The 72,089-nt window shown below is 45.2% G+C and overlaps 2 protein-coding genes across 2 annotated transcripts; one reads left to right on the top strand and one right to left on the bottom strand.

Annotated features, from left to right (window-relative positions):
* Positions 1-36,095: 36,095 nt before the first annotated feature.
* Positions 36,096-36,425, bottom strand: MRPL36 (mitochondrial ribosomal protein L36). Its single transcript, XM_039522979.1, has one exon. The coding sequence runs from the start codon at positions 36,423-36,425 to the stop codon at positions 36,096-36,098; it is 330 nt and encodes a 109-aa protein (XP_039378913.1).
* A 367-nt stretch (positions 36,426-36,792) lies between these two features.
* NDUFS6 (NADH:ubiquinone oxidoreductase subunit S6) lies at positions 36,793-62,986 on the top strand. The gene is made up of 4 exons (XM_039525105.1): positions 36,793-37,013; positions 49,232-49,285; positions 60,159-60,281; positions 62,836-62,986. Exons 1-4 carry the CDS (start codon positions 36,873-36,875, stop codon positions 62,902-62,904), a joined length of 387 nt encoding a protein of 128 aa, XP_039381039.1. The 5' UTR covers positions 36,793-36,872; the 3' UTR covers positions 62,905-62,986.
* The last annotated feature ends 9,103 nt before the right edge of the window (positions 62,987-72,089 follow it).

The following is a 72,089-nucleotide window of genomic DNA, read 5'->3' as shown; positions in this document are numbered from 1 at the left end:
ATTGATTGTTTATTATGAGTAAAGTAAATTTTCCTAAAATGTCCTACAAAACAAATCATTTATCTTTTATCCTCACAGGGCAATTCATGCTTGTGTAATATTGCCAGAATTATCTTGTACTTGGAGCTAAATCCTGGACCCATATACTCTCTCTGTAAACGGGCCCTGTGGAAGGGATCAGTGTAAGGAAGGAAATCCTATCTCCAAAAATTTGGATCTTTAGTGCAACTGCACAGTTGCGGTACACACATGCACACACACATCTCAACTCCTCTCTCATCTGGACTGCTGGGGAGACAGCTACTATAGAGTACTTGCTCTGCAAGGAGTGCAGAGAGTGCACATGTTACATTTAGGACCTCATACCCCTGTGAGGTCAGAGGGAAGGGATCAGATCTGGTTCTTAAGGTCTGATTCAAAACCTATTGAAGTCTATGGGATTCTTTCCACTGACTTCAGTGAACATTGGATCATGTCATTAGTGCATAACTGAAAGTAAAAATCTCTTTAAAAACTTAAATAGTTTGTTGTACAATATTTCATATGAAATATTAATAGATTTCAATGTCCAAATTCATGCAAGTTTATGTCAATGTATGATAGTCAGTTTTTGGTTGGTTATGCTGTACATTAACATGTGTTAGCTGGCAGTGAGTCACTATTAGGCAGGCGTCTGGAGTTTACAACATACAGCTAACATGTTAAAACTACAATTTGCATTGGCTTCACTAGGATTTTAACAAAAGTGCATTTTTTTCCTAGTGAACACAAGGCCTTTTTTACATATACTAATTTAGAAGATTTAAATAGGAAAAACATATAGAGTATCTCTCTACAGTTTCTAAAAAAGCCACTAAGGTCACTGACCAATCCCTGAGTAAGATGAGGTATTCATATTGCATGAGGATGATGAACTACTTTCCAGTCCATTAATAACTAGGGAGGATGTTCAACAATAACTATTAGGGACAAAACTTTTTAAATCAGCTAGCTCAGACAACCTGTACCCAAGAGTCCTAAAAGAGTTGGCTAAAGAGATATCTGGTGTTAATTTTTAATATATCCTGGAATAACATAGAAAGTCTAGAAGACTCGACAAGTGTTAACATTTTGCCAATATTAAAAAATGGCAAGCGGTATGACCTGGGTAGCTATAGGCCAATTAGACACCAATCTTGGCCAAAACCATGGAAAAACTGACAAGAGATTCAGTCAGTAAAGAATTAAACAATGGAAATATAATTAATCCCAGTCAACGTGGTTTTATAGGAAAAGGTCATGTCAAATTAATCTGATTTCATTTTTTGAGATGACTTATTTTGTTGATAAAGTTAAGGGTGTAGATGAAACATACTTAGACTTTTGTAAGATGCTTGATTTGGAACCTCATGATATACTGTTTTTAAAAAACTAACATTATATAACATCAATTCTCTGTTTTTCTTTAAAAACAAAAACAAACAAAAAAACAAACAAACAACCTTTACTAACACAGACTTAAGGTTGCCTGGTGACAACTTGTACTCTTCCAGCTCTCAAACCTCTGCAAACCAGGAAATAAAGAGTAAAGTTATACAACCTTAACTCTGAGTCCTGTGGCACCTTATAGACTAACAGATGTATTGGAGGATAAACTTTCATGGGTGAATATCCACTTTGTCAGATGCATGTGGTAGAAATTTCCAGAGGCAGGTATAAATATGCAAGCAAGAATCGGTCTAGAGATAACGAGGTTAGTTCAATCAGGGAGGATGAGGCCCTCTTCTAGCAGTTGAGGTGTGAACACCAAGGGAGGAGAAACTGCTTATGTAGTTGGCTAGCCATTCACAATCTGTTTAATCCTGAGCTGATGGTGTCAGATTTGCAAATGAACTGAATCTTAACTGGATCCCACTGGAGCTGGTAATAACAACTAGGAATTATCTTCAGCCAGTACCTCTCACTGAGGTTATGGAGTGGCTTTGTGTGTCCAAGAGTTGGATCATTCTCTTTCTGGTCATCAGGAAATTAGTGTGCCCATTGTTTGCTGAAAGTATCATTTCCCACTAGTATTGGCAGGTTGCCAAGGCTCTTAAAGAAGCCAGTGTGTGTCCAATGCTCAAGAAACTCTCACTCTTGCTAACAGGCAACTATGAACTAATATCTTATCTCCCATTTTGGTAATTGAGAAGTTTGTGTCAGGGCAATTCTGGTACTTTTTTTTGAATCCTCAGATTTCCTTGACCTTGGTCAACACTGCAGTGTTGCCAACTCTGCAGTGTTGGCAGTATAAAACTTCCATTTTAACGGAAAAAGTCTTATAGCCTCCTGGTGGCAGAGATCTTGAAAACATGACACCTGATGGCTCAAATACCAGAAGACAAATCAAAAGAACCCAAAATGTATTTTTTAAGTTTTCATGATTTTTAAACCAATCTTTTGATTTTCAACTGTTTTGTTGGCAATACTACAGTTGGATTAAACAGTTTGATATGGGGTAAAAACTGCATTGGTTGTGTTAGTTGATGATCACCTTCTAGGAATAGACTTTAATACAGTTGATAATAAGTAAAGCTAAGATTTTTGTCATGCGTAATTTTAGTAAAATCAGGGTCAGGTCATAGGCAATAATCAAAAATTCATGGAAATCTGTGACCTGTCCCTGCCTTTTACTAAAAATAACTGTGACATAGTGGTGTGTGTGTGGAGGGGGGTCCAACACCCATTGCTGCTGCAGCTCTGGGATCCCCCAGGCACCCATAGTGGCTTGGAGATCTAGGGTCACCCCGCCAATCATGGTGGCTTGGAGCTGCGGGGGCTCCTGCAGTCCATGGTGGCTGGGTGCTGTGGGGGGCCCCCTTCCGCCCACGGCAGCTGGGAGCTCTGGAAGCCCCCACTGTGGCTTGGAGCTCCGGGGCTGGCTCAGCGCTCCGGGGCTGGCTCCTACGAGTTGCAGGGTCCTTTCACCACCCACAGCAACTGGGAGCTGCAGGGTCCGCCCACTGTGGCTTGGAGCTCCGGGTCTGATGGCTGGGAGCTCCAGGCCCACCACTCCTGGGCTGAAGTGGAAAATCTCATGGAGGTCTCTGGAAATCACAGATTACGTGACCTCCATGACATAATCTTAGTCTTAATAATGAGATTCTGTTAACACATATATTGACCTGCTCTTGAATGGCTGAGTTAGCTTTCTGAGAAAACCAAAAGGGTATTTATGTGCAATTGCTCCTCTGGCCAAAGTGCTGTGTCCTGTGGAGTACCATATGGGTCAATATTGTGATCTGTCCTTCTCAGTGTATATATGACGCTGATAGAATGGCTAACAAGAAGACACAGGCTACAATTCATTTGGTACTTAGATTACAAAAGATGTGAACAAATTGCAGAAAGTCTAGAGGAAAGTGACAAAAATAAGAGGTTTAGAAAAACATGACCGATGAGGAAAGGTTGGAAGAACGGGCATGTTTAGTCTAGAGAAGAGAAGGGGACATGATAACAGTCTTCAAATATGTAAAAGGTTGTTATAAGAAGGACAGTGATCAATTGTTCTCTATGTCCAATGAGAACAGAAGAAGTATTAATTGACTTAGTTTGCAACATGATTAGAAACTGGGAAAGTTAAGCACAAGAATAGTTAAGCACTGGACCAGCTTATCTGGGGAGATTGTGGAATCCCTGTCATTGGAGGTTTTTAAGAACAGGTTAGACAGATTTCTGTTAGGGATGGTCTACATATACATAATCTTACCTCATCATAGGGTGAGAGTGGGGTTAGACTAAGGGTATATCTAGACTGCAAAGAAAAACCCACATCACTGGGTCTTAGAGCCCAGGACAATTGACTCGGGCTCCTGGGGCTCAGGCTGCAGGGCTAAAAATAGCAGTGTAGACATATGGTCTCTAGCTGGAGCTTGGGCTCTGAGACCCTCCCTCTTTGCTGGGTCTCAGGTGTCACTTGCAACCTTAATGCTGGAAAAATACAGGCACAACACATGGTCTAATCAGCCACTCAAGACCTGGCAAACTTGTACGAGCATCAGGATGTTTAGGGCATGGTTTTTAGTTGCCTTTCTGGCCACAGGCTTCCAGCAGTGTTGCAAAATATGCAGTCTTGATCAGCTAAACCAGACAGAATGAAAAAGGAGGAGGATAGGAAAGAGTATAAATAAGGTAGGGAAGGAAAAGAACAAACAAGGCATGGAAGAGAAGACAAAGTCTCATATCCCAGGTGGTATTTGGAATTTAGTCAGGGGAGGTGGAAATGGCAGTGTCCCCTGGGACTCTCTCTTTGGCCTGGTATGATCAGGACAATGATTAGGATTAGGATGAAGGCCTGTGGGACTGGCAGCCATGATGGCAAGGCACACTCCAATAGCCAATTTTATTTCCCAAAGTTTCTTTCTTTAAGGATCCCAAAAGGGACTGGTGGTTAGAATAGCCCATCCCCTCATTATTTTGTCCAATTATTTTTACCTAATTATTTTGCTTAATTTCTGACACAATTTTGATTCTTTAATTTCCGGTTCCATATAATTCTTGTTGACCAAGCATGATCTTAATACAGATCTCGAGTTATATCAGAGGCAGAGGCCCTTTTATTTGGTCTAATTCAGTCTGTCTCACTTTTGCACTTTTCCCCATCAACACTTGTTTTACAGATTATTGTGACATTTTATGTATTTATACTCACTTTTTACAGTTGAGCTCACAATTGGGGTACATTTGTAGACCTCATTATCACAGCAGACACAAGTTCTCCGTGCTGCAATGGCTATTTAATTATTTATAAATAAAGTGGAACAGCTGCAACAGGAAGGATTGAGAAAGACCCATACCAAAATAACCCACAGCCTGGGGGGCTAGGGCACTCTTTTACAATGTGGGAGACCCTAATTCAAATCCCTTCTGTGCATCAGGCAGAGAAGAAACTGAACTTGGGTTTCCCACATACAGGGTGAGTGCCCTAAGTGCTAGGCTAAAGGTTATAAGAGAGGCCCCCACCCCACCCCAGTATTTTGTGAATCTAGTCCTCCTTTGCTTTTGGCAAACTGCACAAAATTGAAATGAAAAATGTTGAGGTTTTGGTCAAAATGAAACATTTAGTTTTGACAGTACCAAAACATTTCTGTATTTTGGGTTTGGTCAAAACTATTCAGTGTACTCTACACGAATTTGCAAATAGATTTGGATTGACTGAAAGTGCATTTTCCGGTGAATAAAAATTACTCCAAATGAATAAACTATTCTCCAAAAACATTTCACCCAGCAATAATCCAGACAAAATAGAGAATGGTGGCAGAGTTTGGGAAGCAGTTGGGAGATCTGGTGGAATTTATATCAGTGTTCCTGACTGCAGGAATGTGACTGCCATTTGTAACGCAGGTGTGAATTTTGGGTGTATTGTTAGAGCCTAGGCTACTTCTGGATGCACTGGTAGGAACTATAGTAAAGAGGATTTTCTGATTTGTGCCTGGCAAGAAGAGTGTGACTTTTTCTCTCTGATAGCTGTCTTTGCCACAATTTTAAAATTAACTGATATAATCAGCTGTAGATGAGGCTATGTCATGGGACAATACCGATGCACCAATGTCCTCTCCATAACTATCTCTATTGACCTTTAATTTATAGACCCAAGTTCAACTCTTTTGTTATAGTTTTTCACATAAGCATGACAGGATTCCACCTTCAGGCTTTTAATCTGGATTATACACCAAAACATCATGCACTGGGTTCAAAAGAGAGTCATGGTACATCATCAGGTATTGCTTTGCTTGGAGTAGGATATGACTTTTGTGGCATAGTCATTTGGCCTCTGATTTATGAGTTCCAGTGACAGCATTCTCTTCTCTGACCTTTGCAGATATCATCATACCTCTATGGGACAATGATCTGGTCATTGATAAGGACACCGACATGCCCAGAACTTGAACTGGGATGATATATGGCACCTCTTGCAAACCTTCTTGTTCTCCAAAATTTCAGCTTTCATTTAAAAACCACTAAAATCTCTAGCTGTTAAAATTGTGAAGTAAACCTTGAAACACAAACAAAACATCCATCCAGATGACAAGAAAAAGTACTTTTTGAAATTGAGTTAGCTAACAGTTTGAAATGCCGCTTAACAGCTAGTGTAGCCATAGTTTAATACTTTAAAGGAGTCTGTATCAGTTGAGTGAATACTGGAGCTGTCTTCAGTAGAGGAAAGTCAGGTAGGGAAAAATAAAGAGGGCCCCTTGCGGCCAGGAAGGCCTGAGGAGTAGAAGGCACCTCAGTTGAGTGTATTGTTGCTGATAGTCAGGGCTGGCCTTAGGGAAAAGTGTCCTGGGCGAACTTGTATTTTGGCACCTCTGACTCCTGCTGCCTCCCTGGCTCCCCACCCACTTCCTCAATGCCCTAGCTGCCTGCCCAGGCTCCCCATAATGGGTCAGCAGCCCAAGGGAAATCACAGCAACAGCAGGGCACCAGAATGCTGTGGTGACAGGGGAGCATGGTGACCTGAGAGCCCAAGAAATGGGGGAGGGAACCAAAGGAGTACAGATAGGGTCTCACTGGTGTGCAGATGCAGGGGTGGTGGGGAGTGACATGAGGGCTCCAGAAGGGCAGATTTCTTCACACACCCAATACAGAGCATCCCCAATATTCAGGTGCACCTCCTTGGTTCCAGGGAAGGTGGGTTATTGTGGGGCGGGGAGAGGTAAAAATGAAAACACTCCAGTGTACTGGAGGTGCTGGCATGGGTTGTGATGGTGGAAGGTTTGCTCCTGAAATATCCCCAACCCCCTGCACTGACACCTCCATTTGGGACGAGCAAGAAAAAGCTGGGGAGCATAGGGAACTGTGGGTTCAGAGTGTGGCATGGGCTATGGGGGACCTCAAAGACCTGGGGGACACTCAGAACTGGGGAGGCTGGGAGCTGGGAGGGCAGAGGGAGGGTCCCCCTGAAGCTGGGTGGGCATGGAGGGGGGCTAGGACCTGGGGGCACAGGGAGGTGGGGAAGGGGGTCAGGACCACCCCCAGACTTACTCATCTCTTTCCCCTGCAGTTTCAGCTCCCTTCTCTCAACCTGGAAGAGGCTGGCAACTTCCAGCTCCCATTGACCAGACAAGATGCCATGCTTACCTTCTATTGGGAGAATAGCTAATGTGATGCCAATTTAAAAAAAAAATGAGAGAGAGATTCCAGAGATGACCCTGGCAATAAAAAGTCAGTAAGCCTAATTTCAATACCAGGCAAATTGGTTGAAACTATAGTAAAGAACAGAATTACAGTATCAGACACGCAGATGAACATGAGTTGTTGGGTAAGAGTCAGTACAGCTTTTGTAAAGGGAAATCATGCCTCTCTCTGTTAGAATTCTTTAAGTGGGTCAACAAACACGTGGGCAAGGGTGATCCAGCAGATATAGCGTACTTGGACATTCAGAAAGCTCCTCAACAAAGGCTCTGATGCAAAGGAAGAGTCCTCTCACGGATCAGTAACTGGTTAGAAAATAGGAAACAAAGGGTAAAAATAAATGGCTAGTTTTCAGAATGGAGAGAGGTAATTAGCAATGTCCCCCAAGGATCTATATTGGGACCAGTACTGTTCAACATATTAATAAATGATCTGGAGAAAGGGGTGAAGAATGTGGTGACAAAGTTTGCAAATGATACAAAATTACTCAAGATAGTTCAGTTCAAAGGAGACTGTGAAGAGTTACGACAGAGGATGGATCACTTGATAATCAGCCTGTTCTGTTCAGTCCCTTTGAACCACCTGACATGGGCCAATGTCAGAAGACAGGATACTGGATTAGATGAACCATTGATTTGAGTCCGTATGATTGTATTTGCACACTGAAGTACTCTTTTTCTGTCTTTCAAAGAGTAAAGATTTTTTTTTATTTTCGTTTGAGGGTTTTGTTTTTTTTTACTTTTCTATTTGTAAAATAAGTGCTTCAATTTCTAATTTTCTTTGCAAAAATGACAGAATCAAAGAAATTAGAGATGAAAAAATCCTTTAAAATCATCCAGTGTATCTGTCTGCAAATACAGGAATTATATATTTTATAATGCATATGTAATTCATCTTAACGTTTGTTTTCTCTGATGTCTATGCTTTCTCTTTTGACAAAGTTTGTAATATGGTAAAACACTGGAAAAACAAGAACAAAGAAAGCTGTTATTTAAGCAACACATGAGAAATTTACTCTGGCTAGGTCAGCATCTGAAAACAGCCATCTGTTGGTATAACCTTAGTATATACCTCACTGATCCAGTCAGACATGGCTCCCCAACTAGTAGAGTTCATAGAGATTTTTCCCCTTGGCTGTCATTAAAGAACAATTGTCCTTATTTCAGCAACCATTGCCGTGATTCCTATACACTCTACAACAGTTTAAGCCTGACATTCATTAGTATACATGAGGTTCAAGATTCTCCCTCTAGTTGACCTTGTTGTATATCAGGACCTTGAAAAAAAAAGAATCTTCCTCTAAAACTGTAGTGTAAAAATAAATAAATCTTCCTTCATTGATAAATGTAAATTATTTTCAGAACTTGAATGATGGAGAAAGTTAATAAGGAAGGGTTATTCACTGCTTCTCACAACACAAGAACAAGTGGTCACCAAATGAAATTAATAGGCAGCAGATTTAAAATAAACAAAAGGAGGTATTTCTTCACACAACACAGTCGACCTGTGGAACTCTTTGCCAGAGGATGTTCTGAAGGCCAAGACAATAATAGCATTGAAAAAAGAACTAGATAAGTTCATGGAGGATAGGTCCATCAATGGCTATTAGCCAGGATGGAGAAGGGTGAAAAACCATGCTCTGAAGTGTCCCTAGCCTCTGTTTGCCAAAAGCTGGGAACGGGTGGCAGGGGATGGATCACTTGATGATTACCTGTTCTGTTCATTCCCTCTGAAGTGCCTGGCACTGGCCGTTAGAAGACAGAATATTGAGCTAGATGGACCATTGGTCTGAACCAGTATGGCCATTCTTATGTTTTTAACTGTGCAGGGGAAACACACCACATCCAGCCATGTGAGCTTTGGGGAACAGAGAGAAACTGTGGGAAGGGGGTACCAAGAAACAGTTAGCAGAAGCAGACAAGCAGCTACAGCAGGGATCTCAGTTGCTGATGCCATTATCAGCGCCTGATTGCTTTTTTTCAGTGTTTACTCTGGACAGTTTCTCCCCTATGCTGATTGGATATATGCTCCAGTTCTCTCCTACAGTCTCTTCATGTCAGCCTCACTCCATCTACCATGTTTTTTCCTTTCCCACTCTCCCAACCTTTATCCCTTCCTTTGTATCTTTTAGCTAATCCCCTCCCAACAAAAGCCCACCTGCCACCACACCCAGGGCCGGTGCAAGTATGTTTCGTGCCCTAGGCGAAACTTCCACCTTGCGCCCCCTTCACTCCCCCGCCTTGAGGCGCACGTTCCCCCCTCACAGCAGCTCACCCCCCACCCTGAGGCGCCCCCCCTTGCATCAGCTCCCCACCCCCCACCCTGAGGCACCCCCCCCAGCTCACGCTGCTCCGCGCACGAGCACCCTGAGCACGCCATGGCTGCTTCACTTCTCCTGCCTCCCAGGCTTGCGGCGCCAATTAGCTTAGGTGCCGCAAGCCTGGGAGGTGGGAGAAGTGAAGCAGCCATGGCATGCTCGGGGAGGAGGCAGGGCAGAGATGAGCTGGGGCGGGGAGTTCCCCTGGGTTCCGGCCCACCCCTACTTGCTGCAGGCGGCTCTCCCCACGCTCCCCTGCCCCAGCTCCCTCCACCTAAATGCCGGTGGTGACCAGGGCGGCCAAAGATCCGGCCACCGCGGTCGCTGCCGAAAAAAATGGCAACCCCCAAATCCCAGTGCCCTAGGCGACCACCTACGTTGCCTAAATGGTTGCACCGGCCCTAGCCACACACACCCCCCCAAATGAGAAAAAAGCCCACCAACACAAAACCAACAAAAATCATGGAACTATGATGTTTCCTGACCATCATTCTTTTCACTCAGCTTGTCTCCCTCTTCCCCTTTAGCACTTTGTCTGGATTGTTTATTTAGATTGTCAGCTCTTTAGGGCTGGGACTGTCTTTTATTGTTTGTACAGTGCCAAAGGCCCCAATCTCAGCTGAGATGGTACCATAATGCAATGAATAATAATTAGTGTTTTGATAATTTTCTTCAGTGATCTGTGGTCCACTCCTTTGAAATTTCATAAGAGCACAGAACAAAGTTTGCCACTGCCAACGCTAATCCTTTAAGTTTTTAACATTAGTTTACCACGAATTTTAAGATGTCATTCAAAAAGAAAATATTATTTCCATTGCAAGTGGAAGGTACCACTATAGACAGATACACACAACCTGTGGCCAAAACTTAAATAACTAAATATAAAAAAAAAATGCTTAAAGGTAACAGTAAAAAGAAAGTAAGCTCATGCAAGTTCTCGGTGGCTGTCACCATCCCTCAGTGATACCGAAGTACTGTTATCCCCATTCTACAGACAGGGAACTGAGACACAGAGAGACTAAGGCCCTGAGATATTTAGGTTCCTAAGTTCCATTGATTTACCTTTGAGGATCTGGGCCTAAATGACTTGCTCAAGGTCTCACAATCTGTGGTAGAGCAGGGACTTGAATCCAAAGCTCCTGAGACCTAGGCTAGTACATTAATGACTACTCCATCTTTCTACCTCCCCATTTTACAGATGGGAACTGAAGCAGAGTGAGATTAGGCCAATATATGCAACAGTCCCCACTAATTTTGGACACTTTAATGATTGCACTCAAATGAGATTTGATTAGAGACTGATTTTTCAGAGCACTTAGCTATTTATATTCAAACACTGTACAGACGCTGACTATAACATCACCCTGGGGAGACCAGTATTAGTACCCCCATTTCACAGATGGAAGAATTGAGACAGAAAGACAGGAGTGGGCGGGTGACATTCTGTGGCCTGCATTGTGCAGGAGGTCAGACTAGATGATCATAATGGTCCCTTCTGACCTTAAAGTCTATGAGTCTATGACAAAGTGATTCTCAAGGTCACACAATGACAGAACTAGAATTAGAACACAGAACATCCTGTTTTCCAGGCCTATACTCAATCCTCCAGAATACACTATTTTACTACCAAAATGGTTGAGCATCCACATCTCCTATTTACTTCAATTATGCTTTTAGAGTTCTGCACTTCAGGTCCTAATATCCCCCATTGGTCACCCAGAAAATAAGGAATACACAATTAGTGGCCACCTGCAAACATTTTAGTTTAAGTGACCTGCTCAGCATCACACAAGAAATTGTGGCAGAGGCAGAAATAAAACTAAGTCCTCCTGAGTGGCATTCAACTGCTTTAATCACAAGCAATTCTATGTCATCCCCTCTCTCATTCTGTATACATATTCCAACTTCTACAGCAAATTAGACAGGGATCCTACAGACAACAGTTTAACTCACTGTACAACCTTAATCTACTTCCAGAGCACCACCCATTTTGCTCATTGCATTCAGTGGCAGGGGTTCTGTGGAAAAATTAGTATGTGTTCACATAATTAAAAACTATCATGAAGCATATGCAAAAGTGGCAGAATTAAGGATGCAGGGGCAACATCAAAGCTGGCCTTTCCTAACTTTTGCAACCCACATTTTCTTTTGTTTCTGTAATTTCCTAAGACTTCTTTTTAAAGGGAGAAAAGACAAAAATGCTCTATGTACAACTGTAACAAGCCCAATCACACAGCAGCAGCAGAGTTAAAGTCCTTCACCTTCAGCATAGTATATTTGCATCACTTAAGATAAAGAATTGACTTTAGTAGCTGGAGATGGTTATCCTCTGTGGGCCAGTGCAGTCAGGGCCGGCTTTAGCCAGTGCGGGGCCCGATTCGTGGAGCATGTACTCTCCAGGCCGCACTTCGGATTTCCGTGCTCCGGTGGTGGTAGCGGGGCCGCGGGGTTGCGGGGCTCTGGCCGGTGGAGCAAGGCAGCAGAATTTGCCACTCTTGGGCCGGTGGACTGGGGCCACGGGGTTACGGGGCTCAGGCCGAAGGAGCGGGGATGCGGGGTTGCCAGGCTCTGGCCGGGGTAGCGGAATCACGGGGTTGCAGGGCTCCGGCCGGGGTAGCGGGACTGTGGGGTTGCGGGACTCTGGCCAGGGTAGCGGGGCCGCGGGAGTTGCCGAGCTTGGCCGGTGGAGCGCATCTGCGGAGTTGCGGGGCTCCGGCTGGGAGAGCGGGGCTGCGGGGTTGCGTGGCTCCGGCCGGGGTAGCAGGACCACAGGGTTGCGGGGCTCTGGGCGGGAGAGCGGGACTGCGGGGTTCTGGGGCTCCAGCTGTGGTAGTGAGCCACGGGACTTGCTGTGCTTGGCCGGTGGAGCTGGACCACGGGGTTGCGGGGCTCCGGCCGGGAGAGTGGGGCTGCGGGATTGCGGGGCTCCGGCCGGGGCAGCGGGGCCGCAGGACTTGCCGGGCTCTGGCCGGGGTAGCGAGACTGCGGGATTGCGGGCTCCGGCCGGGAGAACAGGACTGCGAGGTTGCGGGGCTCTGGCTGGGGTAACGGGGCCGCGGGAGTTGCCACGCTTGGCTGGGGGAGCGCAACCGTGGAGTTGCGGGGCTCCGGCGGGGAAAGCGGGGCCGCGGGTTTGCGGGCTCCAGCCGGGGTAGCGGGACTGCGAGGTTCCGAGGCTCCGGCCGCAGTAGCAGGGCCATGGGACTTGCCGCGCTCGGCCGGGGTAGCGGGGTTGTGGGGCTCTAGCCGGAGTAGCGGGGCTACAGGAGTTGCTGCATTCGGCCAGGAGAGCAGGACTGCGGGGTAGCGGGACCGCAGGAGATGCTGGGTTCCAGCCGGGGGAGCGGGACTGCGGGGTTGCAGGGCTCTGACTGGGGTAGCGGGACCGCGGGCTTGCAGGGCTCCGGCTGTGGTAGCGGGGCCAGGAGACTTGCGGGACTCTGCCCGGGAGAACGGAACTTCTAGGTTCCGCAGTTCCGGCCGCAGTAGCGGGGCTTGGGGACTTACCGCGCTCGGCTGGGTGAGCTGGACCGTGGGCTTGCGGGTCTCTGGCCAGGGTAGCGAGGCCACGGGAGTTGCCACTCTTGGCCGGGGGAGCGGGACCGCAGGGTTGCGTGGCTCCGGCCAGGAGAGCGGGGCCGTGGGGTTACGCAGTCCCGGCAGGGAGAGCCGGACTGCGGGGTTCCGGGTCTCCGGCCTGGGTAGCTAGGCCACTGGACTTGCCTAGCTCAGCCAGGGAAGCGAGACCGCGGGGTTGCGGGGCTCCGGCCGGGGTAACGGGGCCCCTGGAGTTGCCGAGCTCGGCCGGGGTAGCGGGACCGCGGGGTTGCGGGGCTCTGGCGGGGGTAGCAGGGTTGCAGGCCTTCGGCCGGGGTAGCGGGACCGCGGGGCTCCGGCCCGGGTAGCGGGACTACGGGGTTGCGGGGCTCCGGCCGGGAGAGCGGGGCCATGGGAGTTGCCGCGCTCGACTGGGGGAGTGGGACTGCGGGGTTGCGGGGCTCTGGCCAGGAGAGTGGGACTGGGGGGGTTCTGGGGCTCCGGCCTCGGTGGCAGGGCCAAGGGACTTGCCGCGCTCAGCTGGGGGAGCGGAACCGCGGGGTTGCAGGGCTCCAGCCGGGGGAGTGGGACCGTGGGGTTGCGGGGCTCCGGCCAGGAGAGTGGGGCTGCTGGGCTGCGGGGCTCCGGCTGAGAGAACGGGACTGCGAGGTTCCAGGGCTCCGGCCACTGTAGCGGGGCCAGGAGACTTGTCGCGCTCAGCTGGGGGAGCGAGACCGCGGGGTTGCGGGGCTCTGGCCAGGGTAGCGAGGGCACCGGAGTTGCTGCGCTCGGCCGAGGGAGAGGGACCACAGGGTTGCGGGGCTCTGGCCGGTGTAGCGGGGCCAAAAGGCAAAAGCTGACATTAACATTGTTTCAGTCTGTGTGTTACTTGAAATCGTGTATTCATTGTCACCATACATAGATGGAAATTTGCCTGGGTGTCAGTAGAAAATGTTAATTAAAATTTGCTTTAAAAATTAAACCTGGCGCTTTGTCATCTTGTGTCATCATTTTTATTTTTTAGCTATTTAAGTGATCTCTAAAACTTTCATACTGGCTGTTTACTATCTGATATTGTATCTCTCTAATCTCCTTCATAACCATCATTGACTTTTTTCCATTTTAATACTATCCCATAGTATCAGAGACAGTGAGAAAAATAGCAAATAAAGGTACATGACTATCTTTCTATGGGCTTGGCTACACTGGAGAGTTGCAGCGCTGGTGGTGGCTTTACAGCGCTGCAACTCACTCACCGTCCACACTTGCAAGGCACATACAGCGCTGTATCTCCCTGGCTACAGCGCTGCATGGACTCCACCTCTGCCTGGGGAATAACGACTGCAGCGCTGGTGATGCAGCGCTGCTCTGCCAGTGTGGCCACCAAAAGCGCTGTTATTGGCCTCCAGAGGTATTTGGAGGTATCCCAGAATGCCTGTTCAGCCACTCTGCTCATCAGTTCGAACTCTACTGCCCTGGCCTCAGGTGACCCGCCCTTTAAATGCCCCAGGAATTTTAAAAATCCCCTTCCTGTTTGCTCAGCCAGGTGTGGAGTGCAATCAGTGAATCTTTCCAGGTGACCATGCCTCCACGCGCCAAGCGAGCCCCAACATGGAGCAATGGCGAGTTGCTGGACCTCATCAGTGTTTTTGGTGAGGAAGCTGTGCAGTCCCAGCTGCGCTCCAGCCGTAGGAATTACGATACCTGTGGGCAGATATCAAAGGCCATGCTGGAAAGGGGCCATGACCGGGACATGCTGCAGTGCAGGGTTAAAGTGAAGGAGCTGCGGAGTGCCTATTGCAAAGCCCGCGAGGGAAACCGCCGCTCCGGCGCTGCCCCCATGACCTGCCGTTTTTACAAAGAGCTGGACACGATACTTGGGGGGTGACCCCACCACCAATCCGAGGACCACGATGGACACTTCAGAGCGGGGGGGGAGAGGGAGGGAGAGGGGGAGGAGGAAACCGAGAGTGAGGGTACTGGGTTGGGGGGAGACACCCCGGAGTCCCAGGAGGCATGCAGCCAGGAGCTATTCTCAAGCCAGGAGGAAGTTAGCCAGTCACAGTAGCCAGTACTTGGTGGCCAGACTCGTCAGCATATTCCTCAGCAGTTCGGGCTCCGTTTCCCACAGAAATCGCGCTGCACAGAAACCGCTGAGAGAGTCAAGATGGCGCCAAACGTGGACGGAAAAACAGGGATTGCTGGGATGTGAAGCGATGCATCACGGGGCGCTGGGACAGGAAGCAGAATGACCCACACCCTCCGCCCCCTTCCCACAACCCATGGTGCCAAAATGGGACGAGGTGCTCTGTGGGATAGCTGCCCAGAATGCACCACTCCCAAGAGCGCTGCAAATGTGGCCACCTTGCAGCGCTGGTAGCTATCAGTGTGGCCACACTCCAGCGCTTTCCCTACACAGCTGTACGAAGACAGCTGTAACTCCCAGCGCTGCACACCTGCAAGTGTAGCCAAACCCTATCTCTATAGAGAATGATAGATATATATGCATCTGTCTCACATAGAGAGATGTGATGTATTTCCTGCAGGCTGTTCAGTGGTAGTGGTGGGTAACAAACTCAGTCCCACACATCATACCTATCCGCAAGGTTCTATTTCCCATCACAATCTGGTCCAGTCCCACTGTCTGAATAGAACCCAGTCTGTTCTGAGGCAATGCAACCACTGAATTCCATACGCTGTTAACTCCTGTGGGTCCGGGTAGCAATTGATCACTGCGGGTTTGGCTACACTTGCAGCTGTACAGCGCTGGGAGTTAAAGCTATCTTCGTACAGCTGTGTAGGGAAAGCGCAGCAGTGTGGCCACACTGACAGCTGACAGCGCTGCAGTGTGGCCACATTTGCAGCCAGGGCCGGCTTTAGGAAGTGCGGGGCCCAATTCGAACAGTTTCGACGGGGCGCCGGCCAGGATGACTTAAAAAAAAACACTTAAAAAAACCCACCTTTCATTTCTTCCATGTATTATTTACATGTATTATTTACTTTCCATGACTATATACATAATAACAAAATTATATATTACATACATTACATCATATTGTATATGGCTCTTTTCTTACTCCCACTTGGGTACTTTCTACCAATATCTCTTGATCTCTTGCCCATATTGACAGAAGTCACCACATTCTAAAAGAATATTAATTATAGATTTTCACTTTCATATTAGGAAAATAATTTATGTTTTGATAGTTGTACAACTGATTTTCTTCAATAATGTTTATTTTATGCCCCCTCCTTCCCCCCAGCACCGCCCGGCCCCGTTGAAACACTGCCCCCCACACCAGCGCCACCCGCCTCGCAGAAACAAACCCTCCTTCCTCAGCGCCACCCCGTCGAAACAGCTGTGGGCCAAAGACGAAGGCTTGGGGGGGGAGGGAGAAACAGCACACATAGGCAAAAAGAAGTATTCCATTCTATGCATCCGAAGAAGTGGGCTGTAGCCCATGAAAGCTTATGCTGAAATAAATTTGTTAGTCTCTAAGGTGCCACAATTACACCTGTTCTTTTTGCAGATACAGACTAACACGGCTGCTACTCTGAAACCTGGCACACATAGGGTGACCAGATCACAGCAGTAAAATAGGACCTGCCTCCTCCCCGCTCGGCCCCACCATCACACCCCTCTTCACCCCCTAGTCCCCCGCTGACTTGCTGCGTCCCTCCTAGTCAGTCCCCCACCCACCACTCGCCTCCTTTCACTTTCTCCCTCCCCTGCCAGAAACCCCCATGCCCACCCCAGAACCCCTGCTGGCTCACTGCTCACCTCTTTGCCCACCTGCTGCTTGCCCACCCGCTTGCCCCCGACTCGCCGCTGCACCCCCCCCCGAGTATAAAGCCTCATTCAAAGACCCAGGGGTCACTATATTACTGCACACAGCAGTCAATCAATGCAGTTGTAGATAAATCTCTGCATTATGCATTTTTGTATAACTTTTACATGACTTTGTATTGAACGTTAGTAATATATTATAGCGGGCCCCTAAGGTAGTATAGTATCAGAGGGGTAGCCGTGTTAGTCTGGATCTGTAAAAGCAACAAAGAATCCTGTGGCACCTTATAGACTAACAGACGTTTTGCAGCATGAGCTTTCGTGGGTGAATACCCACTTCTTCGGATGCTATATAAGGTAGTATAATTAAGGTAAAAGAAAAATGTCTTTTTGCTAGAAGTAGAATAAGATCTTCCCTCCATTTTGTAATCAATTGCCCTATTGAATGAATGAGGTGTGAATGAGGAAGGTGTGGAAGGCAGGCACCTCCAGACAGCTGCAACCCTTGAAGAGGGGCTGGGAGCCAGACCAAGGGGCTTTGCCCAGGGCTGAGTGGGATGGAGTTTGGGTGCTGGGTGCAGGCTCTGGGCTGGGGCACGGGGTGGGGTGCAGGCTCTGGGAAGGAGTGCGGAGGGGTGGGTGCAAGCTTTGGGACAGAGTTTGGGGGCTGGAGGGAGGTGCTGGGGGGAAGGGACTGCCATGTGGCTTCCTTCCTCCCCTGTTGCCCCTCACCATAGCCTCAGTGGGGGATGGAGCTGCCCCTTGCCCAGTGTTTGCAGGAGTGGTGGCTGGGGGGAAACCCAGTCAAACTCTGGCTTTACTCTTTCGCTGATGGGTCACTTAAAACCCTTACAAACTCCTTCCTGCCTCTCTCACTCCCCTTTTCTACTGGGCTTGTTTGATCTTTTCGGTGGAGCCAGATGAAAACCACAAACCCCAGTGAGAGCAACAGGCTGGAAGACTAGACTGAACCCACCACCCAGCCTAGTCCATCCCAGAGCCCAGGACTGAGGGCAAATGTCCCCCCACCCCCAGGCCACCTGCTTCCACTCCTGGCCTCTCCCAGCACTGCCAATGATTCTGTGTGGCTGCATCGGGTGGGATTTCAAGCGGACCCCTCAACCCCCCGCTAAATTCACCCCTGTTTTGCGACCACTCTGCACCAAGAGCACCTACCTTCCCTGCCCTAAAGCTGCTGGATGGCTAGAAAGCTGAGCTGGGCATCTGATTGATCTAGAATATTATCATTCCCCCCCCCAAAAACCTTAATATCCACAAAGCTTTGAGGGGGGCTATTCCCCCCACCCCAAAGCCGGTCTATTTTATTGTTGCAGGGCATATGAAGGAGCCATGGTTTAATGGAAATATTCAGCCCCTACAGCGGTCTTGCAGCAGGGAAAGCAGAATTGATGGGAAGGGAACTGGTTTGGATAGGAGCCTCCGTCCTCCTCCTTTGCAAATAATTTGGAGAGGGGAATCTGATCACTCAGTGCCTCAGTTTCCCCTCCTGCGGGGGGGGGGGAGGGGAGATAAAAGTCTCAGCCTGCCATGTTGCAGACCTTTTGCATTCTCTCCTCTTGATGTATTTGATTTCCTCCTCCAAACCTCCCTCTCTCTCACCTGGAGTTCACAGCACTTAGTACCGGCTCGGGGCTTTTTTCCTGGGTTACATGATCCTGACTTTAGTTTTGAAACAGACACAGGCAGCCACAAACTCACCCTCAAACACCAACACCACATAAACCACAAAACCAACCCAATATTACAAACCTACGGGGAATCACAGGGTCAAACACTCACCGTTGGAAGCCCCAGCAGCTGCTCAGGTGGGTGAGGTCCACTGCAGAGATTCATGTCTCCCACCAGATCAGAAGCTCCCTCAGCGTCTCCTCCAGGTGAGTGCTGGGGGTGGGGGAGGGGAAGGAAGGCTGCGAAGCACATGTGCCTTCCCCCCTTGCCCCTTCCCCCTCATAACCTGCAAGTACAGCCAGGGCTGCCTCTGCCTCTGCCTCTGCCTCCGCCCTCTGCCGGCCAGCGTCTCTAGTTGCCTAGCAACAACAGCTGCTGCTTCCGGGAGAGACGCTGCTGGCGCGGGGCCCCCTGAGGCACGGGGCCCAATTCGGGGGAATCGGGCAAATCGGCCTAAGGCAGGCCCTGTTTGCAGCGGTGTTGGGAGTGGTGCATTCTGGGCAGCTATCCCACAGAGAACCTCTTCCCATTCTGGCGCTGTGGGAAAGGGGTGGAGGGTGCGGGTCATTCTGCTTCCTGTCCCAATGCCCCATGATGCATCGCTTCACATCCCAGCAATCCCTGTTTTTCCCTCAAAGTTTGGCGCCATCTTGCATCTTTCAACGGTTTCTGTGCAGCGCGATTCTGTGTTCCGTTTTGGTTTGCGGGAAATGGAGCCCGAACTGCTGAGGAATATGCTGACGAGTCTCGCCAGCACATCACGTTTGGCAGTTGAGCTATTCCTTAAGATCCAAAGTGACAATGAGGAGTCTGACGATGATAGCGAGTCACGTAATGCATACGACACGAAATTGCTTGTGGCATTCACAGACATGCTCAGCACCGTGGAACGCCGCTTTTGGGCTCGGGAAACAAGCACTGACTGGTGGGATCACATCATCATGCAAGTCTGGGATGACGAGCAGTGGCTGCAGAACTTTCGGATGAGAAAAGCCACTTTCATGGGACTGTGTGAGGAGCTCGCCCCCACCCTGCAGCGCAAAGACACGAGATTGAGAGCTGCCCTGCCAGTGGAGAAGCGGGTGGCTATTGCAATCTGGAAACTGGCAACTCCAGACAGCTACCAATCAGTCGGGAACCAGTTTGGAGTGCGAAAGTTGACCGTTGGAATTGTGTTGATGCAAGTTTGCAGGGCCCCAGCCTCACTCCGGAAAGTAGCTGGAACCATGTCCCTGCACTCCCTGGGGGAGGGGGACACAGGGTTCCGCCTGCTGCTTGCCGCGCTTCCTGGTACCTCCCCCAAAGCTCCCATTGGCCGCGGTTCCCTGTTCCCGTGGGGGTGTGTGTGGTGTGTGCCTAGAAAACAGGGCAAAACGCAAAGCCACTGCTTCCCCCCTACCCCTCCACTGGCCACAGGGACATGGTTCCAGCTGCTTCATGAAGCAGTGCGGGGCTCGAGGGGGCAATCCCACGGGTGTAGGTTGCCCACCCCTGGTCTGGAGGTAGGCTGGGGGAGGCAGGCACAGGCCGCTTGGCGGGCCACAGGAAATAGCCCCATGGGCCACATTTGAGACGCCTGGGTTATAACTAGTTTCCCCATACACTATGTATAAGGGATCACATCATTATAGAAACCCACTGCAAATAATGTGGATCCTAATATGTGCAGGTGACATGTGTGTGCATTTGGTGCAAGGAGCTCCTGACCCTCAGGGATTGTGTAAAGGCTTTGGAGACCAGAGTGGCTGAACTGGAGGAGCTAAGGAAGACAGAGAAGTACATAGGTGAGACTTTCCGGGACACAGTAGAACAGTCCAACCCCTGGTCTGACGGCCTTTCTGCTGTTGAAGAGAATGAAAGTCTCAGGGAAGGAGAACATCCAACTGGAGCTGAGGGAAATGATCCCCTAGTTGGGACCTTCCTCTTCCAGACGATGTCATGATATTCTCTCGCACTGAGGATACCTTTCCGGGGGAGGGAACTCCAGTTATTAGGAAGAGACAGGTAATAGTTATGGGGATTTCAATCATTAGAAACACATATAGCTAGGTTTATGATTACTGGAAGAACTGTATGGTGACTTGCCTGCCTGGTGCGAAGGTTGCAGAGCTCTTGAGACATCTAGATAAATGTATGTGTAAGTGCTGGGGAGGAGCCGGTCGTTGTGGTATATGTAGGTATCAATGACATAGGGAAGGATAGGAGAGAAGTCCTGGAGGCCAAATTTAGGCTGCCAGGTAAGAGATTTAAATCCAGGACCTCCACAGTAGTATTCTCGAAATGCTTCCAGTTCCAAGCGCATGGCCACTTAGACAAGCAGAACTGCAGGGTTTCGATGTGTGGAGGAAACAATGGTGTAGGGAGGAGGAGGTTTAAGATTTATTAGGAACTGGGGAAACTTTTGGGAAAGAGGAAGCCTAAATAGGAAGGGTGGGCTCCACCTAAACCAAAATGGAAGCAAATTGCTGGCACTTAAAATTTAAAAGGTTGTACAGTAGTTTTTAAACTAAGAGCTGGGGGAAAGTCGACAGATGCAGAGGAGCACATGGTTCGGATGGAGATATCCCTCAGGGGATAAGTTCTCTCTAAGCTGCATGGCAGGCTATCAATGGCTGCGCAGGCAGAGAAAGGCGCCTCTCCCCTGGCGCTGCTGCGGCAAGAGGGTTGGGAGGAGTCGTTGTTGCAGCCCCCAAACACCTCATCCCCTGCCCCACCCCAGAGCCTGCACCCCTAGCACCCCAAGACTCTGCCCCAGCCCTGAGCTCCCTCCCACATTCAACCCCTCGGCCCTATCCCCACCCCACATCAGCTCAATATTGGTGCATATAAAATTAATTCCACACATGGATGTAAAAAAAAAGAGGAACACTGTTTTTTATGGGAGGATCTATTAATGGAGATTCTCTATGACCTAGTAAGGAGGAGAGAATGGAAGATGATAAAATATGGGTAAGATCTGATGAGAAACAGTGAAAGAAAAAAAGAGTCCCATTCAATTACATCATGTACTGGAAGACAGCAACAAAGTGACAAGTTTTTAAAATGCTTATATACAAATGCTAGAAGATGGATGAACTAGAGTGCCTCGTATTAAATGAGCATATTGATATAATAGGCTTAACAGAAATTTGGTGGAATGAAGATAATCCATGGGACACAGTATCACCATGGTACAAAATATTATCAAAGGACAGAACAGGTCACAGGAGAGTGGCACTATATATGAAAGAAAGCGTAGAATCAAATGAAGTAAAAATCTTAAATGAACCAAACTATACCATAGAATCTCAACGGATAGTAATTACAAGCTCTAATAATCAGAATATAGTAGGAGAGATATATTACCGACCACCTGACCATGATGGTGATAGTGACTGTGAAATGCTCATGAAGATTAGAAAGGCTATAAAAATAAAAAACTCAATAATATTGGGGGATTTCATCTATCCCTATATTGACTGGGTACATGTCACCTCAGTACAGGATGCAGAGAGAAAGTTTCTTGACACCTTAAATGACTGCTTCTTGGAGCAGTTAGTCCTGGAACCCATAAAAAGAGAGACGATTCTTGATTTAGTCTTAACTGGAGCACAGAATCTGGTCCAAGAGGTGAATATAGCTGGACTGCATGGTAATAGTGACCATAATATAATTAAATTTAACATCCCTGTGGCAGGGAAAACACTACAGCTGCCCAACACCGTAGCATTTAATTTCAGAAAGCGGGACTACACAAAAATGAGAAAGTTAGTTAAACAGAAATTAAAAAGTCCGGTGCCAAAAGTGAAACCCTTAAAAGTGGCATGGAAACTTTTTAAAGATACCATAATAGACGTTCAACTTAAATGTAAATCTCAAATTAAAAAACATAGTAAGAGAACAAAAAAGTGCCACCGTGGCTAAACAACAAAGTAAAAGAAGCAGTGAGAGGCAAAAAGGCTTCCTTTAAAAAGTGGAAGTTAAATACTAGTAAGGAAAATAGAAAGGTGCATAAACTCTAGCAAATGAAGTATAAAAATATAATTAGGAAGGCCAAAAAGGAATTTGAAGAACAGCTAGCCAAAGACTCAAAAACTAAGAGGTAATTTTTTTTTAAGTACATCAGAAGCAGGAAGCCTGTCAAACAACTAGTGAGGACACTGGATGATCAAGGAGCACTCAAGAACAATAAGGCCATTGTGGAGAAACTAAATGAGTTCTTTGCATCAGTCTTCATGGCTGAGGGAGATTCCTGAGCCATTCTTTTTAGGTGACACATCTGAGGAACTGTCCCAGATGGAGATGTCATTAGACAAGGTTTTGGAACACATTGATAAAGTAAAGAGTAATAAGTCACCAGGACCAGATGGTATTCACCCAAGAGTTCTGAAGGAACTCAAATGTAAAAATGCAGGACTACTAAATGTCATTTAAATCAGCTTCTGTACCAAATGAGTGGAGGATAGCTAATATGATGCCAATTTTTTAAAAGGCCTCCAGAGGTGATCCCGGCAATTACAGGCCGGTAAGCTTGACTTCAGTACCGGGCAAACTAGCTGAAACTATAGTAAAAAACATAAATGAACACAATTTGTTGGGGAAGAGTCAACATGGTTTTTGTAAAGGGAAATCGTGCCTCACCAATCTACTAGAATTGTTTGACGTGGTCAACTAGCATGTGGACAAGGGGATCCAGCAGATTGGGCAACAAAATGGCAAATGAAATTTAATGTAGATAAATGTAAAGTAATGCACATCGGGAAAAAATAACCCCAACTATACATACAATATGATGGGGGCTAATTTAGATACAACTAATCAGGAAAAAGATCTTGGAGTCATCGTGGATAGTTCTCTGAAGGCATCCACGCAGTATGCAGCGACAGTCAAAAAAGCAAACAGAATGTTAGGAATCATTAAAAAGGGGCTAGAGAATAAGAGGGAGAATATCTTATTGCCCTTATATAAATCCATGGTACGCCCACATCTTGAATACTGTGTACAGATGTAGTCTCATCTCAAAAAAGATATACTGCCATTAGAAAAGGTTTAGAGAAGAGCAACTAAAATGATTAGGGATTTGGAACAGGTCCCATATGAGGAGAAATTAAAGAGGCTAGAACTTTTCAGCTTGGAAAAGAGGTGACTAAGGGGGGATGTGATAGAGGTATATAAAATCATGAGTTATGGGGAGAAAGTGAATAAGGAAAAGTTATTTACTTGTTCCCATAAGAATTAGGGGCCACCAAATGAAGTTAATGGGCAGCAGGTTTAAAACAAATAAAGGACGTTCTTCACACAGCACATAGTCAACTTGTGGAACTTCTTGCCTGAGAAGGTTGTGAAGGCTAGGACTATAACTGGGTTTAAAAGAGAACTGGTTAAATTCATGAAGGTTAAGTCCATTAATGGCTATTAGCCAGGATGAATAAGGAATGGTGTCCTTAGCTTCTGTTTGTCAGAGGGTGGTGATGGACAGCAGAAGAGAGATCATTTGATCATTACCTGTTAGGTTCACTCCCTCTGGGGCACCTGGCATTGGCCAGTCGGTAGATAGGATTCTGAGCTGGATGGACCTTTGGTCTGATCCAGTACGGCCATTCTTACGTAGCGTACTTAGATTTTCAGAAAGCCTTTGACAAGGTCCCTCACCAAAGGCTCTTAAGCAAAGTAAGCTATCATGCGATAAGAAGGAAGGTCCTCTCATGGACTGGTAACTGGTTAAAAGATAGGAAACAAAGGGTAGGAATAAACTGTCAGTTTTCAGAAGGGAGAGATGTAAATAATGGTGTCCCAGAGGTCTGTACTGGGACCAGTGCTATTCAACGTATTCATAAATGATCTGGAAAAATGGGTAAACAGGTGGCAAAATTTGAAGATGATACAAAACTACTCAAGATAGTTAAGTCCCAGGCAGACTGTGAAGAGCTACAAAAGGCTCTCTCAAAACTGGATGACTGGGCAACAAAATGGTAAATGAAATTCAATGTTGATAAAAGCAAAGAAATGCACATTGGAAAACATCCCAAATATACATATAAAATGATAGGGTCTAAATTAGTTGTCACCACTCAAGAAAGAGATCTTGGAGTGAATGTGGATAGTTCTCTGGAAACATCCGCTCAATGTGCAGCATCAGTCAAAAAAAATGAACAGAATGTTGGGAATCATCAAGAAAGGGATAGAAAATAAGACCTATCATATCGCCTCTATATAAATCAGTGGTATGCCCACATCTTGAATAAGGCATGCAAATGTGATCACCTCATCTCAAAAAAGATATATTGGAATTGGAAAAGGTACAGAGAAGGGCAACAAAAATTATTAGGGGTATGAAATGGCTTCCATATGTGGAGATTAATATGAATTGGACTTTTCAGTTTGGAGAGATGACGACTATGGGGGCGGGGAGGAATATGATAGATCTATAAAATCATCACTGGTGTGGAGAAAGTAAATAAGGAAGTGTTATTTACTCCTTCTCATAACACAAGAACTAGGAGTCACCAAATGAAATTAATAGGGAGCAGGTTTAAAACAAACAAATGGAAATATTTTTTCCACAGAACGCACAGCCAACCTGTGGAACTCCTTGCCAGAGGATGCTGTGAAGGCCAAGTCTATAACAGGGTTCAAAAAAGAACTAGATAAGTTCATGGAGGATAGGGCCATCAATGGCTATTAGCCAGAATGGGCAGGGATAGTATTCCTAGTCTCTGTTTGCCAGAAGCTGGGAACTGGTGGCAGGGGACGGATTGCTTGATGATTACCTGTTCTGTTCATTCCCTCTGGGGCACCTGGCATTGGCCACTATCGGAAGACAGGATATTGGGCTAGATCAAGGGTCTCAAAACACACAGCCCATGAGCTTATTTTCTGTGGCCCGCAAGGTCCTCGCAGCCCCCCCCCGCCCTCCTCCAGCATTTACCTAGAGTGGCTCTGGCCCGACGCGCACTGGGGGCAGGGCAGGCTCCCTCCATGCTTGCCTGCCTGCCCGCCCTGCCCCTGTGCCGCTCCGGGAAGTGGACGGAACCTGTGGGAGGAGGGACACAGGTGTGTGTGTTGATGTTGCTTCAGGCACCACCTCCAGCAGCTCCCATTGGCCATGGTTCCCTGTTCCCAGACAATGGGAGATGCTGGGGGCAGTGCCTGAAGCAACAGCAACACCCTGCTCCCCCACCTTCCAGCCACTTCCTGGAGTGGCGCGGGAGCAGGGCGGGCAGGGAAGGAGCCTGCCCTGCCCTGGTATGCGCCGGGCCAGAGCCCCTCCTGCAGTAAAACCCACTGCTCTGACCCCCTGCCCTGAGCCCCCTGCCACACCCCAACCGCCTGCCATATCCTGCACCCTGCCTGCACCCCAACCCCCTTCCCTGATCCCCTGCCGCACCCCACACCCCAATCCCCTGCTGTACCCCTCATCCCATCTCCCTGCCCTGAGCCCCTGCCACATCCCTCATGCACCCCCTCGGGCAGGGAGGGGGCGGAGTTGGGGTGGGGACTTCAGGGAAGGGGTTGGAATGGGGGCAGGGAAGAGGCGGGGCCTCATGGAAGGGGAGGAGTGGGGGCAGGCCCAAGGGTGGTGGTGGTGGGGGGAGGTGTCAGTAATGCAGCCCTCGGGCCAATGTATAAGTCCTCATGTGGCCCTCATGGTCATTTGAGTTTGAGACCCCTGGGCTATATGGACCTTTGGTCTGACCCTGTATGGCCATTCTTACGTTCATAAAGTTCATATTCACTATATGGATGCATATATAATTAATACATACTCCTGTTCTTTTTGCGGATACAGACTAACACGGCTGCTACTCTGAAACCTGTCATTATGCAAGGCACTGCATTTAGCCGTATGGAGTGGAAATCCATCAACTTCATGAAAAAACTTGTACAGATACACAGATGGACATCATACCAAAAGGACTAAAGGTAAAAAATCCATTACAATCTACATATCACACAAACTATGCTGAGAGACTGTGTCACACACTCTCAAAGAAACTGCGAAACCACCTGATCAGCATCCTATATAGCAAACAGGGAAAGATTAAGAATGAGCTCTCAAAGCTGGATACGCTCATAAAAAAACCAACCTTCCACACCAACTTCCTCATGGATAGACTTTACAAAAAGTAGACAAGCCATTTACAACAAACTTTGCCTCTCTACTAAGGAAAAAGGACACTAAACTATCTAAACTGCTACATGCCACAAGGAGCCACAACAGTAGTTCCCTTACGCCACCCAACAATATTGTTAATCTTTCCAGCTATACTCTTAGCCCGGCAGAAGAGTCTGTCCTATCTCGGGGCCTCTCCTTTTGTCCCTCCAGACCCATGAACACGATACAGTTCTGTGGTGACCTAGAATCCTACTTTCGACATCTCCGACTCAAAGAATATTTCCAACATACCTCTGAACAGCATATTAACCCACAGAATCCTCCCTACCAGCACTACAAACACAAGGATTCTGCGTGGACTCATCCGGACGGTCAAAACAACAGACCGTCTTCTACATGGGAACTTCTAAATAGACTGCTTCCGTCAACGTGCAAAGGCTGAAATTGTGGAAAAACAACATCACCTGCCCCATAACCTCAGCCATGCTGAACACAACACCATCTACAACCTCAGAAACAACTCTGACATCATAATAAAAAAGGCTGACAAAGGAGGTGCTGTTGTCATCATGAATAAATTGGAATATGACCAAGAGGCTGCTAGACAGCTCTCTAACACCACATTCTACAGGCCATTATCCTCTGATCCCACTGAGGATTACCTAAAGAAACTACACCATCTGCTAAAAAAACTCCGACAAAGCACAGGAACAAATCTGTAGACACATGCCCAGAACCTCGACCAGGGGTATTCTATTTGCTACCCAAGATCCATAAACCTGGAAATCTTGGATGCCCCATCATCTCAGGCATTGGCACCCTAACATCAGGATTGTCTGGCTATGTGGACTCTCTCTCTCTCCCTATGCTACCAGCACTCCCAGCTATCTTCGAGACACCACTGACTTCCTGAGGAAACTACAATCCATTGGCGATCCTCCAGAAAACACCATCCTAGCTACTATGGATGTAGAAGCCCTCTACACCAATATTCCACACAAAGATGGACTACAAGCTATCAGGAACACTATCCCCGATAATGTCACAGCTAACCTGGTGGCTGAACTTTGTGACTTTGTCCTCACCCACAATAATTTCACATTTGGAGACAATATATACCTTCAAGTCAGCGGCACTGCTATGGGTACCTGCATGGCCCCACAGTATGCCAACATTTTTATGGCTGACTTAGAACAACGCTTCCTTAGCTCTCATCCCCTAATGCCCCTACTCTACTTGCGCTATTATTGATGACATCATCTGGAGCCATGGAAAAGAAGCCCTTGAGGAATTCCACCATGATTTCAATAATTTCCATCCCACCTCAGCCTAGATCAATCCACACAAGCGGTCCATTTCCTGGACATTACTGTGCTAATAACCGATGGACACATAAATACCACCCTATACCGGAAACATACTGACCGCTATACTTACCTACATGCCTCCGCTTCCATCCAGGACACACCACACGATCCATTGTCTACAGCCAAGGTCTAAAATACAACCGCATTTGCTCCAATCCCTCAGACAAAGACAAGCACCTACAAGATCTCTATCAAGCATTCTTAAAACTACAATATCCACCTGCTGAAGTGAAAAAACAGATTGACAGCCAGACAAGTACCCAGAAGTCACCTCCTACAAGACAGGCCCAAAGAAAATAACAGAACACCACTAGCTGTCACCTTCAGCCCCCAACTAAAACCTCTCCAGCGCATCATCAAAGATCTACAACCTATCCTGAAAGATGATCCCTCACTCTCACAGATCTTAGGGGACAGACCTGTCCTCATTTACAGACAACCCCCCAACCTGAAGCAAATACTCACCAACAACCACACATCACTGAACAAAAACACTAACCCAGGAACCTACCCTTGCAGCAAAGCCCAATGCCAACTCTGTCCATGTATCTATTCAAGTGACATAATCATAGGACCTAATCACATCAGCCACACCATCAGGGGCTCATTCACCTGCACATCTACCAATGTGATATATGCCATCATGTGCCAGCAATGCCCCTCTGCCATGTTGTGATGGAGCAGGGGCTGTCTGTGTGCTTAGTAGGCAGAGACAGGTATGCAGCTGTAACATGAGCCTGGGCTGGGGGAGGGGAGGTCTCACCTCTGGCTGTAGCTAGACAAAAGGGAAGTGGGGAGTGGAGTCAGTTCGTTTCTGGAAGCTGGGGGGTGGGTTTCAGGGGATCCTAGGCTGGGATCCAAGCATCCTGAACCCCCCAGAAAGGCCAGATTGAGGGGTCCTAGCTCTGAACACAAGCTGGGCCGTATCCTGTGTTCCTGTTGTTCAATAAACCTTCTGTTTTACTGGCCGGCTGAGAGTCACTGTGAGTTCAGGAAGAGGGGTGCAGGGCCGGACTCCCCCACACTCCGTGACAACTGGTGGCAGCGGTGGGATCGACTGCACCCCGTGGACGGCGCTTCCTGCAGTAAGTGACTGGGGAGCAGTAAAACGAAGGGGCGATTCACCCCTGGGCGAGTGTGGCCAGAGAGCAGGACTTTGCAGTAACAGGGTCCCCCGGGGGATCACAGCGAGCGATCCCAGGGGCGGAGGAGTCTGCAGCTCGACCCTGGCAGAGAGGTGGTGGCCCGTACGGGGACTGGCACACTAGGGGTCCCCCTGGAACCCGTGGGGAGCAGCGAGCACCCCGGCCTGCGAGCGGCCAGCGGGAAGATGTATTCCCAGAAGCGCAAGTGTGAGCTGGTGGAGCTGTGCCAGCAGAGGGGGCTGCGCCATGGGAAGCTCACCAAGGCCCAGCTGATTGCCCGGCTGGAGGAGAGAGATCGCAGGGATGAACCGGTCCCTGTCTCTGAGGGAAGCAGCCGGGCAGATGCAGCACAGGCACCAGTGTCTGGACCCGCTGGGAGTGGTCAGCCGGCCACTGAGGGCCCCTCGGGACCCCCCACCCCTAAGCGTAGGGGGAGGAGGAGGAGGAGCCCAGCTACCGAGGGCACCGTGACCCCCCCCGGCCAGCAGAGGATTGTCCCGGCGACGCTCGGCCTCCGTGGAGCACAGGCGGCTGGACTTGGAGAGAGAGATCAAACTGAAAGAGATGGAGGAGCGTAAGGAACAGAGGGCATACGAGGAAAGACAAAGCCAGCGTGAGCTGGAGGAGAAGCAGAAGCAACGCGAATTTGAGGAAAGAGAGAAGCAACGCGAATTCGAAGAAAGAGAGAAGGAGAAGCAGCTCAACCATGAGCTGGCCATGGCCCAGCTGAAAAGCAGGGAGGCCCCGGCTACGGTGAGCGAGGGGGGGGTCAAGCCTACAAAGAGCTTCGATAAGAACTTCCTGGCCCGGCGGAAGGAGGGGGAGGACATAGACACCTTCCTGACGGCCTTTGAGAACGCCTGCGAGCTGCACGAGGTGGACCCCGCAGACAGGATCCGGTGCCTCACCCCCTTACTGGACCCCACCGCCGTGGAGGTGTACAGCCGAATGAAAGGGACGGAGGCGCGGGACTACAACCTGTTCAAAGAGGCCCTGCTCCGCGAGTTTGGGCTGACCCCAGAGATGTACCGGAAGAGGTTCCAGAGTCAACGTAAGACCCGGGAGGGCACATACCTGCAACTGGTCAACCGGGCGCAGGGGTACGCCCGCAAGTGGACGGCTGGGGCCCAAACTAGAGAGGACCTGCTTGACCTAGTCGTACTGGAGCACCTGTATGAGCAGTGCCCATCCGACCTGAAGCGGTGGTTGATGGACCAGAAGCCGGAGAACCCGCAGCATGCAGGCCAGCTAGCCGACCAATACATGGACAGTTGGGCGGGGGATGGCAGGGAGGAGTCTCGAGGGAGCAGGCCTGCCCCAACGCAGAGAGAGAGTCACCACGGGACCTCCCAGCGGGGCCCTTTGGAGAACCCCCACAAAAGGGGAACGTCCAGCGTCAGGTCCACCCGACCCCCGCGAGGGGACCCACGAGACATGGGCTGCTTCCACTGTGGCCAGCAAGGCCACATACGGGCCCAGTGCCCCAAGCTCAGAGACAGACCGAGCAGACCCAACCCGCAGAGGGTTGACTGGGTAAAGACCCAATCGGAGGAGGGGCAACATGCCCAAGAGAGGGGGGCTGGCAGCGTCCCACCTGGGAAGGAGGGAGGAGGGCCCCAGGTCAGCGCCCCTGGGGGGCTGGATGCTCCGGACACAAGGTTCTGCTACAGGGTGGCCACGGGGCTGCCCCTCCGGAGCGAGTGCCTTGTTCCCCTGGAGGTGGATGGGAAGAAGGTCACTGGGTACTGGGACACAGGCGCAGAGGTGACGCTGGCCCGGCCCGAGGTGGTGGGCCTAAATCGGATGGTGCCTGATACCTACCTGTCCCTGATGGGCGTGAGCGGGACCCCATTCAAGGTGCCCGTGGCGAGGGTGCACCTGAAGTGGGGGGTCAAGGAGGGCCCCAAGGATGTGGGAGTGCACCCCCATTTGCCCACAGAGGTGCTAATGGGGGGGGACCTCGAGACCTGGCCCGGCAATACCCGGGGTACCCTGATTGTGACCCGTAGTCAGAGTCGGCGCAGGGCTCTGCACCCTGACAACAGGGAAAGTACTCTGCCCGAGTGCCTGGCAGGGAGGGAACGCCCAGAGACACGACCCAGAGAGGCTGCGGCCTCAGACCCAGCCAGTGAGAGAGAGCAGATCCCCATCCCTGTCCCAGCTGCTGAGTTCCAGGCCGAGGTGCAGAAGGATCCCTCCTTGCAGAAGCCCAGGGACTGGGCTGACCTCAATGCAGCGCAGACCATGAGGAGAGGTTGCAAGGAGAGGTTCCTGTGGGAGAAGGGGTTCCTGTACCGAGAATGGGCCCCCCGTGGGGAGGTGGAGTCATGGGGGATTAGGAGGCAGCTGGTGGTTCCCCAGAAGTTTCGCCACAAGCTGCTGTACCTGGCCCATGACATCCCCCTCACAGGGCACCAGGGAATCCGGCGCACCAGGCAGAGGCTGCTACAGAACTTTTACTGGCCTGGGGTCTTTACCCATGTCCGGCAGTACTGCCAATCCTGTGACCCCTGCCAGCGGGTGGGGAAGGCCCGGGACAAGGGGAAAGCAGCTCTGAGGCCTTTGCCCATCATAGAAGAGCCTTTCCAGAAGGTGGCCATGGACATGGTGGGGCCTCTCAGCAAGGCGACCCGGTCAGGGAAGAAATACATCCTGGTGGTGGTAGATTTCGCCACTCGATACCCCGAGGCAGTGGCCTTGTCCTCTACCGAAGCAGACACCGTGGCGGATGCGCTGATGACCATTTTCAGCCGGGTGGGGTTCCCCCAGGAAGTCTTAACGGACCATGGGTCCAACTTCATGTCGGAGCTGCTCCAGTCCCTGTGGGAGAAATGTGGGGTCCGACCCAGCTGGGCCTCAGCGTACCACCCCCAGACCAACGGGCTGGTGGAGAGGTTCAACGGGACGCTAAAGATGATGCTAAAAACATTCATGCACCAGCACCCACAGGACTGGGACAAGTACTTACCTCACCTGCTGTTTGCATACAGGGAGGTACCCCAGGAGTCTACTGGGTTTTCGCCTTTCGAACTGTTATATGGAAGGCGGGTAAGGGGGCCCCTGGACCTGATGAGAGACGAATGGGAGGGGAAGGCCACTCCCGATGGAGAGTCGGTGGTGGAGTATGTCCTGACCTTCCGGGAAAGACTTACCGAGCTCATGGGCCTGGCCAGGGAGAATCTGGCCCGAGCCCAGAGGAAGCAGAAGGTCTGGTACGACCGCATAGCGCGGGCCCACGCCTTCGCCACCGGGGACTAAGTGATGGTTCTCATCCCCGTGAGGAAAAACAAACTTCAGGCTGCCTGGGAAGGGCCCTTCAAGGTTGTCAAGCAACTAAATGAGGTAAACTATGTGGTGGAGCTGTCGAACCGGGCGCACCACCGCCGGGTGTACCATGTGAATATGATGAAGCCATATTATGACCGGGGGAATGTGGTGTTGGCTGTGTGTGGACATTGGGAGGAGCCGGGGGATGACCCTCTAGTGGATCTATTCCCAGGGACAAAGGCTGGTTCCCCCCTTGAGGCGATTCCCCTCTCAGATCAGCTGACCCCGGCTCAGCATGCTGAGATCAGAGGGGTGCTGCAACTGTACCGACAGTTGTTTTCCAACCAGCCTGGGCGCACCAACTTGACCGTCCACCGGGTAGAGACTGGGGCACACCCCCCGATACGCTGCTCCCCTTTTCGGGTTACCGGGAAGACTGCCCAGGACCTGGAAAGGGAGATCAGGGACATGCTGGCTTTAGGGGTGATCCAGCCATCCGCCAGCCCCTGGGCCTCCCCAGTGGTGCTGGTCCCCAAGAAGGACGGGTCGATCCGGTTCTGCGTGGACTATCGAAAGCTCAATGCCATCACCGTATCTGATGCCTACCCCATGCCAAGGCCTGACGAGCTCCTAGACAAGCTGGGAGGCGCTCGGTACTTCACCACCATGGATCTTACAAAGGGCTACTGGCAAGTGCCGCTGGACGCAGATGCCAGGCTGAAATCGGCCTTTATCACCCCTCTGGGTCTCTACGAGTTTCTGACCCTGCCCTTCGGCATCAAGGGAGCGCCGGCCACCTTCCAGCGCCTGGTGGATCAGCTACTGAGGGGGATGGAGAGTTTTGCTGTGGCGTATATTGATGACATCTGCGTCTTCAGCCAGACCTGGGAGGATCACGTGCTCCAGGTTAGACAAGTGCTGGACCGACTCCGGGAGGCGGGGTTAACCGTCAAGGCTGAGAAGTGCAAGGTGGGGATGGCTGAAGTATCTTACCTGGGCCATCGGGTGGGGAGCGGCTGCCTAAAGCCGGAACCGGCCAAGGTGGAGGCGATCAGAGACTGGCCCGCTCCCCAGACCAAAAAGCAGGTCCAGGCTTTTATCGAGATGGCGGGGTACTATCGGAGGTTCGTGCCCCACTTTAGTGCCATAGCCGCCCCCATCACTGAGCTGTGCAAGAAGGGGAAGCCAGACAAGGTGGTCTGGACCGAGCAGTGCCAGCAGGCTCTCCAGGCGCTGAAGGAGGCTCTGCTCAGAGGCCCAGTTCTGGCAAACCCAAACTTTGACAAGCCCTTTATGGTGTTTACCGATGCCTCAGACACAGGGCTGGGGGCGGTGTTGATGCAGGAGGATGAAAAGGGGGAGAGACACCCCATCGTGTACCTGAGCAAGAAGTTGCTACCCCGGGAGCAGAACTACGTGGCCATCGAGAAGGAATGCCTGGCCATGATGTGGGCCCTGAAGAAACTGGAGCCATATCTCTTTGGGCGCCACTTCACCGTGTACACCGACCACTCTCCCCTGACCTGGCTGCACCAGATGAAAGGAGCCAACGCCAAGCTCCTGAGGTGGAGCCTGCTCCTGCAGGACTATGACATGGACGTGGTCCACGTGAAGGGAAGTGCCAACCTGATAGCGGACGCACTGTCCCGGAGAGGGGGCCCCGAACTTCCCCAGGTCACTGGGCAGTGACCCCGCTCAGTTCAGTCTCGGAGGGGGGAGAGGTGTGATGGAGCAGGGGCTGTCTGTGTGCTTAGTAGGCAGAGACAGGTATGCAGCTGTAACATGAGCCTGGGCTGGGGGAGGGGAGGTCTCACCTCTGGCTGTAGCTAGACAAAAGGGAAGTGGGGAGTGGAGTCAGTTCGTTTCTGGAAGCTGGGGGGTGGGTTTCAGGGGATCCTAGGCTGGGATCCAAGCATCCTGAACCCCCCAGAAAGGCCAGATTGAGGGTTCCTAGCTCTGAACACAAGCTGGGCCGTATCCTGTGTTCCTGTTGTTCAATAAACCTTCTGTTTTACTGGCCGGCTGAGAATCACTGTGAGTTCAGGAAGAGGGGTGCAGGGCCGGACTCCCCCACACTCCGTGACACATGTACACTGGCCAAAGCGGACAGTCTCTACGCAAAAGAATTAATGGACACAAGTCTGACATCAGGAATCATAACACTCAAAAACCAGTAGGAGAACACTTTAACCTGTCTGATCATTCAATGACAGACCTGTGGGTGGCAATTTTGCAACAGAAAAGCTTCAAAAACAGACTCCAAGGAGAAACTGCTGAGCTGGAATTGATATGCAAATTAGATACAATCACCTTAGGTTTAAATAAGGACTGGGAATGGCTGAGCCACTACAAACATTGAATCTATCTCGCCTTGTAAGTATTCTCACACTTCTTATCAAAAACTGTCTGTACTGGGCTATCTTGATTATCACTTCAAAAGTTTTTTTTTTCCCCCCTTACTTAATTGGCCTCTTAGAGTTGGTAGGGCAACTCCCACCTTTTCATGCTCTCTGTGTGTGTGCGCGCATATATATGTTCCATTCCATGCATCCGAAGAAGTGAGCTGTAGCCCACGAAAGCTTATGCTCAAATAAATTTGTCAGTCTCTAAGGCGCCACAAGTACTCCTGTTCTTTTTGCGGATACAGACTAACATGGCTGCTACTCTGAAATATATAATTAATACTGATTTTTAGAAAAACAAACCCACTATTGGATATTAATGGTGAGCAACTGACGTCTTTGGTGGGTGAAAATCAGCAAACTCATAGGTTAACTTGGCTGGCAATAGTAGTAAACTAAGACCTTTTCCATGCACAAAAGTTTTACTGCTCTAACAATACCAGTTGTAGTTAAAGTAGTAGAATGCTGCCCCACCCCAATGCACAGCTATATTGGTAAAGATGTCTTTACACTAGGGGTTACATTTATGCTGGTGTATCAGTAAAAAAGTAAGTCAAACCTCTGACAATTATGCCAATACTGTGTGTATATAAATTATAGGGATTGACAAAATCACACAACAAAGTAAAACACTATGTTTATACTCGTTTAATTTTTTTAATTAGGCTTTTGATTGATAGCAGTTGTGATCTAGCAAGAAGTTGTTGCACAATTATCATTGTTATTGCAGTACTACAAGCTGTACCACTTGAAATTACTACAATTATTTTATCTTGATTCTGAACTGTAACAAGCATTAAATACCTTACAACTTTACAGACAGTGAAAACTTAGCTCCACAATTGCTCCCTCCCTTACGTGGTGGAAAAATTATATTCATTTACCAACATTTTAGTGATTACCTCCACAGTTATTAGAGAAAGTAGGAAAACACCATCACTTAAGGGTTTTTTTCTATTTTATTATTGAGCATCTTATATGAAATCTGTTACAGTTTGAAATATCATACCAAAAAGAAATAAAAATACATGGAACTCAAAGCAAATTTAAGTTTAACACAAATTTTATTGTTGGGAACGTAGTTACTATAAATGAGTCATTTACACCACTTTTACTGATTAGGGGCCATAGCTGTTATAGGAACAGATCAATCCACCAGATAGTGAGATATCCACAGCTCAGTAGCCATTCACGTGTACTCTGGTACTATATGCAATCTTTACAGTGATCATCATTTCATAGGCAGAATTAGTTTAGTATTTTCCTTCGGAAGCTTACTAGTCTTCTGAGGGACATTTTCAGAGAACAGATGTTTTACTTTCATTAAAACACTGAAATTATGCCTGTCGTTGCTTGTGTCTGGGATGAGTTTTACAGTACACAAATAATCGTCCACGTCTGCGAACAATAAAACAGTCCTTACAGCGCCTTTTGATGACACCTTTTGTTTTCATCCCCATGACAGTCTGGCCGCCTGGAAGCTGGCTGCTTGCAAGCAGCGGCTGACCTACCAGGCCGCGCTGCTTGGCGGCCAACGCCGGCGCGGTCGGTAGGACGTGTCCGAAGCCCAGGGACGAGAAGGGCAGGCGCGGGGCCGCGCAGGGCCGGAGGTAACGCAGCGGGGCGGCGGCAGCCGCCAACAGGGTCTTCACCAGCAGCGCCGCCATGTTGTCTCGCCTGCGGCAGAAGAGACGAGTCAGGGGCCTGTCGCCCCGCGGCCCAGGCAGGGCCCCGCCCCGCCCCGCCGGCCACCAGCGGAGCCCGAACGCCCGGCCGCGGGTAACGGCCCAAGCAGGCACAGGGCCGCTCCGGCCCGGGGAAGCCCCTTGACCCCGGCGCTGCCACGAGCCGGGCCAGGCCCCCCCAGCGGCCCCACCCCCCGTCCGAGCCACCGACCTTCGCTCGCCGGCGGCGAAGCAGCTGCAGCGGGGGCCGAGGAGCGCGGCTCGGGCGCGGCGAGGTCACGTGAAGAGCGGGGCGCTGCGCCGCCACAGCAGGCGGGGGCGGGGCTGGTGCTGCGCTGTCACGTGCTCCACTGCGCCGCCTCTGGGGCAAAGCGCGTTGCGCATGTGCAGCCGCGGCACCAGGTCGCTCGATCACGTGGTTGAGTCAACATGGCAGCGCCCTGCTCGACCTTCCGCGGATTGTTGTTGCTAAGGCGCCTCGCTCCGGTTCGCGTGGCGGCCGCACCCCCGCGGAGAGGCTACGGCGTGCGCGTGTCCGAGAGCGGCGAGAAAGTGACGCACACGGGACAGGTAAACGTTGCTGTGCCGGGCTGGGGCGGCCGGGGCTGCCCCCGAGCGGGGCCGGTCCGTGGCCCCGAGTTACGCGCTTCCGGCCGCGGCACAGAAGCCAGCGGGTTTCCCGGGACTGGGAGCCGCTCGCCGACTCCTGCGCCGCTCTCCTCTCTGGGTTTCCTGTGTCTTTAATGCCGGCGCAGCAGGTGTTACGGGGTGTCACTCCGCTGCCCCTCCAGCGCCCTTTAACCCGGTGTGTTGTGGTAGCCAGAGTCCCCAGTCAGAGCAGGGCGCTGCTGCGCTTGTGCACAGTACAACTATGTGATTAGGTTTTCTTTGCTGGGGTGTTCAGATCGGTTTTGCACACTAGCCATTCCCCATTGCTATAATACTTGCACCTGCGCTAAGATTAGCTGTTATCAATGGAGCTGTGGGTTGTCCTCTTCAGCAGGCCCCTCAGCTGACCTATGTAATTTACTGGTAGATCAGCAGTGTTGCAATCAATGTAGCGAGTGGTGAGTTAGCGGGTCTGGTGAAGACACACTAAATCAAGCCATTTGTGTACTGCACCTCCCTGAGGGCTTGTCTACACTTACCGGGGGATCGATGCATCGGTGATCGATTTAGCAGATCTAGTGAAGATCCCATTGACTTCTGTACTCCACCTGAACAAGAAGCGCAAGGGGAGTCGATAGGAGAGCGTCTCCAATCCACATAGGTAGATCTAAGTATGTTGACTTTAGCTATGTTGTTCACGTAGCTGAATTTCCATCATTTAGGTCAGTCTCTCCCCATAGTGTAGACATGACCTGGACAGGAGACGCTCCCCCGTCGACAGCACAGTGTTGTCATGTAACCGAAGTTGCGTTAAGTTAGATCAATTTACTGTGGTAGCGTAGACCAGGCCTGAGATTGCACTTTAACTGCCATGCTCTTTACAGCCCCTCACAGTATTTCCCCTCCCCAGAAATACCCCCATGGGTCCCCTCCATATCTCTCCCTTACTTTCTCTACAGGCCCTTAGTAGTAATTCAGCTGTGGATTGGTGACTGAGACTACAGCCTTCACAGTATGTCTCCCCTTCTCTGTATGGTTTCCCTCTAACTCTAGTAATTGCTTCCTGTCTCTGGTTCACCAGCTGAGGAGTCTCTCAGAATTCAAGATAACTACTGCAAGTGTTTGGTTTGTATGTGGACATATCCGTAGGTGTGGCTGAGTGGGCTTCTATGTGAGGATTATGTGATGAGAGTGCAGTCGCATAGGACAATCCCCAGCTGGATTGTTTGCTAAGGACCTGGGAGGCAAATTTTGGGGAGGTAACAGGAGAATGGATGGATGGGGACACTTCTGGAGAGAGTAGAATACTGTGTGGGGGTGAGCAGAATGGGGAATGACTGGGGCTGGATTAACCTTTTGTGGGCCTGGCACCAAACATATTCATGGGCCCCCATGTAGTCGTTATGGGCCCCTTCTGAATGTAGACCTGGTACCACTGGCCCTATAGTAAACCCAGTACTGCTGGGATGGGAATGAAAACATTTATTCAAAAGCAAAATAAGATATTTGAAGCCACACTTGATTGATGTCTCCCCTCAACCCGTAGAGAACAAACTGAGCTAACATCAATATACCCAGAATACTCTTGAATTTGATTTATTTATGTGGGAGAGGGTTGTTTGTTAGTTTTTTCTTTTTTGTTAAAACACTCAGTGCCTGCTTGGGGCCTGAACACACATGCTTAATTAGCACGTTTCTGAGCCATATTAAGCCCAGTTAGTGGAATTGCACCTGCATTTCCCCACCTCCTCCATCCAAATTTATGTTTTAAAAATATATTTTTTGAAAGGTGTATTTTCTGCTTTGGTACAAAAATATTTACAAAACTTTTTTTAAATGTTAGTTTCTTTAGGCTGTTTCTCCCTTTGCCTCACCATCACTCATGACTTCAGGTGAAGAAACATTAAAGTTACTGGGGTGGAGAGTGGGGAGGAAAATTGCTGTTGCCCATCTTTTGCGGGGAGACAGGGCCTCTGATGAGAGAGACACGCTTTACCACCAAGGCTACCACAATCCAGGCTCAAGCCCCTCCCCCAACATTCACACCTGGGCTTCTCCCCCGCCCCCCATCCGCCCTACTGTTTCCCTCCACACATAAAACTAAATCCCACCTTCACATAGGGGCTCTCCTCAATCTCCCTGCTACTCCCAGTATACTCCTGGAATAATTCTGCACCACTGCCTAGGCAGAATTTGCACAGAAATTAATGTTGTGTGTACAGAATTTCCTTTTCTCCCATAGATATAAGCTGCTGGTGGCCACAAAGGGCTTCTGGACTATACACTATGGGGGGCAGAAGGAGAGAGGAGAAGCATGGGGGTTCTTGATAGCTCCAGTTCCTCACGTGCTGCCTGAAGAAAAGAGGTGGCATGCAGGAAATTCCACACAAGCCTGGGACCCAGTATCAGGCTGTTTCTTCCTCTGGATCCCCTGGGCTCTGGAGGGTGCAAGTGTCTGGGTGCAGAGGGGAAGGTGGTAGTTAGCTCTGGGCGGGAGGGGGTGCCTGGGCTGGGAAGGCCCTGCAGCTAGGCTGTGGGTGAGGAGGGGGTGTGGGTATCTGGGCTGTGGGTGGGAGGGGCACAGCTGGGCTCTGAGGGATGGGGGGGGGGCATGTGAGTGTCTGGGCAGGGGGAGCTCTGCAGCTGGGCTCTGAGGGAGTAGGGGGTGTGGGTGTCTGGGATAGGGGGCACCTCATAGCTGGGCTGTGGAGGAAGGTGGGGTATGAGTGTCTGGGCTGGAGGGACCTGTAGCTGGGCTCTGTGGGTGGTAGGGCAGAGAAACAAGGAATTTTTTTGTGTCTGTATTGTTAGACATAATCATTGAAAATGAACTTGGAAATAATAGTTGAAACTGGTGTAATTATATAATGTTGTTTTGAAAAATAAAATATGCAGAATTTTAAAATATTGTACACAGAATGTTAAATTTTTTGATGCAGAATTCCCCCAGGAGTATAACTGCCCACCTAGCCATCCCTATTTTCACCCCAGGGCTGTCGCCTTCCTCCTTCCCTCCTACTGTCGTCCCCCCCACCTTCAACCCAGACTCTCCTTTCTGTCCCCCTTCACACCCCGCTTCTCCTAACACTCCCCCCCGCCCCATCACTGTCAGCTCCCACATTGGACCTGAACTCGTCCCTTCCCCCCAAACCGTGCTCTACCACCTCCCCTCCCTGGAGTGCAGAGAAAAGTTTCTGGGCATTCCCACTGGCAGCCAGCATCGACCAGTGCTGCTATCATATAATCATACAATATCAGGGTTGGAAGGGACCTCAGGAGGTCATCTAGTCCAATACCCTGCTCAAAGCAGGACCAATCCCCAACTAAATCATCCCAGCTAGGGCTTTGTCAAGCCTGACCTTAAAAACCTCTAAGGAAGGAGATTCCACCACTTCCCTAGGTAACCAATTCCAGTACTACACCACCCTCCTAGTGAAAAAGTTTTTCCTAATATCCAACTTAAACCTCCCCCACTGCAACTTGAGACCATTACTCCTTCTTCTGTCATCTGCTACCACTGAGAACAGTCTAGATCCATCCTCTTTGGAACCCCCTTTCAGGTAGTTGAAAGCAGCTATCAAATCCCCCCTCATTCTTCTCTTCTGCAGACTAAACAATCCCAGTTCCCTCAGCCTCTCCTCATATGTCATGTGCTTGAGCCCCCTAATCATTTTTGTTGCCCTCTGCTGGACTCTTTCCAATTTTTCCACATCCTTCTTGTAGTATGGGGCCCAAAACTGGACACAGTACTCCAGATGAGGCCTTGTCAATGTCGAATAGAGGGGAACGATTATGTCCTTCGATCTTCTGGCAATGTCCTACTTACAGAGCCCAAAATGCCGTTAGCCTTCTTGGCAACAAGGGCACACTGTTGACTCATATCCAGCTTCTTGTCAACTGTAACCCCTAGGTCCTTTTCTGCAGAACTGTTGCCCAGCCATTCGGTCCCTAGTCTGTAGCAGTGCATGGGATTCTTCCGTCCTAAGTGCAGGACTCTGCATTTGTCCTTGTTGAACATCATCAGGTTTCTTTTCATAGAATCATAGAAGATTAGGGTTGGAAGGGACCTCAGAAGGTCATCTAGTCCAGCCCCCTGCTCAAAGCAGGACCAATCCCCAGACAGATTTTTACCCCAGTTCCCTAAATGTCCCCCTCAAGGATTGAGCTCGCAACCCTGGGTTTAGCAGGCCAGTGCTCAAACCACTGAGCTATCCCTCCCCCCAATTTGACCCAATCCTCTAATTTGTTTAGGTCCCTCTGTATACTATCCCTATCCTCCAGCATATCTACCACTCCTCCCAGTTTAGTGTCATCGGCAAACTTGCTGAGAGTGTAGTCTATGCCATCCTCCAGATCATTAATGAAGATATTGAACAAAACCGGCCCCAGGACCGACCCTTGGGCCATTCTGCTTGATACCAGCTGCCAACTAGATATGGGGCCACTGATCATTGAGCTCGACGATCTAGCCAGCTTTCTCTCCATGTTATAGTCCATTCATCCAGCCCATACTTCTTTAACTTGCTGTCAAGAATACTGTGGGACACCGTATCAAAAGCTTTGCTAAAGTAAAGGAATAACACGTCCACTGCTTTCCCCGCATACACAGAGCCACTTATCTCCTCATAGAAGGCAGTTAGGTTAGTCAGGCATGACTTGCCCTTGGTGAATCCATGCTGACTGTTCCTGATCACTTCCCTCTTCTCAAAGTGCTTCAAAATTGGTTCCTTGAGGACCTGCTCCATGATTTTTCAAGGGACTGAGGTGAGGCTGACTGGCCTGTAGTTCCCCGAATCCTCCTCCTTCCCTTTTTTAAAGATGGGCACTACATTAGCCTTTACACTGCTCCTGGGGGCCACAGACAACGCTGGTGGCTCAGGTCCAAGGGCCCAGTGGAATGCAGCAGTGTGTGAACTGCAGCTCCCAGCATACCCCGCAACACTGAGTCCCTGTTGCGCCTGTGTGCTGTGCTCCCTGGACTGCTGAGCATTTTCAGTGGGTGCTGGGAAGTTGCTGACTCTTCACATTACCAGACTGTGGTTAGGGCCGGATTAACCTTTTGTGGGTACCTAAGTAATCATTATTGGCCCCTTCCAAGTATTGGCCCGGCACAATGGCGCCAATGTAAATCCAGTACTGGAGATGGCTGTAGGGCAGAGAGGAGATTCTCCACTGGCCAACACAAGAGAGTCACTGACTGAGGGAGTTGTCTACTCTGACAGGAAATCTCAGAGACCAGTCCCTGGTTTCAAGACTTTATAATAAAAATTAATCTTAAAGTCTACAACAAACTGGTAACATTGCATAGATTTAAATGAAAACTGAATTTGAAGGGGAAAAGCAAGGCTAAAATTGGCAGTGTGATCACAAGCATCATACAGACTTAACCTTTGTGCCACTTTTTCTCTCTGCTCTCTGTGTAGGAGGAGATGTCTTAATGGGAGATTTAGTTTTCATTCCTGCTCATACTATAATCAATTTGACAATGGGTGTTCCGGGGGCAGACAGCAGTATCACAGCTGCTTGTTACCCCCAGAGCCCCTTCTGCCAGAATGATTGGTAAGAGCTCAGGCTTGTGCTTAGTGTTTCCATTTCCTTCCCCTCACTGTAGCAGCCAGAAAGAGAGGCAGAATTGAGTGCTTTGGTTGTCCCTCAAAATGTACTTGGAAAGCAAATTTTATCTAGTATCTCGAGGTGATGATACAGTGAGATACATACAATACTTCACAGGTACTTTTGTAGGGTAGAGAAGAGTAAAGAATTGTAGAGTATTAACTATAGAAACAACTAGTTAACTTTAAAATAGGAGTTGATTATTTGGGGAATGTCATAGTAATAGAGTTTAAGGCCAGAAGGGACCATTTGATCATCTAGTTTGACCTGCTTTACATTGTAGGCCACCAACACCATCCAGGACACTAAACTCAACAACCAAAATTAGACCAAAGTATTACAGCTCACAGAAGACTAGGCTATTATGTGCCAGAGGCAGAGAATAGGAGGGACCAAGGCATACCAGGACCTGAGGCCTCCAGAATAGTAGGGAAATGATGATCTGATAATCCTGACAAGTGACTCATACAGTGTGCTGGGAAAAAAGCTGAACCCTAGTTAGGGGGTGGGGCTTCTCTGATTAGGGGTCCTATAAAGGTAGCCAGCCAGTCAGGCAGCGGCACAGGAGCCAGCACACAGAGCTGTAAACAGGGGAGTTTGAGTGGGAGTTTGCAAGGGGAATTTGGGGGAAGACTCAGAGAGGCAGGCAGAGGAACAGACAGGCTAGTGAAGGGAATGTGTGGTGTTCTGTCAGTGTTTTGGTGCTCCTTGGGGGTTTGTTTTGCTGTGGGGGGTTTGTTTTGTGTTTCCCAGACTTACAGGATTTATGTGGTAAGGCTATGACAGATACAGAGGCAGCAGTGGTGGTGACCCAAGCAGTGGAAGACACAATGAAGATGACTGGATGTGGAAGCTGTGGCATATACATGATCCTGGGGGGGGGTACCTGAGAAGAGTTTCGTCTGCATGAAGTGCCGCCTGATGGAAGAAACGATCCAAGGATTGGAGATTCAGCTGGAAACTCTGGTTCAGTTTAGAAGGGGGGTTGAGCAGATGATGGAGCAAAGACATGAGACGGCTGAAGTGAAAAGCTCAACCTTGCAGATGGAAGCAGCACCAAAGAACTCTGAGGGGAGACTGCTGGGTGAGGAAAGTGGACAGTGGAGGCATGTGACTAAGAGAACCAGGCAGAGGAAAAGACGGGCCAGTGAAGGAGAAATAGAGCTCAAGAACAGGTTTGTGGAGTTGGAAAATGAAGAAGGGGCACAGTAGGTGATCACTGAAGGTGAGAGGGCAAGGGAAAAGAGCAGCTAGTCCTATAGTAAGAGGGGAAGAGTCAATGGAGATAACAACACCAAATATGAGTCCCAGAAGGATACAGGATGGGTTGCAGAGGATTGCAAGGGACAATAGAAATTGAGAGGACTTGCAGCCAGAAGGAACAGGGGATAGACCGGAGAATCGCACTGTCACCAGGATAAAGCAGGTCTATGTGATTGGGGACTCCTTACTGAGAAGAATAGATGGGCCTGTAACCAGAGCTGATCCAGAGAACAGAAGGGTGTGCTGTCTGCCGGGTGCTAAGATACGGGATGTGGAACTGAAGAGGATCCTAATGGGAGCAGGAAAGAATCCGCTGATTGTCCTTTTTGTGGAAATGAATGATGCGGCTAGATTCTTGCTGTAACATATCAAGAGAGACTATGCCAGACTGGGGAAGACACTTAAAGAAGTCGAGGCCCAGGTGATCTTCAGTGGGATTCTGTCTGTTCTTAGAGAAAGGCAACAATGGTGTGACAAGATTATGATGATCAACAGATGGCTCAGGCAGTGGTGCTATAAGGAGGGCTTTGGGATGTATGGCCACCAGAAAGCATTCATGGACAGAGGACTGTTCTCTTGGGATCAACTTCACCTGAGTAGGGAGAAAAATAGACTTCTAGGATGCAGGCTGGCACAACTGATTAAGAGGGCTTTAAACTAGGAATTGTGGGGAGATGGTTGGGAGCAAACAGCAAAAATCAAGATGTTTGTACACCAATGCGAGCAGCCTAGATAACAAAATGGAGGAACTAGAGTTACTGGTGCAGGAAGTGAAACCAGATATTATAGGGATAACAGAAACATTGTGGAATAGTAGTCATGACTGGAGTACAGGTATTGAAGGGTATGTGCTGTTTAGGAAAGACAGAAATAAAGGCAAAGGTGGTAGAGTAGCATTGTATATCAATGATGAGGTAGACTGTAAAGAAATAAGAAGTGATGGAATGGATAAGACAGAGTCTGTCTGGGCAAAAATTACATTTGGGGAAAAAAACGTTACTAGAGTCTCCCCTGGGATAGTGCTTGGTTTGTGCTACAGACTGCCGGGATCTGATTTGGATGTGGATAGAGACCTCTTTAATGTTTTTAATGAAGTAAATACTAATGGGAATTGTGTGATCATGGGAGACTTTAACTTCCCAGAAATGGACTGGAGGACAAGTGCTAGTAATAAAAATAGGGCTCAGATTTTCCTGGATGCAATAGCTGATGGATTCCTTCACCAAGTAGTTGCTGAACCAACAAGAGGGGATACAATTTTAGTTTTGGTGAGTAATGAGGACCTCATAGAAGAAATGGTTGTAGGGGACAACCGTGGTTCGAGCAATCATGAGCTAATTCAGTTTAAACTAAATGAAAAGATGAACAAAAATAGATGTTACTAGGTTTTTTATTTGAAAAGGGCTAACCTTGAAAAATTAAGGAAATTAGTTAGGGAAGTGGATTGGACTGAAGAACTTGTGGCTCTAAAGGCAGAGGAGGCCTGGAATTACTTCAGGTGAAAGTTGCAGAAACTATCAGAAGCCTGCATCCCAAGAAAGGGGAAAAAATGCATAGGCAGGAATTGTAGACCAAGCTGGATGAGCAAGCATCTCAGAGAGGTGATTAAGAAAAAGCAGAAAGCCTACAAGGAGTGGAAGATGGGAGGGATTAGCAAGGAAAGCTATCTTATTGAGGTCAGAACATGTAGGGATAAAGTGAGATCGGTCCAACTCTACATTGCTTTTGGCCTTGCAAAGGGAATTAAAACCAATAGTAAAAGGTTCTATAGCCATATAAATAAAAAGAAAACAAAGAAAGAAGTGGGATCACTAAACACTGAGGATGGAGTGGAGGTTAAGGATAATCTAGGCATGGCCCAATATCTAAACAAATACTTTGCCTTGGTCTTTAATGAGGCTAATGAGGAGCTTCGGCCTGGTCTACACTGGGGCGGGGAGGAGGGGGTCGATGTAAGATACGCAACTTCCGCTACGGGAATAGTGTAACTGAAGTCGATGTATCTTATTTTGACTTATCTCCCGTCCTCACGGCGTGGAGGTAGATATTACCACATCCGAGGTAGAAGCCAAACTCGAACAGCTTAATGGGACTAAATCGGAGGGCCTAGATAATCTTCATTCAAGAATATTAAAGGAATTGGCACATGAAATTGCAAGCCCATTAACAAGAATTTTTAATGAATCTGTAAACTCAGGGGTTGTACTGTATGACTGGAGAATTGCTAACATAGTTCCTATTTTTAAGAAGGGAAAAAAATGTGATCCGGATAACTACAGGCATGTTAGTTTGACAACTGTAATATGCAAGGTCTTGGAAAAAAATTTGAAAGAGAAAGTAGTTAAAGACATTGAGGTCAATGGTAATTGGGACAAAATACAACATTGTTTTACAAAAGGTAGATTGTGCCAAACCAACCTGATCTCCTTTTTTTGAGAAGGTAACAGATTTCGTAGACAAAGGAAACGCAGTGGATCTAATTTAACTCGATTTCAGTAAGCCATTCCCCACATGGGGAATTATTAGCTAAATTGGAAAAGATGGGGATTGATATGAAAATTGAAAGGTGGATAAGGAACTGGTTAAAGGGGAGACTACAATGGGTCATACTGAAAGGTGAACTTTCAGGCTGGAGGGAGGTTGCTAGTAGAGTTCCTCAGGGATTGGTTTTGGGACCAATCTTATTTAATCTTTTCATTACTGACCTTGGCACAAAAAGTGGGAATGTGCTAATAAAGTTTGTGGATAACACAAAGCTGGGAGGTATTGCCAATACAGAGAAGGACCGGGATATCCTACAGGAAGATCTGGATGACCTTTTAAACTGGAGTAATAGTAATAGGATGAAATTTAATTTACTGAAAAGTGCAAGGTCATGCATTTAGGGATTAATAACAAGAATATTTGTTATAAATTGGGGATGCATCAGTTGGAAGTAACAGAGGAGGAGAAGGACCTCGGAGTATTGGTTGATCACAGGATGACTATGAGCCGCCAATGTGATATGGCTGTGAAAAAAGCTAATGCAGTCTTGGGATGCATCAGGCGAGGTATTTCCAGTAGCGATAAGGAGGTGTTAGTACCGTTATACAAGGCACTGGTGAGACCTCATCTGAAATACTGCGTGTGAAGTTCTGGTCTCCCATGTTTAAGAAGGATGAATTCAAACTGGAACAGGTACAGAGAAGGACTACTAGGATGATCCGAGGAATGGAAAACCAGTCTTATGAAAGGAGACTCAAAGAGCTTGGCTTGTTTAGCCCAACCAAAAGAAGGCTGAAGGGAGATATGATTGCTCTCTATAAATATATCAGAGGGATAAATACATGGGGGAGAGAGGAATTATTTAAGCTCAGTACCAATGTGGACACAAGAACAAATGGATATAAATGGGCCATCAGGAAGTTTAGGCTTGAAATTAGATGAAGGTTTCTAACCGTCAGAGGAGTGAAGTTCTAGAACAGCCTTCCAAAGGGAGCAGTGGGGGCAAAAGACATATTTGGCTTCAAGACTAAGCTTGATAAGTTTATGGAGGGGATGGTGTGATGGGATAGCCTAATTTTGGCAATTAATTAGTGTTAAATATGCCGATGGCCTGTGATGGGATGTTAGATGGGTTGAGATCTGAGTTACTACAGAGAATTCTTTCCTGGGTGCTGGCTGGTGAGTCTTGCCCACCTGCTCAGGGTTTAGCTGATTGCCATATTTGGGGTCGGGAAATATTTAGGGCAGATTGGCAGAGTCCCTGGGGGTTTTTCACCTTCCTCTGCAGCGTGGGACACAGGTCACTTGCTGGAGGATTCTCTGCACTTTGAAGTCTTTAAACCATGATTTGAGGACTTCAGTAGCTCAGACATAGGTTAGGGGTTTGATACAGGAATGGGTGGGTGAGATTCTGTGGCCTGCGTTGTGCACACTGTGAGTGTGATCTGGGATAAAATTCCTTCCTGACCTCACATATGGTTAGATCTTGAGCGCATGAGTACCTGAGAGAGTAAATGCTCAGTGCCACCTCAGAGCCTTGGCCCAGCCCACCAGTGTCTCATCTCCAGCTGTGGCCATCCCTGATGTTTCCGAGGACTGAGATTTAAAAAAAAACAACCCAGTACATTGAAGGGGGTGGGTAGTGGGATCCTTTCCTGAACACTTGCCGGTAGCCAGCTGAAACCTTGAAATAAGAAGAAGTCACCACGACCAGATGATGTTCTCCCAAGAGTTCTGAAGGACTTATGAAACGGCAGAACTACGTAACCTGTCATTTAAATCAGCTTCTGTACCAAATGACTGATGATAACTAATGTACACCAATGTTTAAGAAAGGCTCCAGAGGTGATCTTGGTGATTACAGAACAGGCCAGTAAGCCTAACTTCAGTACCAGGTAAATTGGTTGACACTATAATAAAGAACAGAATTATTAGACACATAGATCAACATATGTTGGGGAAGAGTCAAGGGAAATCATGCCTCACCAATCTATTAGAATTCTTTGTGGGGGTCAACAAACATGTGGACAAGGGTAATCCAGTAGATATAGTGTACTAGGACTTTCAGAAAGGCTTTGATAAAGTCCCTCACCAAAGGCTTTTAAGCAAAGTAGGCAGTCATTGGATAAGAGGGAACATCCTCTCATGGATCAATAACTGGTTGAAAGATAGGAAAGATAGGAAACAAAGGGTAGGAATAAATGGTCAGTTTTAACAGTGGAGATAGTAAATAGTGGTGTCTTCCAGGGATCTGTACTAGGACCAGTGCTGTTCAATATATTAATAATTGATCTGGAAAAGGGGGCAGACAGTGAGGAGGCAAAATTTGCAGATGAGATTCAAGATAGTTAAGTCCAAAGTAGACTGCAAAGAGTTGCAAAGGGATAAATTGATGGCTGATAGGTCCATCAATGTCTTTTTAGCTAAGAGGGTAAGGGATACAACAGCATGCTCTGAGTGTCCCTAGCCTCTGATTACCAGAGTGGATGACGATGATTGCCTATTCCATTCATTCCCACTGACGCACCTGGCTTTGGCTGCTTTCAGAAGATAGAAAGGCTAGATAGACCATTAGTCTGACTCAGTATGGCTGTTCTTATGTTCTAAATTGTATCATTTGCCCATTTGAAATATTTTGTGGGAAGTGATAACTCCGCCCTCAATCCCTGTCCTCAAGATGACAATGAGCTTGAAGCCCAGAAAGTCAATTTCACTTTTGTTTTGAACTGCCAGCAGATTGTTATTGTGGTTTAAATATTCATACCCCTTAGTCATGGTAACTACTTTCTAATTAAGACGCAACTTATTTTGTATTTTAGGTTTATGAAGAAAATGACTACAGGAAGGTTCGATTTGTTGCTCGACAAAAGGAGGTAAAACACATAGTATCTAGACTCTTCAAGATATGATTTTAATTTTCTTGGGTAATGATGCCTTAAATATTTAGTTTTATCAAAATAAATAATTTTAATGTCCACAATTTAAAAAATGTGTTACAAAGTAGAAATGAAAGATCTGTTTTGCGCTGTCTTTGAACATGTTGCTCATCCAAACTCTTGCTGATGTGTACTTCTTTGCTTTGATGTCAGACTGCTTAAATACTCCTCTGTTCCACAGCTTTGATCTAGGGGGTTGTCTACATGTGGAGTTATTCAGGAACAAGGCTCTCTTATTCTGGAAAAAGTGTATCCACATATGTAGCATGACTAGACAAACCTTAAATGTCTATTTACTAACTCCTACTCTCTCAGATATTGTTACTCTGGAGAATTTCCCCTTAAACTTTTTAAAGCTTGTATATATTAGTCACTAAATTTCAGTTAATAACAATACATTTTATTCCATCTACTCAATGAAAATCAAATTCTGCCAAACTGTCTTAAATCCACAGATTAAAGGTAATCAAGCAATTAGATATTTGATACATAGTTATTATTCGAATTGTGGTAGCACTTAGAGTCCCCAATGACATGAAGCCACTATTGTTCTAGGTGAAGTAAAAACACATGATGAGAGAGTAACCACATTCCATACAGAATTTTAGTACTATATTACAGTTTGACTCTCCTTTAATAATGAATGATCTTTCTGTGGAAGCTTACTTTGTCTTGATCTTTCCAGCAGCAGTTCCAAATAGAGCAATAATAGTACTCTATTATAGCAGAGGAGTGGTCACGATTTGCTTAGTTAAAATTACATAACATTTTCCATTATAACTGACTTTTCAGTTGTTTCAGTTGGTTGAAAACTTCCTATGCTTTGGCTGAGCCTAGAGGCTGACTTGTTTTGTAAAGTTGAACAAGAATGTTTCATCTGTTTTTCTGAGCATGACAAGATTGGTGAAAGAATTGGAAAACATACCTTATTACTCAAAGAACAGTTGTGATAATTGGACCTACAAATTTACTCGTTACACTCACTTTTTACAGTTGAGCTAAGTTCATGAGATGTCACAATAACCTGTAACAACAAATATTGATGGGAAGAGGTGCAAAAGTGAGACAGACTGAATTAGTCCAAACAAAAAAGTCTCCTGATATGACTCAAGGACTGTGTTAAGATCATGCTTGGTAACAAGAGAAGTGTAGAACCAGAATTGCTGTGTATAAAACTGGGTCTAATTGGTGGACAAAATAATGAGGGGATGGGCTATTGCATCTATCATTCCCTTTGGGGGTCCTTAAAGAAAGCTTTTGGGAGAAAAATTGGTTACTGGAACGACATTCACCATCATGGCTGCCATCCTCCCTCCCTTTGGTCTCCTTGGACTCACGATTAGGATGAAGATGGTCCCGAGAGAGATCCTGAGCAGACCAGGCCAGGAAGAAGGAACCAAATAACATTGCTACCTCCACTGGCTTAGGCTGAATCCCAAATACCACCTGAGATGTGAGACTCTTTCTCACCCTCACCCCACTTGTGTCTTCTTTTTCCTTCCCTACCTGATTCTTTCTCTTTTACTATTCTTTTCCCATCTCTCTAAAAAGAGTCTGGCTTAGTCTGCTAAGACTGTATTTTACAACACTGCTATAAGCCTGTGACTAGCAAGAGGCAGCTAAAAGCGATGCCTTAAATAGCCTGATTCTCATATGAGTTTGCCAGGCCTGAGAGTGGCTGATAAGACTGTGCTGTGCCTGTGTTTTTCCAGCAGTAAGGTTGCAAGTGAAAGTCAACACCAGAGAGACAAGCTGCAGCTTCTATCTTTGAGGTTCTTTTTCTCTCTCCTTGTGTGTGTGTTTCTTGTTTTGTCGTCTTAGGAAACAGGCTTGGATTTAACAACAGCAGTAACGACAGCTCCAGCCTATCTCTACTAAATTCTTATTTCCCCAAAAGGAGAGTTATTACCATCTTTAATACCACCTAAAAGATTGTCAAATAAGGATTTTTTTTCCTTCTTAAAAAGTGTCCAGCTAAAGGGAACAAAGGGGGCATGTTAAAATGAAAGTCGTTTTTAATACTTTACTTTGACTGTTTTCCTACTTTTCTCAAAAAGAACAGGAGTACTTGTGGCACCTTAAAGACTAACAAATTTATTGTAGCATGAGCTTTCGTGAGCTACAGCTCACTTCTTCGGATCACTTGCATCCGAAGAAGTGAGCTGTAGCTCACGAAAGCTCATGCTACAATAAATTTGTTAGTCTTTAAGGTGCCACAAGTACTCCTGTTCTTTTTGCGGATACAGACTAACACGGCTGCTACTCTGATTCCTACTTTTCTGTATCTTTAATAAAAAGTTAGGAATTTGAATAGTCTGTTTGCCATGGTTCTAAGCAGGCTGAGTTCTCTGTATACCAAATCCCTAACCTGGTTTAAAACTGTTTAATGTTGGACAGTGATTGGGTTGTATTGACACCTTTAACTGTTTGGGCTCATATATTCCATCTAAATTAATGTAACAGTGCTCAGTCTCTTTAATTTCACAAAGAGAAGGTCTATAGGTACCAACATGAGGGGAAGAAATTTGACAAAGGGCTTTCTGTTCTGGTGGACAAAGATATAACAAGATCTAATGATTGGAAATGAAACTAGACAAACTCTCACTAAAAATATGGTGCACATTTATTACAGTAAGAGTAACCATTTGAACAATTTGTAAATGGTTGTGGTGGATTTGTAGTTACCGGAAATTTAAATCAAGACTGTATCTTTTTCTAAAATAGATGCTGTAGTTCAAACAGGAATTAATTTAGGGAAGTCCTGTGATGTGTTTATATTGGCCAGTGGGATGGTGATGGTGGTCAGCCTTGTTGATCACAGTGATTCCTTCTGGCCTTATAATCTCTGGGGAAAAATGGGAGTGTGAAAGGAATACATGTTTTGGGCAATCCTACTGCCTAAACAGATAAATTGGAAGCTGAAATTTGGCATGAAATTAGTTTCCACTGAAGAGGAGTCTCAGCCTTATTTCAGCAGATATAGACTTTGATTTCACTATTTTCTAGATAATTGAAACTGGGTTCCGACCATGTGCAGTAACTTTTTGTTAGGTGTGCACTGAAGAAGGCTGGTGGCATGTGCTTGTGCATTAAGTTAGATTCACAATGTACAGTCCAATCAATTTAGGCTCTGATCCTACAGACACTTAGGCATGCACTTAACTTTAAGTATGTGTGCAATTATATGCAGGATTTTGGCCTTAGAGTCAGGGCTGAAGCAAAAACTTTCATATACAGCGTATGGTAATTTAGGGGCTGAGAAAGGGTTCCAACTCATCTTGAAAAATACACAGTGCAAACAAAAGCTCCCCTGGATCCCATATGGTGCACGAGATTGTTATGTGGGAGCTGGATTGTGGTAATTCAGTGCACTGTTTGCAGTTTGTTGGAAACCTGCAAAACTTGGAAGTCATACAGCCTGAAGATTCTATAGAACAACTTTTTTTAATGTTATATATGATGGTGGATAGACTTCATTGGGCCCTGTTGCTGTTGAGCTGGCATACAGGAATAAAAAAAGATTCTATATTGTAGAACACTTTATTATGAAGCTTCTGTAGAAAATCTTTTTAAAAACAAATATCTTCCCTCTTCTCTCCTAGTAATTCAATACCAAAAACAAGTTGAGACCATTAAGGCTGCATGTTTAAGCACTAAACATTCATGAAATACCACAGCAAAGGATGCATGTGAAACTCTCATTCTGTTCCATGTGAGGATGCATTACAATAGTCCTTAATTACATAATTTTTTCTGCAACCTTAGCTGCATGGGTAAAGTATCTGTGGTATTGTGTGTGCTAGAGTCCATGAACGTTATTTATATGAAAAGTACTCAGGACACTAATTAAGACAATATATTACAGATTAAGTACAACTGAGAATAATAGGGAAAATGTGCTGCCATTTATAGGGTTTTAAAATGTAATTACAGCATTAAGTCAGGCCTCAGTTCAGCAAAAGTTAAACACATTAACTCTGAGGGGTCCTATTGAAGGCCAATGAGACTATTCATTTGCCAAAGTTACCAGTAAGTACTTACTTATTTGCTAGATTACTAGAGAACTGGGTCCTGATCCTGTATACAAAATGAAATCAAAGGGACTACTTGTGTGTGTGTAAATGTTTGCAGGATGGGGCCTTAGTTCATTAATATATCTTACAGTAAGTACAGTGTTACTACAAAAGAGTGAGGTTCTTGAACAGCCTTCTAATATTAGTGGGGACAAACAACCTAACTAGTTTTAAAATGGAACTTGTTAAGTTTATGAACAGGATTACATGACTATGTTGCCTATGTTAAACACCCTTGCCCATTGAGGTAGATGTTGGAGTTCACAAAACAAGCCCCTCAGACTTCCCTGAATTTCTTTTGGTAAAACTAGTGAACACCAGACTTGACATTCCTAATATTTTTAAGGGTAAAGAAAAGAAACAGATTTGGGGGCCTTCTTTATACATCTTAGAAAAGCAAAATTAGACACAAGCCCATTTGAAAATAAATCATAGCAGGATCACCTTTAACTTTCATTTTTGTTACCCTCCGCTGGACTCTTTCCAATTTTTCCAAATCCTTCTTGTAGTGTGGGGCCCAAAACTGGACACAGCACTCCAGATGAGGCCTCACCAATGCTGAATAGAGGGGAATGATCACATCCCTCAGTCTGCTGGCAATGCTCCTACTAATGCACCCCCTACTGATGTACCCCCTATATACCCTGTAGGTTATCAACCTCACTTGGCAGGTCTTCAGTGGCTCAGCCTTCCAGCTGGGTCATACAACCAAAATGAATCCCTTCTGGATAGGCAGTTTTGTTAGACCTTTGCTATCTGCCCTCACCAGCATCTTCTACCCTGGCTCTGGGCCCTTTTAAATTAAGCCCTTTGCTCAGGCTTCCAAATAAGACTTGTTCCCACTCTCACTTCTCATGATTTACACCACTTTGCCAGTGGTGGAACCCAGGAATGCCCATTATTCCAGGTTCTAACCCAGGGACCCTATAAACAGCAGCCACATACTGCAGACTTCAGTTCATTACTGCTACTTCCCTGGACCTCTTCTCACCAGGCCTCTTTATCTTCTCCCTTTACCTCAGGGTTTAAGTTCTCAGGTCTTCTCTCTTCCAGCTTCAGCTGGTCTACTCCGGGAGGGATCGATCTAAGCTACGTGAATAACGTAGGTGAAGTCAATATACTTAGATCGACTTACCGTGGTGTCTTCACCGCGGTGAGTCGACTGCTGCCGCTCCCCCGTCGACTCCTCCTACGCTTCTTGCAGTGGTGGAGTACAGGAGTCGATGGGAGAGTGCTTGGGGGTCAATTTATCGTGTCTAGACTAGACGTGATAAATCGACCCCCGCTGGATCAATCGCTGCCCGCCGATCCGACAGGTAGTGTAGACATACCCTGAGATATACTTTGATACAGCAGGAATGGAGTTGAAGTTTTTCCATCATCTTAAACTGATAGGTAATAAGGGGCCCAGTGAGGAAATTAATCCTCGTAACCTGATATTATCTGTTAATAACTTCCTTGAGGTACAGCATCTGTGCTTTTACTTAATCCAGAAGTGGCTGGAAATTCTGGAACTTGGAAATACAGCCTTTGGAGTGCTAAACTGCAAAGCATATCTATTTCTTTCCCCAAAATTTTAAGGCAACATAATGGCTCATTGAGTGTTTCAGAAGTATTGATTTAAATATGGTTAAATATGAAGTAGTTTTAAGGGTTCACTTTATCTAGATTTTTAGAGAGGATGTTTCATATAGATGCTAACAAATCTGCTTAAGCAACTGAAAATTCAAGGAAAGGAAAAGGGGTTTAGTAATCACATGAACAAGTAACATCCATGAATTCAAATCACCTATGTGAACAAGTAACTAACTTAATCATTCACTGCAATCTGTAATACTGCAAGATAATTCATTGTACCACTTCATTGAAAACAAGATAAGGACTTGTAAAACCACTACTTACCTTTTAAAATCTATTAAAATGTTTTTAAACCTCTTTTTCCCCCCCCCCCATCAGTCAGAAAGGTAAATCTGATTTCTCTCAAAGAACTGCATATCTAATTGATAATAAATGTCAACAAAACCCTAATAATTGATCAAAAGTTAAAAACCTTCTGCAGACTCCTTAATGCTATTTTTTTTTTAAACTTTAAGGCTAGCTTGGTCACCAGAATCTCTCTTGAAAGTTGTTGTGTACGAATTAAAGGCTTATTGAAAAGTCTAAAAAAGGCATAGACGTTACATTTTAGAACAATGTGCATTTTTAGCTGTAATTTTCAGCCAGTATTTTCAAAAATAGCCTAACTTTAGACATCTGAATCAATATTTAGATACTTAAGTGGCCTGATTTTCAGTAGGAACTGCTGAATGCTCATTACTTTGAAAATCAGGCCACTTAAGTCCATCCCTGTTCAGAGAACTATGTATTTAAAGTGTTTGCTGAATCAGGGCTTTATTTATATGCTTGAATATGGATTTAGAAGTCCAATTGTAGGCTGCTATTTTTGAAAATCTTGGGCTTTCAATCCACAGTATTTCACAGTTTCTTAGGAAAATACAGTATCACCCAAAGACTGGGAAACATTCTCTTAAAAAATGACGAATTGTTAATACAAACTAAAAATGTATTTTGTTGTAAAATAATAATGTGTGAATACCAAAGAGTCCAAAGACTGTGTCACAGTTCAGGTCAACTGCACCTGTATTCCTCCTCTGTGGTTCAGCAAGTACACCCACTCTATGCTTCAGGCTCCGCAGCCAACACCTCTCTTGGGTGGAGACAAGTGTCCTGCTCCCTTTTGACTGGGATATTTCCAGGCAGAACAGTTCCCTGCCTTCACTGTGTTATTCCTAGCAAAGGACAGTATACCTAAGCAGGTCTGCTTGCTTCTCTCCTCAGATGGTACCCAGTATAATTGCCCCAGTTATGTTACCTCACTGCATTTTTTAAGCAAGCGTATTTTATTCTTAAAAGCAATACAGAGAAATTATAGAAAAAAATAATAGAAGAACCACCACGCATCCTAATAAGCTTGCCAGAGATCACCTCAACTGCAACACGGGCTGTGGTAGGAGTAATCCTTCAACCATGGTTTTAAGTTAATCAGACCCTTTGCTCTGAACAAGAATAACCCATGACTCAGTGAGTCCCTCATTTATCCAGTTTGGCTCTTTGAAAAGACAGTGAAGAGGTCATTAGCCAGGCAATGGGTTCCTGCTCAAAGTACAGCTTCAGGAGGATGGACTTGAGGTGGGTAATTTGCATTTTCCTCCCCTCCCCCGCCACCCAGGTATTTTCTAGGAAATGCACTTTACAAGTATTGTCCCCAAAGTGCTTTGAAGTGCCTAAGATCTCCAGAGATTTCATTAGTCCTGCTAAAGAAGTTCCATACAATCCCACAATCCTTTGCATTTTCACTACAATCATCTGCTAAAATACTTACACTTGATTCAGTAAGGTTTGTCCAGTATTTTACAGGACATTGTCATATGTCTCACTGATTAAACAACAAACTATGTATACTAGCTTCAAGTTGACCAAGAATAGTGCTAGTGTAATGTAGGAAGCATGTGTGAGAGAACATGAGCTGTACTATATTAGATTCTGCCTCTTGAACACACAAGCCCAATAGGAGTGTGTGTGTGAGGGGAGAGGGGGGCATTATCCATATTCTGCTGCTGCCTTAAGGGAGGAAAAGAGATTGAGGTCAGAATTTCAACCCGAACTCTGCATTTCCCACCTTCTGAGTGCCTGGTTGGCTTTTCAGTATGAATGTTGTAAATTAAGAGGTACATATAATTAATGTAGTAAGCATAAGAAGCAATTCATTAATGCTATTAAACTAAGAAAGAGGGAAAAAAATGAAATATCCAGCAAGGGCAAGTATAACTGAGATCAGTTGCTTTACTAGTCCATGTTTGTCAGGTTAAAATATTATTACAGTGCATTATAATAAGTCATTCATAATAACATTCTAACCTAACTCATATCTGTGGCACTGTGTGCCTCAGAACAGCATCCTGGAATCCCCATATTCAGAACTGTCATATAATTATATGTTTTGACAAAGTATGCCTTATGAGATAGCATTTTAAAAGTTTTGATCTGTTGAACATTAATGTCCTGTTGGATTGTATGTGTTATTATGGTATGTGAAGTTATGAATTTTTGCTATGTGTGTGTTGTTGAAATACGTTGTGAGGTTGGGAACACTCACAACCAGCCTTTCGGGTACAACAATGGAGCAGCCAGATGAGCTAATATGCCTTTAAAGGGAATCCACACTCACAATGATTATCCTAGGAACTGTATACAATGGAGACTTCTCAGAGAGAGCATGTAGACAATGGAGAATGCTTGACCAATGGGGGTGGACCTCCATGTCAGGAGCAAAGATCTTTCCAGCAAGCTGGAAGAAACTGTAACAGAGGAGAAGTGACATCATCACTTGGCCTCACTCCCCCCACAACTCAACACCTAGAAACACATCTAGAGGACAAAGACTGGAAGGGGGAAGGTGTTCCCGAGCTGGAGAGGAATTCCAGCCTGTGTATTGTAGCTCTGTTAACTGTCTTGTACTATCTATCAAGATGAGATACCGCTTGATTCAAATCCTATTTAGATTATAAAACTTGGATCGTGTGCTTATTTTTATTTTCTTTGGTAACCATCTCTGTTCTTTATGCCTACCACCTATAATCACTTAAAATCTATCTGTAGTTTTTATACACACAGTATCTCCTGAACAGCAAATAGGCTTTAACTTTGATCTCACAGACCAAAAGGGAGAAAGTCTAGAAAAAATATTTGGACGCTATCTGTAAGTACTGAGCACTACCTTCACTGGTAGTAAATCTGAAATCAAGGTAGCCTTGTAACCTTAATTCTCACCACCCCATGCATGTGCATTATGTTACTGTCCTTAATTACTTGATCACTTACTGTTTTTTCCATATGCTCAATGCAGGTTGAACAGTATATGAGGCATAGTTGTGTAGGCAAAGGACATTGTTGGGCATTGACTATGTCAGAAAGATGGGTTCTATTCCTGCCTTTGCATCAGCTATACTTCAAGGCCATATTTCCTTCTGTGCTCCCTATTGCCTGTTATATGGAAGAGGCAGGACTTCCTCCATGCCCACTTTCACAATTACCCAAGCCCTCCCACGTTAACTGAAGTTCCACCCAACTTGTGCACACATGCATAATGCCAATAAGATTCTGAGACACTGTCTCAGCAAAGTTTCTGTATTTGTGGTTATTTGGTCGTTTTAAAGTTTTATATTTTAAAATGCAATCTAATTTTTGCATGTGTGTATTTGTCGATAAATAGCTAAATCTTGTTTTGAGGCCATGCTAAAGCTTGGTTCAAAATGGAAATTATTGATTAACTTCTTTAGCTACCAAAACATTCTGGATAATTGATTTGATTAGCTACATGAATTTTCCAATCTTGTATTAAAGAATTTAAATCCTGTGTGGAAGACATAATTTGGGAGCAGGAAATCTGTTACATGTTGCCATATGCCAGAACTATAAAGTAACTACTTTTAGCTCTTCAGGATTCACCTGATATAAACCTACCTTATGCTTGTATTCTCCATGTGTATCTGCATTTTTCAAAACCAATCAAATTGCATGTTTTGTATAATACTTACAAAGATATGCACACAGCAGATACTGCCTCTTTTGATTGACATTGCAGAATATTTTATACTCTTGTGTATATAACGCTGATTTTTTAAAAAATACCCAGCTTTTCTAGTAAAATAGAGGCCAGCATCACACAGGCATGTATTAACGAAAATTATTCTTTTGGGAAAAGTGGTATGTTAGTCTGTGTCCAAGCCCTAAAGGGAAAACAATGTGTATATTCTTCATTGACAAATACGGGTCAATTAAAACTGCTAGAATAACTTTAAGTGTTTCTCCATATGTTCCTATTTTAATTTAATACAATAAGCTGTACTTTAATAGCTGTTAAAGGTAGTGCTCAGTACTTACAGATAGTGTCCAAATATTTTTTCTAGACTTTCTCCCTTTTGGTCTGTGAGATCAAAGTTAAAGCCTATTTGCTGTTCAGGAGATATTGTGTGTATAAAAATGTGAATTAATTGTGTTGAATTCTATATTTGCTCATTTGAACTTATTAAAGTCAGTGAATGTTGTGTTCAGATTTGAGAGCAGAATTTGTTCCTTGGTATAAAAGCAGAGTTCACACTCTAATTAGAAATGTGTGTAATCAAAGGTAAGTGGGCTGAGTCTTTGAAGAGTATACACAGTGGATTTGGGACAGCCTGGACAGATACGTTTGTGACAAGATCATATTTTAATGCAGTTGAATAGATCTAAAGTTATTTCTGAACGCTGTTTGCTTCAAGTTGAGGTAATTATTATTTTAAATGTCTATAAGCCATTTATAAAATACAAAGTTTCTGTTTCAGATATATTCTGTTAAAGGAGTTTCTGTGCACGTCAGAGTTCACTATATTAAAAAATCCCAATCTTTTTCCTAACATGAAGGAGTTTAAACTGCTTTTGTTCTACTAAAGCAAGGAAATTTACCCATAGCTTGGTAGAAATTAGATAAGCTTTGCTTAATATTTAGTATATATTTAGTATTTAGTTTGTTCCCTTAAACAATCACCTATGGTTATCTGTTCAATATTTAATAATGCTTCTTTTAAAAATTACTATGCAGAATTTGGTTTCTGAGGTACTCAGATGGTGATCTTCTGATTTGTGCCTTAGTGCAGTGAACCTCAGGAAAAATCTTTACTCTTATTCTGTTATTGCAGGTGAACGAGGCCTTTGCTATTGACTTAATAGCAGAGCAGCCTGTGAATAAAGTTGAAAGCCGAGTGATATCGTGTGATGGTGGTGGTGGAGCTCTGGGACATCCTAAAGTGTACATAAATTTGGTAACAGAACTTTAATCTCTTTTGCAATCCCCTGTATCACATGTAGTATATTTTATTTACTAATTTATTTATGGTAGGTAAAATCACTCACTCTTTTGATGTTTTGGCTTAGTGAGTTGCAAAGGAGGGAGTGACTGTCACTTCTATTATTTCTATAATAACATAAGTGTGCATGGCTAAACAGATAGGGGTAAGGTTTGCAAACTCTTCTGAGCAGAAGTCTTAAATGACTGAACGTGAGCCTCATCTCAAATCCATTGAAATTAACAGGATCTTTCTGTTAACCTCAGTAGGTTTTAGATTAGATCCCGGGAAGAGGAAGTGGAAGGAATGGCATGATCAAACAAAGGCATAGTGGAAAGTGAGCTAGGGAAAGATCAGCTAGGAACAAATAATGCCTTATAAACAAAAAGTAGGAATTTTCATTGGGACATTTCTGTCCTGAATATCTATGCAGATTTATGATAGTCTCTGTATTTTTCAAAGCAAGTTTTTTCTTAGATATGCTTTAATTTAAAAAAAAAATCAGTTTAGTACTTGTATAAAATGCTGGTTTGACAGTTTTGAAGACGAAAATCCTTTATATAACCTAAGAGATCGTGTGCAGTATGAACTTCTCCTCACTATCTTGCTGTTCATAAGTACTGACAGTTTCCGGGATACTACCCTGCCAATGCATGTCATTTTAGAGGAACCATTTCTAAGTGTAAGTAGGATGTGATTACTGGTGGCCTGGTAGCATGTTGGGTGCTCGCCACACACACAAGACATGGTCCCTGATTAAGAGTTCACAATCTGAGTTTAAAATCTTTATCTCTGCGTCCACTTGGTCTCTGGCTAAGATGACCATCAAGAACTCTTTTTTTTTTTTTTTTTAAATTAATTGGTGGTTTTATTTGGTGTCAGCATTGTTGTGATTTTTCCCAACATGGAAAAACCCCATACATTTTATGAAGAAAATGTATGATTCATTTTATAAGTATATTTATTACTCAGATATGGAAAGGCTCAATTAGATCAAAAATTGAAAAGTTTGTGATTCTATAAATGAAACAAAATAATGGAATCCACAGTCTATAAGAAATATCTCTTAGATATGGTGTGAAAGATTGAGATGCTTTTACCAACTAAATTGCTATTTTAGTTCCCAGCCTATTATGTAGCTTTGGACTAACTAATGTGAGTATGCTGAAAACTTTCTCAATGGATGTGGAGCTGAATGGACAGATATTTTAATTCAAAGTTCTGAATTAAGTTGTCTTTTCTTCTGTGACTTAACTTTCACAATTTCTCACTGTTCGTTTCAGTTCAGTGCAATAAATCACCTTTATAAATATATATTTGGGTAGTAATCTGATCTTCGGTTCTAATGGTGGAAAATTCTTTTAGTTTCTGTATTTTTCCTCTTTTTCTTCACTTGAAATATCTGATAGTGGATCTGAGAGTTAAATCCATGTGGAGGAAATATCCAAGGAAAAGTTCTTCAGTCCCTTTTATTTAATTGCTAGTTAGCATAAAAGATTGGCATGTTTTTCTCAAGTTGAAGTCTTTGCTTGTCACTTATTTTTGTGGCACAATCACTGATGTTGATTTTTGCCATTTGTGGGGGCTGCTAAAGATGAACGGAGACTGCTCCTGAATGAACTTGATGTTGAAGAGCAGCTGGAAAGCCAGTGACAAGTGCTTAGCTCTTATGGTAGCTTATGTTTTGAGGATGAGAATGTTCTATGGTCTGAGTTGAGTAAACAAACTAATTCTATGGTACCTTGGCTCTAAACAAACAAACAAACAAATCAATTTTCTGCACTTTGAGATGAGCTCTCAAGGTCCTTTCCAGTCCTATGATTTTATAAATGCTTTTTATATGGTTACTTAACAACTCTTGGCTATATTTGCCTGGACTTTTTACAGTAATCTTATTCTTCTTCCAAAGTTCCCCTTTAGGATGTCCCTCAGAACTCAGCCTCTGAACTTTCCTTTTCTTTGTCAGCTACACTACAGGACTGTGCAGTTGTCCAAACTCCCAGAGTAGACATGTCTTAAGAGAGTTACTCTCTACTATTTTGAATAATCAACATGTAATGTTTGTTAAATTCCAATCAGTGACATCTGTGCAAACCCAGTGAAGTTACTTTTTGAGGTAACTTTGCAACTTGTGGGGTTGCACAAGTGTCAGAGGGTCCAATTTGGCTTGAGAAACCATTTACTGTTGTTGATATACTGATAGAAATAACAGCTTGATTTTCAGATCCCACTTTGAGTTTATAGAGCTGGCATTTTTAAAAGGAGGAGAGAAATAACTTGGAAACTGGGCATGATATGGAAGTCAAACATGACCCTCTCAATGCCACTTCTAGTCAAATTTCAGTATAGATATCACAATTGAAATATGTAAAGTTAACTATATTTGAATCAGGTTGTTAGTCATTTTAGGAAGAAGATAGGTAAATATACAGGTAATTTAATGAAGTGTAGTTTTTAAAATCTACAATAGTAAAATAAAATTATACTTGACAAGTCTTATATTTTTATTTGAGATGTTTTCTTTTTGCAGGACAAAGATACAAAAACTGGAACATGTGGTTACTGTGGACTTCAGTTTAAACAGAAACATCACCACTGAAAGATCATCCCTTCATGCCCTGCAGAATTCTGTCAGAATTTCCATGTTAAAATATTAACAATAAATGAAATTTAAAAGCTCAGAGCCTTTATATTTGTTTTAAGAAAATATCTTGCCTAAATGGCGTTTCCATAGATTAAAACTTGAAAAACCAGGGGCTTGTCTACATGGTGAGGTAATGCACCCTGCAGGTTTGTGGGGTGATTTTTATAGAGCATTAACATGTTGCATGTTAATTGGTCCGTCTAGACTCTACTGATGCACAGTAAAGTTTCCCTAGTGCTCTTTAATGTAGTGTATAATACTATGTTGAGGCTTTCTTGAGAACTTGTAGTATGCACCAGCAGAGTCTACGTCATGGGAGGACCGTGGGCCAAATCTAAATCACCAGATGCTTTTGAACAGACCCCAAAATCTTTTTATTTACCTATTAATATATTATTGTTGTGGCTTTTTCCTTATTTTCTCTGGAATCTGGATCTTGACTGTACCTTGACCAAGAAATTTGGACCTTGACAAAAATAATAGACTACCCTGGGTCTACGTGGACCAATTAATGCACAACACGTTAGTGTGCTTTAGAAATCACAGCCCCGTAGTGCACATTATCCTACTGTGTAGACAGCCCTAAGTGTGTTTTGAGAGATGAATGTAAAGAAATTTTGAGGTAGAAATTCTAATATCAATTTGTTCATAGAATAGACCTGGTGCCATGTTATACGTTTACCATCTGGGATGCCTCTTAGTAAAAGGTCTTTGACTTGGAACTGATGCTGAAATCAAATGGAAATGGAAATCTTGATACCCTTTCCCTTCGGATAGGTTAAATATATATAATTTCTTTTCAAGCCTGAATTAGACCTGGTTTTCAGATTAGAGGATATGAGGTTTGATAATTCTAGGCATTTGTCTCTTGGCTTCATTATTGCTCCTGTTCATAGATTGGTCATTGTGTGCCATTTCTCTGCTGATATAAATAACTAACTAAATTGAAATCCATTTGCTCTTTTGTTGTGTGGGATAGAGATTTCTCATTTTCAAAGCTAGAAGTTATGGTTGACTAGAACGGGCTATAGTAATTGGCTATATTTCTCAGCCATCTTGAAAACATCACAAAATGTCTAAAGTACAATGAAAAGGTTTGACCACACTTAAATTCTCTTCATAAATATGAAAAACAAACTTTCAAAGTTTTTAAAAAAGTTAATGATGCTGATAACCAGTAAATCTTGGTCACTTTCTGTCTTAACTGCTGAAAAGACATTTAGGATCTGATTGTCCATTATCCTGCACCATGTGTAGTCGTTTACAGGATTGTGAAGTAGGTACAAAATGCTATCAGATCAAATCAGTGGGATTTTATAACCACTTAGCACTGGTGCAAATTACTACATTTGGTGCAGGATAATGGAGAACCAGACCATCTACATTCTTCTCATTTCAATGTGGACTAAGTTCAAAACGTAGAACATTGAACTCCACCACTGTATCCATTCATATATGTACAATACTTTTTTTGTGGTTTTCTTCATCATATTGAGTGGAAGGAGCGAATCTTCAAATTTTTTTTTCTCCACTGTACACTTAGAATAGTTTGCAGATATAACTTATTTTATTAAGCATTTCAGTACAGTATTTCAGAACAGTATTGCAGTACCTCAGAATAACCTTTCAAGATTCATCAACAGCAGAGGAGAAATTAGACGTAGATTAGCTATCAGAGAGAACCCCCATGTATTTAGTGGAAAGGTAAACTTGAATTCTGTTGCACTGTGTAGCAGCAGACTGGAAATTAAGTTTAAAAAATTGGAAGCTTTTACTGAATTGAATACAAACTAATACAATTGATACTTTAACCCTGTTTATTTTTATATTCAATTCAACTTGCTGTTCCTATACTTTGATATAAATATTTCTGAACTTCCTACATGCCTGCGTTGTAGAAGTTGTAGGATTTGGCAGTTGGGGCTTTTGGCACATGGAAAGGCATAGGACGCAGTCCTATATTGTGGGATAAGCATAGTGGCTTGATGTGAAATAATTTAAATGTCAAGTGCTATCTTCAGGCTTTCAGCTTTGTTTTAAATGAGTTTTGATTCTGAAGCACAATTCTGCAGCAAGCAGTATCTTTACAGTAACTTCTGTGTCCACAGAATTGTGGCATACACAAGGTGTGTATAAACTGCACATACAGATAATTTATTTAAGGACTTGTGACAAACATTTTGCAGTCGATGAAAAATGGGACTAAGTGATGCCAAATTGATTTTTTACTGTATATGTACTATATATTGCATATTTTTGGCCCTGACCAGTGAAAGGTATTGGATTATACCCTGAAGCATGAGATTAGATTACCTTTATTAGTCTGTTAGAATACATAACTACACATACTAATTTTAATAGTCTCATGTTAAATCCAGTGTCAGTGACACCATACCCTATATTTTGATGATATACTGTGTAAAACAGCATTTCTCTTTAATTGGTTCCTGTATTGCTCTTCAGGAAATCATTTATTCATCTGATTCCCAATCTGGGGTCTAGCTAAAACTCCTCCTTAGAAGCATTCTTAACTTTCTGTACACTTTTTTTTCTTAATATCAGAGGCTTATTAGGCATCAGCAGCTATTTGTAATCTTTTTTACAAACTGATATCAGCATTTCAAAATAACATGGGCAGAGACAGAGGCATAAGAAAATATATATACCTTCTTACTACAGTATTGCAGTGGATGATTGTTTAGTTGGTTAAAATATAATCTCTCAATCCTTTTCAGTCACTGCTTTCCTGGATAGTCTCTTGCCACCACTCCCCCCGTCCTTTAAATAAGGCCTACACTTGTTCCTAAATGTGACCTTGCCTTTGGCTTTATTAAAATATGTTTAATTGCACCCAGTTTACCACATGCCCTGGAGTGCTGTCTCAGTGACCTGTCCTCCTTGTTTATCCCCTCACCAATAGCACTGAGTTTATATATTCTTCTGGATCATTGATTTTATAGGAAGTGTATTGAGAAATGTTACATTGATTGATAGATTCTGAGTCAAGAAGGGACCATTTTGATCATCTAGTCCAAGGTTTCTCAAAGTTCATTGCACTGTGACCCCTTTCTGACAAAAATAGCTACATGACCCAGGGGGGAGGGATTCAAAGCTGAAGCCCCAGGGCTTCAGCCCCAGGTGAGAGGGCTGTAATCTGAGCCCCAGCATCCAGGGCTGAAGCCCAAGGGGTTGGGCTTCAGCTCTGGGCCCCAGCAAGTCTAACACCAGCCCTGGTGACCCCATAAAATGGGTTCGTGACCCACTTTGGGGTCCCGACCCACAGTTTTAGACCCGCTGATCTGTTTAACACAGGATATAGAACTTTCCCAAAACAATTCCTAGAGCATATATTGTAGAAAAACATCCAATCTTGATTTAAAAGTTGTCAGTGATGGAGAATGCCCCACAACCCTTGTTAAATTGTCCCAATGGTTAATTACTCTGTTAAATATTTCTACTTTATTTCAGTCTGAATTTGTCTAGCTTAGCTTTCAGCCAAGGGATTATGTTGTACCTTTGCTAGATTGCAGATCCCCTTATTAAATGTTTATATCCCATGTAGGTATTTGCAGACTGTAATCATCACCCCCTAACCTTCTTTGTTAAGCTAAATAGATGGAGTTCCTTGAGTCTATCACTATAAGGCATCTTTTCTAATCCTGTAATCATTCTTGTGGCTCTTCTCTGAACCCTCTCTAATTTATCAACATCCTTCTTGAATTGTGGGTAACAGAACTGAGCATTCCAGCAGTGGTTGCAGCAGTACCAAATAGAGGTAAAATAACCTGTCTGCTTTGAGATTCCTTTGTGCATCTAAGCATTAGCTCTCTAGGCCACAGCATTGCATTCAGAGCTCATGGTCAACTGATTATTCACCATGGCCACCAAACCTTTTTCAGAGTCACTACTTGCCCGGATAGTCATCCATTCTGTAAGTGTTCTTTGTTCCCAGATGTAGACATCTACATGTAGCCATATTGTTTGCTTGCACTCAGTTTACCAAGCAATCCATATTGTTCTGTACCAGTGATCTGTCCTCTTCTTTATTTACCACTCCCCTAATTTTTGTCATCTGCAAACTTTCACTGATTCTGTTTTCTTCCATTTCCTTAATAAAAATGTTAAATAGCATAGGGCTAAAACCAGATCCCTATGGGACCCCATTAGAAATGCACCCATTTGATGATTCCCTGTTTACAATTACATTTTGAGATCTATCATTAGCCAGTTTTTAATCCATTGAATGTGTGCCATGTTAATTTTATCTTTCTAGTTTTTAATCAAAATGCCATGTGCTACCAAGTCAAATGCTTTCCGGAAATCTAAGTAATTACATTAATCTTCTTTTTTTAATTAAATTACAAGTTTGGTTGGTAAAAAGTTAGACAGGATCTGTTTTCCATAAACCTATGTAGGCTTGCATTAATTATATTATAGGACTTCTTTTAATAAAGAATTAAATCAGCCTCTTCATTATTTTGCCTGGAATCAATGTCAGACTGACAGGCCAGTAGTTAGCTGGGTCATCCTATTTAGCTTTTTTAAAAATTGGCACAACATTAGCTTCTTTCCAGTATTCTAGAACTTCCCCAGTGTTCTAGAACTTCCCCACAGTAGAGCAGTGTTCCAAGTCTTACTGAAAAATGAACATAATGGTCTAACAAGCTCCTCTGCCACCTCTCTTAAAACTCTTGGAATAGAAAGAGTGTTATCTGATATGACCTATTTTCCTCCCAAATGCAGAATAGAAATACACCTCTACCCCAATATAATGCGACCCGATATAACACAAATTCGGATATAACGTGGTAAAGCAGTGCTCCAGGGAGGTGGGGCTGTGCGCTCCAGTGGTTCAAAGCAAGTTCGATATAACGCAGTTTCATCTATAATGCGGTAAGTTTTTTGGCTCCCGAGGACAGCGTTATATTGGGGTAGAGGTGTATTTATTAAATACTTCTTGCCTTTATGCATCATTATTGGTAATTCTACTAGATGGAAAAAATATGGACCAGCACCATTGTCAGGATTATTTTCACTCCTAATGTATTTAAACTCCTTAGTGTTGGTTATAGGCTTCTCCTTGTCCTTTTACCTCCCTTATCAACTTTCTACAATTTCTAATAATAAATATAAATCAGCAGCTATCAGCTTCCCCTTTCATATATGTAACTTCTAGGGCTGTCAAGCGATTAAAAATTAATTGCAATTCATCGCACTGTTACACAATAATAGAATACCATTTAATTAACAGGTGTTAGTAATGGGAGATTCGATTGTTAGAAACGTAGATAGCTGGGTCTGTGATGACCGGGAGAACCGTATGGTGACTTGCCTGCCTGGTGCGAAGGTTGCGGATCTCTCGAGGCAACTAGACAGACTTATGTGTAGTGCTAGGGAGGAGCCGGTGGTCGTGGTACATGTAGGTACCAATGACATAGGGAAGGGTAGGAGAGATGTCCTGGAAGCCAAATTTAGGCTGCTAGGGAAGAGACTGAAATCCAGGACCTCTATGGTGGCATTCTCAGAAATGCTCCCAGTTCCACGCGCAGGGCCGGGTAGGCAGGCAGAGCTTCAGAGTCTCAATGCGTGGATGAGACGATGGTGTAGAGAGGAGGGGTTCACATTCATTAGGAACTGGGGAAACTTCTGGGATGGGAGGAGCCTATACAGGAGAGATGGGCTCCATCTAAACCAAAGTGGAACCAAACTGCTGGCACTAAACATTAAAAAGGTTTTAGAGCAGTTTTTAAACTAGGAGATGGGGGAAAGCCGACTGCTGCAGAGGAGCGTGTGGATGGGACACAGACTTCTCTTAGGGGAGAGTCTGATGATAGAGAATCTCCAGGTTATAGTCAGGAGCAGAGGACGGAAGAGGATAATGTAAGGGCCGGATCAGATGATAAACAGTCACATAAAAAGAATCTGACACATCAGAAAAGGGCAGACAAACAGGGACAAGTTTTTAAAATGCTTGTACACAAATGCTAGAAGTCTAAATAATAAGATGGGTGAACTAGAGGGCCTTGTGATAAAGGAGGATATTGATATAATAGGCATCACAGAAACCTGGTGGACTGAGAGCAATCAAGGGGACACAATCATTCCGGGGTACAAAATATATCGGAAGGACAGAACAGGTCGTGCAGGGGGAGGAGTGGCACTATATGTGAAAGAAAATGTAGATTCAAATGAAATAAAAATCTTAAGCGAATCCACATGTTCCATAGAATCTCTATGGATAGAAATTTCATGCTCTAATAAAAATATAACATTAGGGATCTATTATCGACCACCTGACCAGGACAGTAATAGTGATGATGAAATGCTAAGAGAAATTAGAGAGGCTATCAAAATTAAGAACCCAATAATAGTGGGGGATTTCAATTATCCCCATATTGACTGGGAACATTTCACTTCAGGACAAAATGCATAGATAACATTTCTCGATACTATAAATGACTGCTTCATGGAGCAGCTGGTACGGGAACCCACAATGGGAGAGGCAACTCTAGATTTAATCCTGAGTGGAGCGCAGGAGCTGGTCCAAGAGGTAACTATAGCAGGACCGCTTGGAAATAGTGACCATAATACAATAGCATTCAACATCCCTGTGGTGGGAAGAACACTTCAACAGCCCAACACTGTGGCATTTAATTTCAAAAGGGGGAACTATACAAAAATAAGGGGGTTAGTTAAACAAAAGTTAAAAGGTACAGTGACTAAAGTGAAATCCCTGCAAGCTGCATGGGCCCTTTTTAAAGACACCATAATAGAGGCCCAACTTCAATGTATACCCCAAATTAAGAAACACAGTAAAAAAACTAAAAAAGAGCCACCGTGGCTTAACAACCATGTAAAAGAAGCAGTGAGAAATAAAGACTTCCTTTAAAAAGTGGAAGTCAAATCCTAGTGAGGCAAATAGAAAGGAGCACAAACACTGCCAACTTAAGTGCAAGAGTGTAATAAGAAAAGCCAAAGAGGAGTTTGAAGAACGGCTAGCCAAAAACTCCAAAGGTAATAACAAAATGTTTTTTAAGTACATCAGAAGCAGGAAGCCTGCTAAACAACCAGTGGGGCCCCTTGATGATCAAAATACAAAAGGAGCGCTTAAAGATGATAAAGTCATTGCGGAGAAACTAAATGGATTCTTTGCTTCAGTCTTCACGGCTGAGGATGTTAGGGAGATTCCCAAACCTGAGCTGGTTTTTGTAGGTGACAAATCTGAGGAACTGTCACAGATTGAAGTGTCACTAGAGGAGATTTTGGAATTAATTGATAAACTCAACATTAACAAGTCACTGGGACCAGATGGCATTCACACAAGAGTTCTGAAAGAACTCAAATGTGAAGTTGCGGAACTATTAACTAAGGTTTGTAACCTGTCCTTTAAATCGGCTTCGGTACCCAGTGACTGGAAGTTAGCTAATGTAACGCCAATATTTAAAAAGGGCTCTAGAGGTGATCCCGGCAATTACAGACTGGTAAGTCTAATGTCTGTACCAGGCAAATTAGTTGAAACAATAGTTAAGAATAAAATTGTCAGACACACAGAAAAACATAAACTGTTGAGCAATAGTCAACATGGTTTCTGTAAAGGGAAATCGTGTCTTACTAATCTATTAGAGTTCTTTGAAGGGGTCAACAAACATGTGGACAAGGGGGATCCGGTGGACATACTGTACTTAGATTTCCAGAAAGCCTTTGACAAGGTCCCTCACCAAAGGCTCTTATGTAAATTAAGCTGTCATAGGATAAAAGGGAAGGTCCTTTCATGGATTGAGAACTGGTTAAAAGACAGGGAACAAAGGGTAGGAATTAATGGTAAATTCTCAGAATGGAGAGAGGTAACTAGTGGTGTTCCCCAAGGGTCAGTCCTCGGACCAATCCTATTCAATTTATTCATAAATGATCTGGAGAAAGGGGTAAACAGTGAGGTGGCAAAGTTTGCAGATGAAACTAAACTACTCAAGATAGTTAAGACCAAAGCAGACTGTGAAAAACTTCAAAAAGATCTCACAAAACTAAGTGATTGGGCAACAAAATGGCAAATGAAATTTAATGTAGATAAATGTAAAGTAATGCACATTGGAAAAAATAACCCCAACTATACATACAATATGATGGGGGCTAATTTAGCTACAACGAGTCAGGAAAAAGATCTTGGAGTCATCGTGGATAGTTCTCTGACGATGTCCACGCAGTGTGCAGAGGCGGTCAAAAAAGCAAACAGGATGTTAGGAATCATTAAAAAGGGGATAGAGAATAAGACTGAGAATATATTATTGCCCCTATATAAATCCATGGTACGCCCACATCTCGAATACTGTGTACAGATGTGATCTCACCTCAAAAAAGATATTCTAGCACTAGAAAAGGTTCAGAGAAGGGCAACTAAAATGATTAGGGGGTTGGAGAGGGTCCCATACGAGGAAAGATTAAAGAGGCTAGGACTCTTCAGCTTGGAAAAGAGCAGACTAAGGGGGGATATGATAGAGGTATATAAAATCATGAGTGATGTTGAGAAAGTGGATAAGGAAAAGTTATTTACTTATTCCCATAATACAAGAACTAGGGGTCACCAAACGAAATTAATAGGCAGCAGGTTTAAAACAAATAAAAGGAAGTTCTTCACGCAGCGCACAGTCAACTTGTGGAACTCCTTACCTGAGGAGGTTGTGAAGGCTAGGACTATAACAATGTTTAAAAGGGAACTGGATAAATTCATGGTGGCTAAGTCCATAAATGGCTATTAGCCAGGATGGGTAAGAATGGTGTCCTAGCCTCTGTTCGTCAGAGGGTGGAGATGGATGGCAGGAGAGAGATCACTTGATCATTGCCTGTTAGGTTCACTCCCTCTGGGGCACCTGGCATTGGCCACTGTCGGTAGACAGATACTGGGCTAGATGGACCTTTGGTCTGACCCGGTACGGCCATTCTTATGTTATTATTTTTGATGTTTTCTACATTTTCTAATCTATTGATTTCAATTACACCACAAAATAAAAAGTGTACAGTGATCACTTTATAATTTTTTGATTACAAGTATTTGCACTTTTAAAAAAACAAAAATAGTATTTCTCAATTAACCTAATACGAGTACTGTAGTACAATCTCTTTATCATGAAAGTTGAACTTACAAA

Source organism: Mauremys reevesii, linkage group 2 (assembly GCF_016161935.1).
Source record: "Mauremys reevesii isolate NIE-2019 linkage group 2, ASM1616193v1, whole genome shotgun sequence".
Lineage (NCBI taxonomy): Eukaryota > Metazoa > Chordata > Testudines > Geoemydidae > Mauremys > Mauremys reevesii.
The sequence above is the reverse complement of the archived record's forward strand: the minus strand, read 5'-3'. Positions and strand labels throughout refer to the sequence as shown.

Excerpts from the sequence above, each read along its gene's own strand:
- MRPL36 (XM_039522979.1), bottom strand. The coding sequence starts at position 36,425 with ATGGCGGCGCTGCTGGTGAAGACCCTGTTGGCGGCTGCCGCCGCCCCG.
- NDUFS6 (XM_039525105.1), top strand. The coding sequence starts at position 36,873 with ATGGCAGCGCCCTGCTCGACCTTCCGCGGATTGTTGTTGCTAAGGCGC. Across the intron at positions 49,286-60,158 it reads TTGTTGCTCGACAAAAGGAG|GTGAACGAGGCCTTTGCTAT; the intron begins GTAAAACACATA and ends CTGTTATTGCAG. Across the intron at positions 60,282-62,835 it reads CTAAAGTGTACATAAATTTG|GACAAAGATACAAAAACTGG; the intron begins GTAACAGAACTT and ends TTCTTTTTGCAG.